The following is a 72,089-nucleotide window of genomic DNA, read 5'->3' as shown; positions in this document are numbered from 1 at the left end:
CGTGATAGATACTTTGGTTCAAGCCAGAAAACCGGTAACTAGAAAGATTTACCATAAAATATGGAAAAGATATATCTGCTGGTGTGAATCCAAGGGATTCCCATGGAATAGGATAAAAATTCCTAGGATTCTTTCCTTTCTACAAGAAGGTTTGGATAAAAGATAAAGCAGAAATAGAACTCGCAGATAATCCGTCTTACTACACAAACGACTGGCAGTTGTGCCAGATGTTCAAGCATTTGTTCAGGCTTTGGTTAGGATCAAGCCTGTTTACAGACCTTTGACTCCTCCCTGGAGTTTAAATCATCCGATTGGCTTATGAGACTGCCGGACGGCAGCCTCCTGAAAGAATCACAGCTCACTCCACTAGGGCTGTAGCTTCCACATGGGCCTTCAAGAACGAGGCTTCTGTTGATCAGATATGTAAGGCAGCGACTTGGTCTTCACTGCACACTTTTGCCAAATTTTACAAATTTGATACTTTTGCTTCTTCGGAGGCTATTTTTGGGAGAAAGGTTTTGCAAGCCGTGGTGCCTTCCGTTTAGGTAACCTGATTTGCTCCCTCCCTTCATCCGTGTCCTAAAGCTTTGGTATTGGTTCCCACAAGTAAGGATGATGCCGTGGACCGGACACACCAATGTTGGAGAAAACAGAATTTATGCTTACCTGATAAATTACTTTCTCCAACGGTGTGTCCGGTCCACGGCCCGCCCTGGTTTTTTAATCAGGTCTGATGAATTATTTTCTCTAACTACAGTCACCACGACACCCTATGGTTTCTCCTATTTTTTCCTACTGTCCGTCGGTCGAATGACTGGGGTGGGCGGAGCCTAGGAGGGACTATATGGCCAGCTTTGCTGGGACTCTTTGCCATTTCCTGTTGGGGAAGAGATATTCCCACAAGTAAGGATGACGCCGTGGACCGGACACACCGTTGGAGAAAGTAATTTATCAGGTAAGCATAAATTCTGTTTTTACATCAGCACTGGCCCATAATGTCCTCTGATCCAAAATTACCATTTACTCGACAGTTGCAACCTATGGTAGGGTTCAGGAGGGGCACGAATCTAAAGGACCTTTTAATGAAAACTGACCCAAAACCAAGTTACATCACGGGGACCACAACAAATATTAAAGGCTCCTATCGGTGCTTGGGCTGCACAACGTGCAATGGTCTGTTTAGTACTAAAACTTTTCATCACCCCCATACAAACAGGAGATATGTGATCAAACACTCCATTACGTGTACCACTACACACGTAGTGTACCTACTTTTTTGTCCATGCTCGTGCTTCTATGTGGGTAAAACCACAGGCACGTTACGTGAACGCATGGCAAATCACTGACATGCAATAAGAACTGCATTGAAACAAGGAGATTCTGAACAACCAGTGGCACGCCACTGTGCCAATCAAGGCCACGCGGTTTCCTCCATACGCTACATTCTCATCGACCACATACCCCCATTGGACCGAGGAGGAGATCGAAATAAAACACTACTTAAACGTGAAGCCCAGTGGATCTTCAAACTTGGAACTATACATCCAGGGGGATTAAATACCACACCTGATTTTAAGAATCTTATATGACCCCACAGGGTAATGCCACCTGCTTGGGGTACAACCTAGGGGCACTGTGGCTACGTGTAGTTCCTAGCCCCCTTGCTCTTGCGAGTGAGGGAGGCTCGTTACTTACGACACAACTGAGTGGGAGTGATTGCTCCTATCTCTGTTTGTGGAAGCCTGGCCCCAGAGGTATAGTTACCCATTTTTGCACCATACACCCTAGGTCGGGACATCATTGATAACCCCTAAATCGAAGGGGTTAACTAGATGGACAGCCTTGAGGCACTCTGCGGCTTAAATAGCCTAATTATACCTGGACACTCACAAGCTGGTCCAATTTATCTGTGGTTTTTATACCAGTAGATCATGAGTCTTTACTAGATGTATACCATATTTATCTTTACTATAAGTATATTACCATGATTCTTATTATAGATATATCATGGCATCTTTACTGTAAGTATACTTAGGCATTTTTCCAGATGTGGGTATAATGGACATCCCATTAATTGTAAAAAGTTACTACGTATATTTCTCCAACATAGGTGTGTCCGGTCCACGGCGTCATCCTTACTTGTGGGATATTCTCCTCCCCAACAGGAAATGGCAAAGAGCCCAGCAAAGCTGGCCATATAGTCCCTCCTAGGCTCCGCCTACCCCAGTCATTCTCTTTGCCGTTACACAGGCAACATCTCCATGGAGATGGCTTAGAGTTTTTTGGTGTTTAAATGTAGTTTTTGTTCTTCAATCAAGAGTTTGTTATTTTAAAATAGTGCTGGTATGTACTATTTACTCTGAAACAGAAAAGAGATGAAGATTTCTGTTTGTAAGAGGAAAATGATTTTAGCAACCGTTACTAAAATCGATAGCTGTTTCCACACAGGACTGTTGAGATGAAGTAACTTCAGTTGGGGGAAACAGTGGGCAGACTTTGCTGCTTGAGGTATGACACATTTCTAACAAGACTCGGTAATGCTGGAAGCTGTCATTTTCCCTATGGGAACCGGTAAGCCATTTTCTTAGTTTAAGTAAAAGAATAAAGGGCTTCATTAGGGCTTAAAAAACTGGTAGACATTTTTCTGGGCTAAAACGATTACTTTACTAAGTATATTTGGCAGATTATTACTTTTAATAGTTGTTAAATCTTGGGGATTGTTTTAATAAAAACGGCAGGCACTGTATTGGACACCTTTTTCACTGGGGGCCTTTTCTAGTCATAGACAGAGCCTCATTTTCGCGCCTCTAATGCGCAGTTGTTTTTGGAAAGCATGGCATGCAGATGCATGTGTGAGGAGCTAAAAACCACTGAAAAAGCTTATAGAAGGCATCATTTGGTATCGTATTCCCCTCTGGGCTTGGTTGGGTCTCAGCAAAGCAGATACCTGGGACTGTATAGGGGTTAAATGTAAAAACGGCTCCGGTTCCGTTATTTTAAGGGTTAAAGCTTTCAAATTTGGTGTGCAATACTTTTAAGGCTTTAAGTTACTGTGGTGAAATTTTGGTGAATTTTGAACAATTCCTTCATACTTTTTCACATATTCAGTAATAAAGTGTGTTCAGTTTAAAATTTAAAGGGACAGTAACGGTTTTATTGTAAAACGTTTTTTGTGCTTTGTTGACAAGTTTAAGCCTGTTTAACATGTCTGAACCATCAGATAACGATGTTCTATATGTATGAAAGCCAATGTGTCTCCCCTTTTAAATATATGTGATATATTTGTGTCATAATGTCCAAACAAAGTAGGGATAATAATGCCATAGATATGATATTGCCCAAGATGATTCCTCTAATGAGGGGAGTAAGCATGGTACTGCATCATCCCCTTCTGTGTCTACACCAGTTTTGCCCACACAAGAGGCCCCTAGTACATCTAGTGCGCCAATACTTATTACCATACAACAATTAACGGCTGTTATGGATAATTCTATTGCATGCATTTTTTCCAAAATGCCTACTTATCAGAGAAAGCGTGATTGCTCTGTTTTAAACACTGAAGAGCAAAAGGACGCTGATGATATCTGTTCTGACATACCCTCACACCTATCTGAAGGGGCCAGGAGGGAGGTTTTGTCTGAGGGAGAAATTTCAGATTCAGGGAAAATTTCTCAACAAGCAGAACCTGATATTGTAACTTTTAAATTTAAATTACAACATCTCCACGCACTACTCAAGGTATTATCTACTCTGGATGATTGTGACAATTTGGTCATTCCAGAGAAATTAGGTAAGATGGACAAGTTCCTAGAGGTTCCGGTGCCCCCCGATGTTTTTCCTATACCCAAGCGGGTGGCGGACATAGTAAATAAGGAGTGGGAAAGGCCCGGCATACCTTTTGTCCTCCCCCTATATTTAAGAAATTCTTTCCTATAGTCGACCCCAGAAAGGACTTATAGCATACAGTCCCCAAGGTCGAGGGGGCGGTTTCTACTCTAAACAAACGCACTTCTATTCCTATAGAAGATAGTTGTGCTTTCAAGATCCTATGGATTAAAGGTTAGAGGGTTTGCTTAAAAAGATGTTTGTTCAGCAAGGTTACCTTCTACAACCAATTTCATGCATTGTTCCTGTCACTACAGCTGCGTGTTTCTGGTTCGAAGAACTAGAAAAGTCGCTCAATAAAGAATCTTCGTACGAGGAGGTTTTGGACAGAGTTCAAGCTCTTAAATTGGCTAACTCTTTTATTTTAGATGCCGCTTTGCAATTAGCTAGATTAGCGGCGAATAATTCAGGGTTTGCTATCGTGGCGCGCAGAGCGCTTTTGCTTAACATCCCTTTCAAGGGTAAAACACTGTTTGGCCCTGACTTGAAAGAGATTATTTCAGACATCACTGGGGGAAAGGGCCACGCCCTTCCTCTGGATAGGTCTTTTAAGGCTAAAAATAAGCCAAATTTTCGTCCCTTTCGCAGAAACGGACCAGCCTCAAATTCTACACCCTCTAAGCAAGAGGGTAATACTTCTCAAACCAAGCCAGCCTGGAGGCCGATGCAAGGCTGGAACAAGGGTAAGCAGGCCAAGTCACCTGCCACTGCTACCAAAACAGCATGAAGTGTTGGCCCCCGATCTGGGAAGGATCTGGTGGGGGGCAGACTTTCTCTCTTTGCTCAGGCTGGGGCAAGAGATGTTCAGGATCCTTGGGCGCTAGAAATAGTTTCTCAAGGTTATCTCCTGGAATTCAGGGAACTACCCCCAAGGGGAAGGTTCCACGGGTCTCAATTATCTTCGAACAGGCATTCTTACACTGTGTAGAAGACCTGTTAAGCATGGGAGTGATTCATCCTGTTCCATTAGGAGAACAAGGGATGGGTTTTTACTCCAACCTGTTCATAATTCCCAAAAAAGAGGGAACATTCAGACCTATTTTAGATCTCAAGATTCTAAACAAGTTTCTAAGGGTTTCATCGTTCAAAATGGAAACCATTCGAACGATCCTTCCTACCATCCAGGAAGGTCAATTCATGACCATGGTGGACTTAAAGGATGCGTACCTACGTATTCCTATCCACAAGGAACATTTTCGGTTCCTAAGGTTCGCCTTTCTGGACAAGCATTACCAGTTTGTGGCACTTCCATTCGGATTAGCCACTGCTCCAAGGATTTTCACAAGGGTACTAGGGTCCCTTCTAGCGGTGCTAAGACCAAGGGGCATTGCAGTAGTACCTTACTTGGACGACATCCTGATTCAAGTGTCGTCTCTGTCAAAAGCAAGGGCTCATACGGACATTGTCCTAGCCTTTCTCAGATCTCACAGGTGGAAAGTGAACATAGAAAAAAGTTCTCTGTCCCCGTCAACAAGAGTTCCCTTCTTGGGAACAATAATAGTTTCCTTAGAAATGAAGGTTTTTCTGACAGAGGCCAGAAAATCAAAACTTCTAAGCTCTTGTCAGGTACTTCATTCTGTTCTTCTTCCTTCCATAGCGCAGTGCATGGAAGTAATAGGTTTGATGGTTGCAGCAATGGACATAGTTCCTTTTGCACGAATTCATCTAAGACCATTACACCTGTGCATGCTCAGACAGTGGAATGGGGATTATACAGACTTGTCTCCGACGATACAAGTAGATCAAATAACCAGAGATTCACTCCGTTGGTGGCTGACCCTGGACAACCTGTCACAGGGAATGAGCTTCCGCAGACCAGAGTAGGTCATTGTCACGACCAACGCCAGTCTGGTGGGCTGGGGCGCGGTCTGGGAACCCCTGAAAGCTCAGGGTCTATGGTTTCGGGAAGACTCTCTTCTCCCGATAAACATAATGGAACTGAGAGCGATATTCAATGCTCTCAAGGCTTGGCCTCGACTAGCAAAGGCCAAATTCATAAGGTTTCAATCAGACATCATGACGACTGTTACATATATCAACCATCAGGGGGTAACAAGGAGTTCCCTGGCGATGGAGGAGCATCCGGGGGAGTGGGAACTCCATCTGGAAATCTTTGCCCAAATAACTCAATTATGGGGCATTCCAGACATGGTTCTGATGGCCTCTCGTCAGAACTTCATGGTCCCTTGTTACGGGTCCAAATCCAGGGATCCCAAGGCGACTTCTATTGGATACAATAGTAGCACCTTGGATCTTCAACCTAGCTTATGTATTCCCACCGTTTCCTCTCATTCCCAGGCTGGTAGCCAGGATCAATCTGGAGAGGGCTTTGGTGATCTTGATAGTTCCTGTGTGGCCACGCAGGACTTGGTATGCAGACCTGGTGAATGTGTCATCGGCTCCACCATGGAAGCTATCTTTGAGACAGGACCTTCTTATTCAGGGTCCATTCGAACATCCGAATCTGGTTTTCCTCCAACTGACTGCTTGGAGTTTGAATGCTTGATTTTATCAAAGCGTGGGTTTTCAGATTCTGTAATAGATACTCTTATTCAGGCTAGAAAGCCTGTAACTAGAAAAAATTACCATAAGATATGGAAAAAATATATCTGTTGGTGTGAATCTAAAGGATTCCCATGGAACAAGATAAAAATTCCTAAGATTCTTTCCTTTCTACAAGAAGGTTTGGAGAACGGATTTTCTGCGAGTTCTCTGAAGGGACAGATCTCTGCTTTATCTGTTTTACTTCACAAAAGGCTGGCAGCTGTGCCAGACGTTTAAGCGTTTGTTCAGGCTCTGGTTAGAATCAAGCCTGTTTACAGACCTTTGACTCTTCCCTGGAGTCTTAATCTAGTTCTTTCAGTTCTTCAAGGGGTTCCGTTTGAACCCTTACATTCCGTAGATATTAAGTTATTATCTTGGAAAGTTTTGTTTTAGGTTGCAATTTCTTCCGCTAGAAGAGTTTCTGAGTTATCTGCTCTGCAGTGTTCTCCGCCCTATCTGGTCCATGCAGATAAGGTGGTTTTACGTACTGAGCCTGGTTTTCTTCCGAAGGTTGTTTTCAACAAAAATATTAACCAGGAGATAGTTGTTCCTTCTTTGTGTCCGAATCCAGTTTCATAGAAGGAACGTTTGTTACACAATTTGGACGTTGTCCGTGCTCTAAAATTCTATTTAGAGGCTACTGAAGATTTTAGACAAACATCTTCTTTGTTTGTTGTTTATTCTGGTTAAAGGAGAGGTAAAAAAGCAACTTCTACCTCTCTTTCCTTTTGGTTTAAAAGCATCATCAGATTGGCTTTTGAGACTGCCGGACGGCAGCCTCCTGAAAGTATCACAGCTCACTCCACTAGGGCTGTGGCTTCCACATGGGCCTTCAAGAATGAGGTTCCTGTTGACCAAATTTTTTAAATTATATACTTTTTCTTCTTCGGAGGCTATTTTTGGGAGAAAGGTTTTGCAAGCCGTGGTGCCTTCCGTTTGGGTGACCTGATTTGCTCCCTCCCTTCATCCGTGTCCTAAAGCTTTGGTATTGGTTCCCACAAGTAAGGATGACGCCGTGGACCGGACACACCTATGTTGGAGAAAACAGAATTTATGCTTACCTGATAAATTACTTTCTCCAACGGTGTGTCCGGTCCACGGCCCGCCCTGGTTTTTTAATCAGGTCTGATGAATTATTTTCTCTAACTACAGTCACCACGTTACCATATGGTTTCTCCTATATATATTTCCTCCTGTCCGTCGGTCGAATGACTGGGGTAGGCGGAGCCTAGGAGGGACTATATGGCCAGCTTTGCTGGGCTCTTTGCCATTTCCTGTTGGGGAGGAGAATATCCCACAAGTAAGGATGACGCCGTGGACCGGACACACCGTTGGAGAAAGTAATTTATCAGGTAAGCATAAATTCTGTTTTCTCTGTATATGTTTGATAAACCTGATCAGTCTGTGCCCTAGAGGTCTGACAGTCTTACACTGAAAGACTGGGTTAATATAAGTGAAAACACATTATTTATAACCCTCTCCAACTGAGCCATTCAAATATGTGCAGTGACAAATAAAGGGCTGATGCATTGTCACATATGCACTCACCACCGCCGTGGTTGATGAATACTTCAACCTTGCTCCCTCATGATTTGAATACATTCCCCATGGGAACACATATCAGAACCCTATTAGGATTAGATACTGTATGTATACAGCCAGGCCATATATTTAACATAATATATACAGTCATTTATCATACCTAAAGTAAACCAAGTTCTGCAACAATTCCCACTTTTATTGTTTATGTTTATTTTTTAATTGTTTATTTTTTAATATGCTCGTGTATGCATTTGCAATTTGGTTCTGCACATATGAGATTAAGAGGTATTATCTCATACTTGCACATATCACATTTATGCTGTATTGTTTGAATGGCTTAATTTGCCTAAACACGACTCACAGTGGTTTATTGTAACCATGCCTACAGTCACCATGGTGAGCTATATACACAGTTGCACATGATCGGTCAGTATGCTATATTACTATGGCGATCTAAATTCTTATATATGACACTTAGTTCTATTTGACTCACTATATACATATATCTGTAGGTGACACAAATTTTGCTCAAGAAGCATTGATATAATTTTGAAGGCTGAGTAATAATACAGCCGCTAACCGGAAGTGAGATAATACAACTTCCGGTAGATGTTAGCACTGTGGAACGCACAGTGCGTTCCACGCTCGTGATTTGGCGCACTTTTGGAGAAGCACTAGGTTTGTGAGTGGTATTTTGACACTATAAAATGTTTGAGTTATGTCTGTGTATTTATGCTGATGAAGGGGTTGTGAACCCCGAAAACGTTCCAATAAATGAGTTTGTGAAAGTCCTGTGAGTGCATTTACATTTTTCTTATATATATATATATATATATATATATATATATATATATATATATATATATAGTGGGGCAAAAAAGTATTTCGTCAGCCACCAATTGTGCAAGTTCTCCCACTTAAGAAGATGAGAGAGGCCTGTAATTTTCATCATAGGTATACCTCAACTATGAGAGACAAAATGTGGAAACAAATCCGGACAATCACATTGTCTGATTTGGAAAGAATTTATTTGCATATTATGGTGGAAAATAAGTATTTGGTCACCTACAAACAAGCAAGATTTCTGGCTCTCACAGACCTGTATCTTCTTCTTTAAGAGGCTCCTCTGTCTTCCACTCATTACCTGTATTAATGGCACCTGTTTGAACTTGTTATCAGTATAAAAGAAACCAGTCCACAACCTCAAACAGTCACACTCCAAACTCCACTATGGTGAAGACAAAAGAGCTGTCGAAGGACACCAGCAACAAAATTGTAGACCTGCACCAGGCTGGAAAGACTGAATCTGCAATAGGCAAGCAGCTTGGTGGGAAGAAATCAACTGTGGGAGCAATAATTAGAAAATGGAAGACATACAAGAACACTGATAATCTCCCTCGATCTGGTGCTCCACGCAAGATCTCACCCCATGGGGTCAAAATGATCACAAGAACGGTGAGCAAACATCCCAGAACCACACAGGGGGACCTAGTGAATGACCTGCAGAGAGCTGGGACCAACGTAACAAAGGCTACCATCAGTAACACACTATGCCGCTAGGGACTCAGATCCTGCAGTGCTAGAAGTGTCCCCCTGCTTAAGCCAGTACATGTCCGGGCCCATTTGAAGTATGCTAGAGAGCATTTGGATGACCCAGAAGCGGATTGGGAGAATATCATATGGTCAGATGAAACCAAAGTAGAACTGTTTGGTAGAAACACAACTCGTGTTTGGAGGAGAGAGAATGCTGAATTGCAACCAAAGAACACCATACCTACTGTGAATCATGGGGGTGGCAACATCATGCTTTGGGGCTGTTTCTCTGCAAAGGGAACAGGACGACTGATCCGTGTACATGAAAGAATGAATGGGGCCATGTATCGTGAGATTTTGAGTGCAAACAACCTCCTTCCATCAGCAAGGGCATTGAAGATGAAACGTGGCTGGGTCTTTCAGCATGACAATGATACCAAACACACCGCCCGGGCAATGAAGGAGTGGCTTCGTAAGAAGCATTTCAAGGCCCTGGAATGGCCTAGCCAGTCTCCAGGTCTCAACCCCATAGAAAACCTTTGGAGAGAGTTGAAAGTCCGTGTTGCCCAGCGACAGCCCCAAAACATCACTGCTCTAGAGGAGATCTGCATGCAGGAATGGGCCAAAATACCAGCAACAGTGTGTGACAACCTTGTGAAGACTTACAGAAAAATTTGACCTCTGTCATTGCCAACAAAGGATATATAACAAAGTATTGAGATGAACTTTTGATATTGACCATACTTATTTTCCACCATAATTTGCAAATAAATTCTTTCCAAATTAGACAATGTGATTGTCTGGATTTGTTTCCACATTTTGTCTCTTATAGTTGAGGTATACCTATGATGAAAATTACAGGCCTCTCTCATCTTCTTAAGTGGGAGAACTTGCACAATTGGTGGCTGACAAAATACTTTTTTTTTGTCAGCCACCAATTGTGCAAGTTCTCCCACTTAAGAAGATGAGAGAGGCCTGTAATTTTCATCATAGGTATACCTCAACTATAAGAGACAAAATGTGGAATCAAATCCAGACAATCACATTGCCTGATTTGGAAGAATTTATTTGCATTTTATTTTGGAAAATAAGTATTTGGTCACCTACAAACAAGCAAGATTTCTGGCTCTCACAGACCTGTATCTTCTTCTTTAAGAGGCTCCTCTGTCTTCCACTCATTTACCTGTATTAATGGCACCTGTTTGAACTTGTTATCAGTATAAAAGACACCTGCCCACAACCTCAAACAGTCACACTCCAAACTCCACTATGGTGAAGACCAAAGAGCTGTCGAAGGACACCGGAAACAAAATTTTAGACCTGCACCAGACTGGGAAGACTGAATCTGCAATAGGCAAGCAGCTTGGTGTGATGAAATCAACTGTGGGAGCAATAATTAGAAAATGGAAGACATACAAGACCATTGATAATCTCCCTCGATCTGGGGCTCCATGCAAAATTTCACCCTGTGGGCTCAAAATGATCACAAGAACGGTGAGCAAACATACCAGAACCACACGGGGGGACCTAGTGAATGACCTGCAGAGAGCTGGGACCAACTTAACAAAGGCTAGCATCAGTAACACACTACGCCGCCAGGGACTCAGATCCTGCAGTGCCAGACGTGTCCCCCTGCTTAAGCCAGTACATGTCCGGGCCCATCTGAAGTGTGCTAGAGAGCATTTGGATGATCCAGAAGCTGATTGGGAGTATGTCATATGGTCAGATGAAACCAAAGTAGAACTGTTTGGTAGAAACACAACTTGTCATGTTTGGAGGAGAGAGAATGCTGAGTTGCAACCAAAGAACACCATACCTACTGTAAAGCATGGGGGTGGCAACATCATGCTTTGGGGCTGTTTCTCTGCAAAGGGAACAGGGCGACTGTCAGGTTCCTCCTTCCTACTCCACCTGTCACTTACGCCCACTCCCTCCTGATTGGATAATTCTCCTTTAAGACACCTGTTCACTATTCAACCTGTGCTTAGTATTGTAGTTTGTTGGTTACTAGGATAACAAGCCTTCTCTCAAGTTTTCCACAGATTCCAAGGAAGCTTTATTCTATCTATTAGATTATTTTCTACACAACAACGGATTCATCTAACAGCCGCTATTAGGACAAAACTTCCAAGTCTAATAAGTCTATCTCAGTGGGGTAATATACATTCAACCTCTACATTGAACTTTGTGCAGTTACCGTGTTGTTTCAGCTCTTCTCCCCTCAATTCTCAAATGCTGCCTGTCAGCACTAGACTTCTCCGCTGCAGCGTGACGTCACTTCCGGTTTCCCCGGCACCAGCTCCTCATCACTTACCACAGCTCCAGAGGAACACGCTTAAGCCTCGCACTAAGAAACAAACAGGTACCGCTAATCAGCTCCACACTTCCTAACACTGTTTAACCTCTGTTGTTGTCTTGCTTAAAACATCATCGTAGCTGCATTTCTAATACGAACTGTGCCTATGAGTAAACCACCTTGTCCGGCTGCTATCAGTTGCTGTGCTCCTTTGAACTGTGATATCTTATATATTTAGTGTTGACTGTGCTAACATATCTTATTGGGAAACCTGTGATAACTTCACCTTAAACTCACCTACAGAATCTTCTGTGTGGTTTGTCATATTTTATACAATCTGAGTATAATCACTTTGACTGAGAAATATCCTTTTCACTCATAGAGGATTTCTATCAGTTAAGTGAGACATTCCACATATTTCTTAGGTACTGCAGTTGTGTTCCAAATCCTCACTCTATCTGACCCCTTATATAATACTAAGCCCTTTGCAATATGGAACCAGCAGACCTACGCCAGATTGTGTACAACCTAACTCAAAAAGTTGATCAATTGGCCCAGGGATTGCATGACCTGCAAATTGAAAATGCATCTCTAAGAAACATTATAAAAGAATCTATAGCCTTAAAAGCTACTCAGACTGAAGGGATTATTGAACCACAGATTCCTTTCCCAGATTTATTCTCTGGCAATTGTAAAAATTATAGACAGTTTAAAAATGCCTGCTAACTTCTCTTCACTTTGAGGCCTAAAACATACCCCACTGAGAGAGTGAAGGTCATGACGACTATCTCCTTCCTCAGGGGGGACCCAAGAACCTGGGCTGACAAATTTCTAGAGACCCAAGATCCTATATTAGGCTCCCTAGAAGATTTTATTTCTGCAATGGATGAGTTGTTCCAAGACACAGATGTACAGCTTACTGCTGAAACAAGCCTGAGAAATCTCAAACAGGGTAAGAGACCAGTTGAAGAGTACATCTCGGACTTTAAACAGTTCGCCACTGATTCTCTCTGGAATCCTGTTGCTCTCAGAAACCAATTCCGTTTGGGACTGTCTGAACAATTAAAAGATGAATTTGCCCGAATTGAATTGCCAAAAACACTTGATCTCTTCATGAAAACGGCTGTACAGATTGATCGTCGCTTACGTGAACGAAAGGCAGAGAAGTATGCCATAGATTCAAAGGCAAAGGTCTCTTATGTACCCTTAAACCTCTCCACCACTCCAAGTTCTAAGGTTCTAGTTGAACCCATGGAGATTGGTTTCCTGAGGGGTCCGCTCACACCTGAAGAAAAACAACGCAGAAGGCTTAAAAACCTCTGTATGTACTGTGCTAGCTCCTCCCATTCTGTCCAGGATTGTTCACTTCTCTCCAAAAACAAGAAATGTAAGTCTAATTGTTTAATGTCTTCCTTACAACAACAAATGAAACCTTCTTATTGCACTATATCTCTCTCCCTACAGCTGGAGCAAAGCCTGCAGACGATTGATGATGCCATAATAGATTCTGGGGCTTCTGCGAATTATATGGATCACGTATTCTGTGAAAAGAACAAAATCCCTCTGATCCTCAAGAAGACTCCTATACCCATCAAAGTTATTGATGGCTCTCTTATGTTTCTGGTCCCATAACACATGAGACTGTTCCTTTATTAATTCAAAAGAGAAAGAGAAGGAAGGAGTTCCGGTCTTTGTCAAGTTTTCATCAAAATTCCAAATTTATTGAAATAAAATCTTATACAACAACACTGTTTCCAGTCACAGTGGCTGCAGCACGGGTTGGTGGTCACTACTGCTGACGCGTTTCGGCTTTACTAGCCGTAGTCATAGCATAGTGTGTGATCATCAACCTGTGTTTAAAAAGGAAGATGTGCCTTCCTATTGGTCAAAACAAAACACACCCTGTGTGCAGCCATATTCAAACTTTGTTAAGGGATTATGTTTTACAAATAACAAACAGTTTTTTGATACAAGTTAAATAATACAATATGTAAACTCTTGTTGCAAACTATATAAAGAACTCAATGATAATTAATTGTTGATAAATCAGATCAAGTAATGAAATGAAGTTAAGTTGAGCGATATTACAAAAATTGCAAACATTATTGTCGGTATTTAATACTGGGTCATTCTATCTAAACCAATTGCTATTGAAACTGACATGTATTTGTTTCTATTTTCAATTGCTTTTAATATTCTTATTTTTGTGTCAGTTTTGTGTTTTTATTTGTATTTAGTTTACTTATTATGTCAACTGTTTACATTTTCAACAATTTCATTTCCAAAAATTAATTAGGTCAAACTCGCTATTTAAACCAGAGGGCCACCTGGTGGGCAGTTTAAGTATCCAATATACCTCCTCCCTTGTCAACAGCGATGCCCTGTCCCCTCCCCTGATCGGGGGTGAGACATGTTTGACTATTGTCCATTTTAGTGAACTGGGGTCTTTATTATGTGTTTGGTTGAAGTGTGTAATTAATGGAGTGCCCATTTTTATGTTACTGACATGTTCTCTGATTCTTGATCTTATCTCTCTTGTAGTCATACCTACGTATTGTAGGTTACACTCTGAGCATGTCAGTACATAAATCACAAAACTAGCTCTGCAATTGTAACACCTATCATGCAGGAAATGTTCACCTGTTGTTGTGCTGACAAATTCATTACCTGGTGATAGGTGTTTGCAGGCGATACAATCATGATAGTGGCATTTAAACACCCCCTTAGTAGTGAGCCAAGAGCTGTCATTTCTTTTATTTATGTTGCGAAGTAATGTCGGGGCTATTCTGTTGCCAATGGTCGTTCCCCTCTTAAATGCAAAACGACAACCTTTCCTTATTGTGTCTGCTAAACCCTCGTCCGCCATAAGTAATGGAAAATGCTTCGAGATAATGTTACAAACATCCCCAAATTGGTCGCTATATGTAGTCAAAAAAGTGGTTTTTTTGTGTCTGTTCCTTTTTAGTGGATCTACTCTCCTGTTGTAGAAGGGGGTCCCTATCTCTTTGACTTACTTTTTTCTTTATAGCATTAACCATAGGTTTTGGATAACCTCTGGAGACAAGTCTGTCTGTGAGTTCCTTGGCTTGGATCTCATACATTGGTTTTGTTGAGCAATTTCTTAGGGTCCTCACAAACTGTCCTTTCGCTATAGCTTTGAATACCCTATTTGGGTGATTGCTTCTGGCATGTAGAATAGTGTTCTTTGCCGAAGGTTTTCGGAAAACACTTGTAGTAATTCTACCTCCCATCCTTCCTTTTTCACCCCTAAGGGTTACATCCAAATAGTTAATGGATTGTCTATTGTATTCAAATGTGAAACCTAAACCTAGGTTGTTGTTATTCAACTCTTCCACAAATGAATTAATCCCAAATTCATCTCCTAGCCAAATTACCAGAAGGTCATCAATAAATCTTTTATAGAAGGTGATGTTCTGTTTGAAACGATTTCTATCTCCATAGATGTTGGACTGCTCCCACCAACCCATATATAGGTTGACATAGGAGGGGGCAAATTTGGCCCCCATAGCAGTCCCACACTTCTGGAGATAGAAATCACCCCCAAAGAAAAAGTAATTATGTGTTAGTAGGTAATTGGTGACCCGTAATATGTATCCACACTGTTCGTCCTCAAACTGACTTGACCTGGTAAGAAAAAATCTGATCGCTTTTAGCCCTTCTTTATGTGGGATGGAAGAATAAAGTGATTTGACATCTATAGTTAACCAGATGTTGTTTTCATTCCAGCCCTCATCCTTCAAGAGACCTAACAGATGTTTTGTATCTGTTAGGTGGCTTTGTAGTTCTTCCACAAAGGGTTGGAGTATTGCATCCAACCATTGTGATAGCTTTTCGCTTAGTGAACCAATACCACTAACTATAGGCCTGCCCTGTATCTCGGTTCCTGGTTTGTGTGTCTTCGGTAGGTGGTTAAATGTGGGTCTAATGGGGAATTTTACCTTCAAGTAATTATAGGTGTCATCATCGAACATCCCTATCTCCCTTCCTTCATCCAACAAATGTTCCAATTCATGTTTAAAGTCATCCGTTGGATACTTTTTAAGCTTAATATATTGTTTTTCGTCCATTAGTTGTCTTTTGGCCTCAGAGATGAATTGGTTTTTGTTCATCACTACTATAGAGCTGCCCTTATCGGCGGCTCTTATGACCAAATTGTCATTATTTTGTAATGCAGTTAGAGCTTCTCTTTCTTTCAGTGATAGGTTGTCTCTCTTCTTGTTAATGAGATTTTCTGATGCTAATGCAGTGAGATCTGCCTCCACCCTTTTTTGGAATGTTTCCAAAATATATCCCCTGGTTTGTATTGGGTAAAAAGAAGAATTACCCTTAAATTTGGGTAAAACAAGGGTGTCAGATGAACCCACTGCTCCTTGGGCTTGTAAATCTGCCAAGGCTATCACATCACAATCTTCACTGAAAGAGAGATTAGGTCTAGGACGGGCATTAAGCCCTCCAATCCCTGTGTCTAGTGAGTCCTCCTTGAAATACTTTTTCAATGTTAGGGTCCTAATTAATTTGTTTACATCAAGTAAAGTTGAAAACAAATTGAAATTAGAGGTTGGAACAAAATTTAAACCTTTACTCAGAACTTGAATTTCTATGTCTGAGAGTAAGTAATCTGATAAATTAATTACGTTGTCATTCATTGGTATTTTGTGTAACGCCCCCTTCTTTGGCTCCTCTGAGGGTATCTGTTTGATCTGATCTGATGTTCCCTGATCTGGTGTTTGTATTTGGGGGACCTGTCCAATCTGTGTGTTTGCCCCCCCCCCTATTTGTCCAACTGGGCCCAAACAAAAAACCTTATCCATGTCACTATTTATTTTAATGCTGTTGTCTCTAACTTCACTTGAGGATACATATTTGCTGCCTTGACCTATACCACTCTGATTGGTATTTGTACCAATATTGATTTTACCTTTGGTATCACTACTGGAGTTTCCCGTGTTTGTGTGGCTTGTGTGGGGGTGGGTGTAGTATTGGTAGCAACGGGGATGTATTGTAATGATGGCTGTGGTGCTCTTGTATTCATGGGCTCATAATCCCCTTCAGAGCTAGAATAGCCGTCTATGGACTCAGCCTCACTATCGCTGAACCTTACTCTTTTGTAGTCTGGTTGGTACTGGCCTCTGCCTCTACACCGTCTGCCTCTCCCTCTACCTCTCCCACCTCTATTGCCCCTATATTGGTAATTTCTGGTTGTGAATTTATCTCTCCTATTCCAGATATACACTCTATTGGCGTCATAGTCTGTCTGATCCCTAATGTACTTTTTGTGTTTTATTTCTAACAACAATTTCTTCGCTTCCATAATGCTATTTGATAATATATTGTCAAATTTAAGAAAATCCTCAAAATCTTTTCTCTTGTTTAGTTCAGATTGGGTTAAACCAATCTGAACCACAATTTCTTTTAACAAAATAGATTTGTATTCAACAATCAACAATATAAGCTTGAAGGAACAGTCTGATAGAGTCTCATTCCACCGGTTAATAAATTCTTTATCCTCGGTGATAAAGATTGGAAATTTATTCAACCTGAGCCCTCTTGGGACTATCCTCATTTCATGGTATTTCATCAAGATTTGTATATCACATTTGGTTTTCATCTCTTTTTTGAGCAAAGTTTCCATGTCATCAAATAAAGAACTGAGAGTCAGTTGAGATTTGTCTGTTGTAAAAACCTTATCAAGCTCTATGTCTGTTCCTCTTCCCTCCAGGGAAGTTTTTAGAGAAAATATTTCATTAATGTCCTCCATGTTAGTGGTATAAGTCGATCTCTGTAACTTTAATTACCTTGAAAAGTCTGATGGTTAGTGGCAAAGTCAGTCTCTGTAACTTAGTATTCCTTGTGTAGTTTGAAATACAAATCAATAGTAAAACTTTGAGTGTGTTGTATTTCTGTTTATAGCTGTTAGTCCAATTGACAAAAAACCTTGTGTTGCTATTATTTATATATTCAAGCGTTCTTGGATTTGGGCTTCTTAAACAATAGTGTCAATTTCCCTTACCAGGGGGGGAGCATTAAAACCCCATATTTAGCCCCTGAAGCATCCACAAATATACCAGGGAGAGATTGGGTAACCAGACCCCAAACAAAAGGATATAGAACAAAGTTTGTACTCCCTTCCGTATAGTGGCTGCAAAGCACCCCTTTTAGCTATAATAGGGTTGAGATGCACGCATACGGACACTACCACAGACGGATGGCAGCCTGAGGAGGGGAGAGAGCGGAGGAGCCGGATAGCTGCAAGTGCAGACAGGTCCCATCTCCCCCAGGACCGGGCACCAGCGACCAGCGGAAAAGTGAGTCCTACATTTACATTTATGTTGTAAAGTGCCAGCAAGATACGAGTGAATGTTCCGTGTCTCAACCCTATTATAGCTAAAAGGGGTGCTTTGCAGCCACTATACGGAAGGGAGTACAAACTTTGTTCTGTTCCTTTATTAGTTAACATTTCTGGTCATATAGAAAAATTGTCCTTTGATGTTTTACCCTCCCCCCCATTTTTCTGTGGTTTTGGGATTGAAATGGTTACAACTCCATAACCCAAGTATTCTTTGGTTTCCATTTCAAATAAAGTTTGATTCTGTTTACTGCAAAGACACATGTTTCCCTGCTTCATTTTTACTACAATCAACCTCACAGGCTGACAGTTTACCATCACAGTACCATGATTTTACTGAAGTTTTCAGTAAAACGGAGGCCGAAAACCTCCCTCCACATAGGGCATACGATTGCCCTATCGACCTACAACCAGGTGCTCGGATTCCTTATGGACACCTTTATCCATTAAGCAATCCTGAACTCGAGCACCTTAAACTTTACTTAGAAGAAAATCTCAAAAAAGGCTTTATTAGACCTTCCTCTTCCCCCGCAGGGGCAGGATTTTTCTTTGTACGCAACAAAGACTCCACTCTTAGACCAATCATAGACTACCGTGAACTCAAAAAGTGCACTATCAAAAACCGTTATCCACTGCCTCTAATCCCAGAGATGATTGAAAGACTCTCAGAGGCTAGGATATTCACCAAGCTTGATTTAAGAGGGGCGTATAATCTCATCAGGATTAAGCAGGGGCACGAGTGGCTGACGGCATTCAGGACCAGATACAGTCTTTTCGAGTATCTAGTAATGCCGTTCGGTCTCTGCAATGCCTCTGCCACCTTTCAATTTTTTATCAATGATGTGTTCCGTGATTTGTTAGACGTATGTCTAGTAATATACCTCGACGACATACTCATATACTCAAAAACTCCACAAGAACATGTCAAACATGTGCGTCTAGTTCTTTCCAGACTCAGAGCACACAAACTTTACGCAAAACTTGAAAAAATGTAATTTCCATACTGACCAGTTTTCTTTTCTCGGCTATGATATTTCACCCTCTGGTATAAAAATGCAGAAAGAAAAGGTGGATGCTATTCTACTCTGGCCAAAACCTAAGTCTAGAAAGGATTTACAACGCTTCCTAGGTTTATCCAATTACTATAGGAAGTTTATTAAAGACTTCTCAAAGATCGTGAGACCCCTAACAGCCCTCACCGGTTCCACAACCTCATTCTCCTGGGGTCCTGATGCATATACAGCCTTTCAGGACCTTAAATCCAGATTTACTACAGCTCCGATTTTACAATTTCCTAACCCTCTCTATCAATATACTCTAGAAGTGGACTCTTCTGATTTTGCTATTGGTGCTGTGCTTTCACAACAAAAGTCCCTTTCAGAACCATTACATCCTATATCTTTTTATTCAAAAGTTATGTCTCCTGCGGAAAGGAATTATGCTATTGGGGACAAGGAGTTGCTGGCTATTCGACGCTCTCTAGAACATTGGAGACATCTCCTAGAAGGCACCAACATACCCATTAACATTTACACTGATCACAAAAACCTCCAATACCTTCAATCCAACAAAACACTTTCTGCCAGACAGGTCCGTTGGAGCCTCTATTTTGACCGTTTCAACTTTAACATTATTTACAGACCAGCTCACAAGAACGCTAAAGCCGATGCTCTATCCCGTTTACCAGAGAAACCGAATGACTACCGTTTAAGAAAGGAAATTGTTTCCCCCAACTGTTTTATTGGTCTCATCACTACCATGCTCACAGAGTTACGAAATTACTGCAAAGAACAAACAAGACCACCTTTACCTAACCTCCTAAAATCTTCTGGAATTTTCTATCATGGCAAGAAGATTTTTCTACCTCCTGAGATGAGAGCCCCTTTGATACAGACTTACCATGACTCTCCTTTAGCTGGTCACCCTGGGGTTCGTCGGACTCTAGAGTTGATTGGCAGGACCTTCTGGTGGCCGAAGATGAAAGCCACTGTATACGATTATATCACCACTTGTAGAACCTGTGCCACTTGCAAACCTGAGCGAAAACCACCTTTTGGCTTGCTCATGCCTTTACCAGTGCCTACCAAACCTTGGCATCACGTCTCTATGGATTTCATAGTTGATCTACCACCATCTAATTCTCAAACTACTATTCTCGTTGTCATCAATCTTTTTACAAAGATGGCCCATTTTCTTCCGTTCCACAAACTTCCTACCTCCTCAGAAACTGCTACTCTCTTCATCGATCACATCATTAAGCTACATGACATACCACCTATGCTAACAATGGATAGAGGAACACAATTTACCTCTAAGTTTTGGTCTAAACTCTGTGAATTAACCCAGATTGATCATCGCTACACCACTGCTTTTCACCCTCAAACCAATGGGCAAGCGGAAAGGTTGAATCAGTGGCTCAAACACTTCTTGAGATGTTATTGCTCCTACCATCAGACTGACTGGGTCAAGTACCTCTCCATGGCCGAATTTGCTTACAATAATTCTATCCATTCATCCACCAAAATGACACCGTTTTTTTCGAACTACGCCTATCACACAGTTTTCACCCTATCATCTCTTGGCTCTGTGGACTACCCTTCACTTGATGAGTTACATGATTCACTCCAACATAACTTCGACACAATTCGACGAAACATCCTGGAAGCTCAAAAGTGTCAGAAACATTACTACGATCTTAGACGAAGGAAACCCCCTCAATACTCCATAGGAGATCTCGTATGGCTCTCCACTAAGAACTTGAGACTACAGATTCCTTCTAAAAAGATGGCCAGCCTTTTTATTGGACCTTTCCCAGTTCAGAAGGTCATAAACGACAATGCTGTCAGACTACAACTCCCTCATACTCTCAAGATCCACCCAACGTTTCACGTTTCGCTCTTGAAACCCTATGTCCGCACAAGGAACGATCAAGTCCTACTACCACCTGTTACTGCTTCCCTTGCTGACGATGAGTATGAGGTAGATTCGATCATAGCCTCTAGATACTCAAACGGTGTCTTACAGTATCTAGTTAGGTGGAAGAACTACTCCAGTGATGAGGATTCCTGGGAGCCTCTTTCTAATCTCAATTCCCCCCGACTTTTGTTTTTGTTTCACCAACGCCATCCTGATCGTCCAGGTCCTGCCGCTGTGGGACAGCTTCCTTGTTGAGGGGGTACTGTCAGGTTCCTCCTTCCTATTCCACCTGTCACTTGCGCCCACTCCCTCCTGATTGGATAATTCTCCTTTAAGACACCTGTTCACTATTCAACCTGTGCTTAGTATTGTAGTTTGTTGGTTACTAGGATAACAAGCCTTCTCTCAAGTTTCCCACAGATTCCAAGGAAGCTTTATTCTATCTATGAGATTATTTTCTACACGACAATGGATTCATCTAACAGACACTATTAGGACAAAACTTCCAAGTCTAATAAGTCTATCTCAGTGGGGTAATGTACATTCAACCTCTACATTGAACTTTGTGCAGTTACCGTATTGTTTCAGCTCTTCTCCCCGCAATTCTCAAACACTGCCTGTTAGCACTAGACTTCTCCGCTGCAGCGTGACGTCACTTCCGGTTTCCCCGGCACCAGCTCCTCATCACTTACCACAGCTCCGGAGGAACACGCTTAAGCCTCGCACTAAGAAACAAACATGTACCGCTAATCAGCTCCACACTTCCTAACACTGTTTAACCTCTGTTGTTGTCTTGCTTAAAACATCATCGTAGCTGCATTTCTAATACGAACTGTGCCTATGAGTAAACCATCTTGTCCGGCTGCTATCAGTTGCTGTGCTCCTTTGAACTGTGATATCTTGTATATTTAGTGTTGACTGTGCTAACATATCTTATTGGGAAACCTGTGATAACTTCACCTTAAACTCACCTACAGAATCTTCTGTGTGGTTTGTCATATTTTATACAATCTGAGCATAATCACTTTGACTGAGAAATATCCTTTTCACTCATAGAGGATTTCTATCAGTTAAGTGAGACATTCCACATATTTCTTAGGTACTGCAGTTGTGTTCCAAATCCTCACTCTATCTGACCCCTTATAGCGACTGATCCGTGTACATGAAAGAATAAATGGGGACATGTATCGTAAGTTTTTGAGTGCAAATCTCCTTCCATCGGCAAGTGCATTAAAGATGAAACGTGGCTGGGTCTTTCAGCATGACAATGATCCCAAGCACACCGCCCGGGCAACGAAGGAGTGGCTTCGTAAGAAGCATTTCAAGGTCCTGGAGTGGCCTAGACAGTCTCCAGATCTCAACCCCATAGAAAACCTTTGGAGGGAGTTGAAAGTCCGTGTTGCCCAGCGACAGCCCCAAAACATCACTGCTCTAGAGGAGATCTGCATGCAGGAATGGGCCAACATACCAGCAACAGTGTATGGCAAGCTTGTGAAGACTTACAGAAAACGTTTGACCTCTGTCATTGTCAACAAAGGATATATAACAAAGTATTGAGATGAACTTTTGATATTGACCAAATACTTATTTTCCACCAAATGTTATTGTCTGGATTTGTTTCCACATTTTGTCTCTCATAGTTGAGGTATACCTATGATGAAAATTACAGGCCTCTCTCATCTTCTTAAGTGGGAGAACTTGCACAATTGGTGGCTGACTAAATACTTTTTTGCCCCACTGTATGTATATTTATGTTCTTTATATAGGGGTAAATGCTCTTTGTATTTTTATTATATCAGATATATATATTTAAGAATTAAAAGAAAAAAATTTTCTATGTGAAGAACATTGGAATGTAAAATTTGCGTAACACGTTTTGGTTTTTGGCTGTATGTCTAATGAGGTGACAGGTTAGCACACATGAAGAATTTGTTATCTTAAGGTGCGTTTAAAAATATTTAATTTTTATAATTATTAATATTAAAATAATATATATATCTATACCGATATATCTATATGAATATATACAGGTATATATACATATATATATATATATATATATTAGGGTTGCACCGATACCAATACTAGTATCGGTACCGATACCAAGTATTTGCATGAGTACTTGTACTCGTGCAAATGCACTGATACTTATACCGATACCTCCACTTCCTACCCATATGCTATCTTGTGGCGTTTTTTCATTTAATTTTAAGCTAAAGTGGAGACTAAACTAAAAATTGTTTACTACTGTTCTGCAAATACAAATTGCTGTTATTTGTATTATTGTAGGAGAGATCACTGTACCTCGTTCAGACAAACCGCTGAAGTACTGGTCAGTTAATAAACTGAGATTTCCAGCTCTGGCTAAAATGGTCCAAAAATATCTTTCTGCCCCATGCAGTAGTGTGGAAAGTGAAAGACTGTTCAACTTAGAGTAAAACCTCCTTACTGATAGCAAAAACAGACTTATAGCTGAACATGCAGAGAGGCTTCTGTTCTGTTCCTTAAAAAGAACTTGCCACTAACTTTTGAAAAATTATTCTAATTGCTAAATTGCCTTTTTTACTGCTAGTTCTCATCTTGCACAATGATGTTCAAAACATACTGTACTCTGAGGAACATCCATAGGTTAGCTTATATAATTGCAGGAAGAGTACTCATGGCAAAAATTAAGTTAATTCCAATGAGCACTCATCCTGCAATTATAGGACTAGATTTAAATTACATTTGATTGGTAAGCTTTATCAATGCTTCACATTTCCAACTCCATAGACTTTAGCATAGCATTTGTAAAACTTACCAGTCAAATGTAATTTAGCCCATAGTGTTGTTCCCCATGATTAAACAGTACACTGTTCTATTTTTACTATTTTTCTATTTTTTACTGTATTGCACTTTTGGTTGGTTGTGATTTTATATTTGTTATTTGTTGTTATTATTAATATATTGTATTGTAATATTTTTATTTATAAACATGTTCTGTGAAGTTTATGACAAATAAAACTGTTTTATTATTTCATAATGTCTTAAGTTACAGTCCTTCATAATTATAAAGAAGGAATCTTAAACAATTAGTCTGTATTGTGCTTGGTTAACTGTCACATGACATTAAAAAAAAAAAAAGTATCGGTAATTGGTATCGGCGAGTATTTGAAAACAAGTATCGGTACTTTTACTCGGTCTTAAAAAAATGGTATCGGTGCAACCTTAATATATATTTATATATATAGAGAGAGAGAGAGACATGGAAATATATATTTAAAAATACAAAAAATATTTACCCCTATGTGAAGAACAATTGGAATGTGAAATATTAACTTCCTTTGGGGTATAGCGCTGTTGGTTCAATATGGTGTCGAGTTAGTGTGCTTCATCAGCATGTTACAATGAAGTCTATGGGGAGAATAAGTTAATGTAGTTGAGTTATCTGTAGTCCGTTAGTTAACGCGCGTCAGGTTTCGCTTGCACTAAAACATTTCACATTTCTCTTGTAATATACACACTAACCTGCACATGCAAAACTTTACTTTTTGTGGTGTTAACGCTCGAGTGAAAGCATTAAAAAGTGCACCATTTGTAATCTGACCCAGTGTAGGGTAATATTAAGAGTGTAACAAATGTGTTTTGCACAAATATATTCTGCACCACTACAGTGGCCTCAAATTAAAAAGGGTGGTTTGGCACAAGCCTCTATGTTAAATGAAGATCAGTTTTGTGTACAAACTAACAGCGAGATTACGAGTTTTTGTCGGTAATGGTGTGCGGTGCTAACGTTCCTTTTTTTTCTTACCGCTCACTTAAGACAACGCTGGTATTACAGGTTTTCTGCAAGCCGGCGTTAGCCTCAGAAAAGTGAGCGTTGAGCAAAATTTAGCTCCACATCTCACCTCAATACCAGCGTTGCTTACGGTAGCAGTAAGCTGGCAAAACGTGCTTGTGCACGATTTCCCCATAGGAAACAATAGGGCTGAGCTGGCTGAAAAAAAACCTAACACCTGCAAAAAAGCAGCGTTCAGCTCCTAACGCAGCCCCATTGTTTCCTATGGGGAAAGGAATTTTATGTCTGCACCTAACACCCTAACATGAACCCAGAGTCTAAACACCCCTAATCTTACACTTATTAACCCCTAATCTGCCGCCCCCACTATCGCTGACACCTACATTATATTATTAACCCCTAATATGCCGCTCCGGACACCGCCGCCACCTACATTATACTTATGAACCCCTAATCTACTGCCCCCAACATCGCCGACACCTACATTATAGTTATTAACCCCTAATCTGCCCCCCCCCCAACGTCGCAGCAACTATATTAAATTTATTAACCCCTAATCTGCCGCCGCCAAAGTCGCCGCCACTATAATAAATGTATTAACCCCTAAACCTAAGTCTAACCCTAACTCTAACACCCCTCTAACTTAAATATAATTTAAATACATCTAAATAAATTTACTAAAATTAAATAAATTATTCCTATTTAAAACTAAATACTTACCTATAAAATAAACCCTAAGCTAGCTACAATATAACTAATAGTTACATTGTAGCTATCTTAGGATTTATATTTATAGTACAGGCAACTTTGTATTTATTTTAACTAGGTACAATAGTTATTAAATAGCTGTTCCAATCAGCCAATAGAATGCAAGGTCAATCCTATTGGCTGATTGGATCAGCCAATCGGATTGAACTTCAATCCTATTGGCTGATTGCATCAGCCAATCAGATTTTTCCTACCTTAATTCCAATTGGCTGATAGGATTCTATCAGCCAATCGGAATTCAAGGGACGCCATCTTGGATGACGTCACTTAAAGGACCAGTCATTCAGTCGTCGGCCGTCGAATGAAGAGGATGCTCCGCGCCGGATGTCTTGAAGATGGACCCGCTCTGCTCCGGAAGGATGAAGATAGAAGATGCCGCCTGGATGAAGCCTTCTACCGGTCTGGATGTCCTCTTCTGGCCGGATAGGATGAAGACTTCGGACCCTCTGGAGGACCACTTGTGCCCGGCTGGGTGAAGACGTCTCAAGGTAGAGTGATCTTCAAGGAGGTAGTGTTAGGTTTTTTTAAGGGGGGATTGGGTGGGTTTTAGAGTAGGGTTGGGTGTGTGGGTGGTGGGATTTAATGTTGGGGGGGTATTGTATTATTTTTTACAGGTGAAAGAGCTGATTACTTTGGGGAAATGCCCCGCAAAAGACCCTTTTAAAGGCTATTTGTAATTTAGTATAGGGTAGGGAATTTTATTATTTTGGGGGACTTTTTTATTTTATTAGGGGGATTAGATTAGGTGTAATTAGTTTAAAATTCTTGTAATTCTTTTTTTCTTTTCTGTAATTTAGTGTTGTTTTTTTCCTGTAATTTAGTTTATTTAATTTAATTGTAATTAATTGTAGGTAGTTTAGGTAATTAGTTTAATTATAGTGTAGGGTTAGGTGTAATTGTAACTTAGGTTAGGGTTTATTTTACAGGTAAATTTGTATTTATTTTAACTAGGAAGTTATTAAATAGTTAATAACTATTGTACCTAGTTAAAATAAGTACAAAGTTGCCTTTAAAATAAAAGTAAACCCTAAGATGGCTACAATGCAATTATTATTTATATTGTAGCTACAGTGGGGCAAAAAAGTATTTAGTCAGCCACCAATTGTGCAAGTTCTCCCACTTTAGAAGATGAGAGAGGCCTGTAATTTTCATCATAGGTATACCTCAACTATGAGAGACAAAATGTTGAAACAAATCCAGACAATCACATTGTCTGATTTGGAAAGAATTTATTTGCAAATTATGGTGGAAAATAAGTATTTGGTCAATATCAAAAGTTCATCTCAATACTTTGTTATATATCCTTTGTTGGCAATGACAGAGGTTAAACATTTTCTGTAAGTCTTCACAAGGTTGTCATACACTGTTGCTGGTATGTTGGCCCATTCCTGCATGCAGATCTCCTCTAGAGCAGTAATGTTTTTAGCTGTCGCTGGGCAACAAGGACTTTCAACTCCCTCCAAAAGTTTTCTATGGGGTTGAGATCTGGAGACTGGCTAGACCACTCCAGGACCTTGAAATGCTTCTTACAAAGCCACTCCTTCGTTGCCCGGGGGGGGGGGGTATGGGTTCATTGTCATGCTGAAAGACCCAGCCACATTTCTTCTTCAATGCCCTTGCTGATGGAAGGAGGTTTGCACTCAAAATCTCATTCATTCTTTCATGTACACGGATCAGTCATCCTGTTCCCTTTGCAGAGAAACAGCCCCAAAGCATGATGTTGCCACCCCCATACTTTACAGTAGGTATGGTGTTCTTTGGTTGCAATTCAGCATTCTCTCTCCTCCAAACACGACGAGTTATGTTTCTACCAAACAGTTCTACTTTGGTTTCATCTGACCATTTGACATTCTCCCAATCCGCTTCTGGATCATCCAAATGCTCTCTAGCATACTTCAGAGGGGCCCAGACATGTACTGGCTTAAGCAGGGGGACACGTCTGGCACTGCAGGATCTGAGTCCCTTGCGGCGTAGTGTGTTACTGATGGTAGCCTTTGTTATGTTGTTCCCAGCTCTCTGCAGGTCATTCACTAGGTCCCCCCGTGTGGTTCTGGGATGTTTGCTCACCGTTCTTGTGATCATTTTGACCCCACGGGGTGAGATCTTGCGTGGAACCCCAGATCGAGGGAGATTATCAGTGTTCTTGTATGTCTTCCATTTTCTAATTATTGCTCCCACAGTTGATTTATTCACACCAAGCTGCTTGCCTATTGCAGAGTCAGTCTTCCCAGCCTGGTGCAGGTCTACAATTTTGTTTCCGGTGTCCTTCGACAGCTCTTTGGTCTTCACCATAGTGGAGTTTGGAGTGTGACTGTTTGAGGTTGTGGACAGGTGTCTTTTATACTGATAACAAGTTCAAACAGGTGCCATTAATACAGGTAATGAGTGGAGGACAGAGGAGCCTCTTAAAGAAGAAGATACAGGTCTGTGAGAGCCAGAAATCTTGCTTGTTTGTAGGTGACCAAATACTTATTTTCCACCATAATATGCAAATAAATTCTTTCCAAGTCAAACAATGTGATTGTCTGGATTTGTTTCCACATTTTGTCTCTCATAGTTGAGGTATACCTATGATGAAAATTACAGGCCTCTCTTATCTTCTTAAGTGGGAGAACTTGCACAATTGGTGGCTGACTAAATACTTTTTTGCCCCACTGTATCTTAGGGATTATTTTATAGGTAAGTATTTAGTTTTAAATAGGATTAATTTATTTAATTGTAGCAATTTAATTTAGTTTTATTTAAATTATATTTAAGTTAGGGGGGTTAGGGTTAGATTTAGGGGTTAATAAATGTAATATAGTAGCGGCGACGTTGGGGGTGGCAGATTAGGGGTTAACAAATGTAGGTAGGTGTCGGCGATGTTAGGGACGGCAGATTAGGGGTTAATAAAATTTAACTAGTGTTTGCGATGCAGGAATGCGGCGGTTTAGGGGTTAATACATTTATTAAAGTGGCGGCGATGTCCGGTCAGCAGATTAGGGGTTAAATAATTTTACTATAGTGTTTGTGATGTGGCGGGGGGGGGGGCTCGGTTTAGGGGTTAATAGGTAGTTTATGGGTGTTAGTGTACTTTGTAACACTTTAGTTAAGAGCTTTATGTTACGGCGTTAGCCCATAAAACTCTTAACTACTGACTTTTATATGCGGTAGGAGTCTGGACAGGAGAGGGTCTACCGCTCACTTTTTCAGTCAATCGTAATACCAGCGTTAGGCAAATCCCATTAAAAAGATAGGATACGCAATTGACGTAAGGGAATTTGCAGTAAGCTAAAATCGCTGAAAAAAAGTGAACGGTAGACCCTTTCCTGCCTGACTCGTAATACTAGCGGGCGTTAAAAAGCAGCGTTAGAACCCCTTAACGCTGCTTTTTAAGGCTAACGCAAGACTCGTAATCTAGCTGTAAGATTTTGTTTATGTTTAGCACACCATGAACTGATAAACTTCACAAAAAGTTGACCCACCTCTCAGTAAAATATATGCACATTTGCTTTAGGCCGAAAATCTTTAAACTTCAAGAAAGGCCTAACATGGTGTGAACTAATTTTGGCTTTTGACAGGTAATCAGAATGAAGGTTATAGGTTGTTTTCCGAAAATTCCAATAATTCTCTTTAATTTAAATCCTCATCTCCAAAGGCAACTATCCTGAATATAAATCATTTGACAATTGTTTTAGCCCTTCTTATGTTTTATTTCATTATTGCTTTAATCATTCAAAACCCTTAATACATGGAATTATTTATTCATAGCTCCTAAGTAATAAGAAACCAATAATATTTCACATTAGTGTGTATAAAATGTATTGGATTGATCTGTGGGTCAAATTTATAGCATTTCTGGCTCATGAATTATCAGTGGCGGTGAGTGGTAGTAGAGAGCTATTTGGTAGTCACTTAATGCATCCTGTCCACAAAATCTATATATATTGTGTATAAATAAGTGAGTTTTCTGCACATGGCATATTAAGAAGGGCTGCTAAAATGGTCCATTTATAAGGAAAGACTTTATGACCTTAATACATATAGTTTTCAGGAGAAAAGGAAAGAGGTAACAAGCTTTCGTAATATCTAGGAGCAAAGTTATTTTCATATAAAGAAAAAGTGTGAAACAAGGACAAGCTTCAATATAACAGGTAAGAAATAATATGTGAAAGCATTTTTGGCAGAAAAGCTATTTAAATGAATAATCTACTGTAAGTGGTAACAGTGAGACAGTGAGGGGGCATTAGGCATATGCATAAAGATTGGTTCTGTTGACAGTGCAGTGAAAACTACTTGCCAAAGAATGATTAAACCTGTTGAAACACTCACGTGTCCAACTCTAGGGGGTGCTGAGATAGCACACACTACTTGAAATATACACATACACACATATAAGATCTGCACATTCACATTTGGATAACTTAATTGGTGCTAGTGAAAACAAATACTAAATGGTGCTAATGGGCACAGTGTACAAGAGTCTTATCTTATCAGAGTCCTTGATGGGTGACACTAAAAGAGAAGGAAATCTCGGTGTGGTCTTCTGTAGTTGTATCAAGCTCCAACAATGGAAGCCAGTGTCTGTAGTCACATCAGCTCCTCTCCCAAAACAGGCAAGGGAACGATATCTGTGAAGGATCACAAAACAAGAGGGCACCTCCTAGTATAATACTGTGAGTGTAGCCAATATTCTTGAATAGAAAAGGAAATATACTCACAAAATGAGCAGCACCAATGTGCTAATTGACGCAAGCTGAGATCTCTCAGTTTCCCAGCAAACTGATCCTCCAGGGGATGTAGGGACTTGAGGTGCCCAGAGTCTAAATATCTGTAAATAATAAACACAAAACACCAGGGCGCCTCCTAGTATAATACTGCGAGTAACAACAATAATAGCAGGACTTAGGAAGGATATACACTCACAAAATGAGCAGCACCAATGTGCTATATCACACAGGCTGAAAGCTCACAGTTTCCCTGCTAACTGATCCTTAGGAGGATGTAGGGGCTCAGGGGTGCCCAAAGCAAGGTCCAAAAAGGAGTCAGGCTTCCATATAGTGCAGTTGAATTTTTATTAAAACAGATAATGTAAAACCAATGGGCATGTACATTACCGAAAGTGTTAAAAACAAGTTAAAACAACAGATTGCAACGCGTTTCTCAGCTGTGCTAGCTGTTTCATCAGGTAACTGTTAAACTAATGGAAGCTCTGACTTTTATATCTCTCCTACCTGGGCCCTCATTGGTTCCTCCCCCTCCCTAATTGCCCAGGTGCAATTGTCATTATATCAATTCTCATGAGATTTTCTATCCATCATATATCTATACCTCAGTTAGAAATACAATATTCATATTATTGTGTCATGTATCTTAATATACTATTTGGTGCACTTAATGTTGAGGCTAACTTGTGTGAACTTTGTGTTAATCCTTAATAGAACAGAGCAAAAATAACAACCCTAGGTAGGCTAGCTGTGCCTTTAAAAGCCCAGTGTTTGGTAAAAACAGCCATAATGCTGCACCACATAATTGCACCAAGCTGCAAAGCAAAATTAAACTTACCAAATACAAACATTCAAGAGTTACTATAACATTGCTATCAATGATAAACATCAGATGAGTGATTATTACTGTACGTCAAACATTCGCCCCTCTTTTGAGCCTGTATCAACATTGAAAAATAGAATGTTTCATCACTTGACGCTGGGATAAGTATTAAACCTTTATGATTGGATCTTACCTTTTTAATTTTGGGTATAGGTTTACTATTCTCGACCTGCATAGTACGGTCCTTTACATGTTCAAAGATTATCATTAAAACTTTAGAGAAGGTGATCGCAGCTTCTATTTTTTACCCCCTTTGATCCGGCTGTATATGCAACCTGTGGTGGAAGTGGGGGTGTGTAGATATAAACGATGAGAGGCTTGTGTGCTATTCCCTTAATGATTGGTTGATATCTCTCAAATGGGGGTGTGGTATTGGGCGTGCCAAAGTTGCTTGTATAGAAATAGATGTAGATAATTATTAATTATTAACTATAATAATTTAGTATCCCAACAACCACTAAAAAATATCATCTGGACGGCAGCAGAAGGAAAACCATTGGGTATTAAACAATTTCCAATGATTAACCATACCTTTAACAACTGGGTAAAAATAATAAAAGATTCTGCTAATATAACAACTACCCCTTCCCCCTTAATACCAATAACAAATAATATAGACTTTCAAGGGGGGACATATTCCCAGGTATCATAACCAACAAATTCATCAAGATCCTATACCTTTAATTCAATTTATAGAAAAATGGTAGACTTAAGCCCCAAGGGGATATAATGAATTTAGCTAAGGGTAGTTATGGTAATTGGTTTAGATACCTACAATTGCATAACTTCCTGGAACATCATCCAGAAAGAGCAAAATTAACTCGGCAATTAACTAACTGAAAAAATTTGCTTTAAAGAGATTCCTATAAAAAGCACAATTTCATTTAGTTATAAACTTCTTGCGGCCTCAGAGGAGAGTATAAAACATGTATATGCACTAAAATGGGAAATGGAAACAGGGATCCAACTAGAAGATTCAGAATGGTTAAATATATATAAAAATGTAGCTAGTTCTTCTTCATCTTCTAATATACAAGAACTAAACTATAAAATCCTTACTAGATGGTATTTAACCCTGGCTAGATTACATAGCATCTATCCAAAACTCTTCCAACCAATGCTGGAGAGGCTGTGGAATGATAGGTAGCATGCAGCATGTCCCATGGTTAAAAATGTTTGGGAAGAAATGTCAAGGTGTATCCATAGGATAAGTGGGAAAAATGAGTTCCAATTAGATATATATATACTGCCTTATTAAATAAACCCATTAAAGGCATATGTAGAATAAGAGCTAAATTAATAACGTATATACTAAATGGTTTAAAATCTATACTAGCCAGGAATTGGAAAAAAACATATGTCCCCGAGAAAAAAAATAGTAATTGATAGAATTAATGAGCTTCTGATACTCGAAGAATATGCATATTTAAAAACAAAAAGGGAACACATAGCTCAGTTGATTCGTTTCTATTGGGAAGAATTCATGAATAGGCCTGAGAATGAGTGAAGGAGTGGGGCTTTTGGGGTGGGGAGAGAGGAGGGAGGGGAGTTTTTTTTTCTCTTCCCCTGGATTTCGTCAGAGGTTTTTTTTTTTTCTCTCTGAGGGACATGTGTATATATATATATGTAGATATATATATGAGGTATGAATCTGTTATTTAGGCAATACATCCTGTATAGGATCACATGTTAAGTTTGTATAAGGCTATGTGCAAATGTCGTATGTTAATGTAATGTAATGTTGTGTATAATAAAAAAAATTAAAAGAAAAAAAAAAAGAAAAAAAAGAAATAGATGTAGATAATATATAAGGGATATGGTAAAACTATAACTATTTCTCGCTACACTCCATTGCTGGTTAGTGGATAACGGAGGTGTAGTGAGACATGCTAGGAGATACGTTAACTTATTGATTGTCAGCGCAATACTTAAAAGAGCACATTTGTGAAAGTATAAACATGTATGCATTTATTCACACGTTGGTTGGGACATAAGAAAACGGGGAGTGTAATGAAACAAGCATAGAGATACTAATATATTAATCTCTATTTAGATCTATTTAGAGATTAATATAATAGTATCTTTATGCTCGTTTCATTACACTCCCCATTTTCTTATGTCCCAACCAACGTGTGAATAAGTATATACACATTTATACTTTCACAAATGTGCTCATTTAAGTATTGCGCTGACAATCAATAAGTTAATGTATCTCCTACCATGTCTCACTACACCTCTGTTATCCACTAACCAGCAATGGAGTGTAGCGAGAAATAGTTATAGTTTTACCATATCGCTTATATATTATCTACATCTATTTCTATACAAGCAACTTGGGTACGCACAATACCACACCCCCATTTGAGAGATATCAACCAATCATTAAGAGGATAACACACAAGCCTCTCATCGTTTATATCTACACACCCCCACTTCCACTACAGGTTGTATAACTATATACAGCCGGATCAAAGGGGGTAAAAAATAGAAGCGGCGATCTCCTTCTCTAAAGTTTTTTTTTTTTTTTTTAATGTATATTTATTTCACAGAAAGAAGTGTACAGTGCTTATATATTACAACAAGGTCAGTATCATAACATCTGACATCATGTCCATACATTTACATGAAAGCAAATACATAGATAAGCCAGTCCTTATTTAAGAGCATTATACAATCGATTTGCAATTTCATAAGTTATTAAAGTAAACTTTTAACTCTTATTGTTTTCTATTTGACCTCTAAATTAATTTCTAATGCCTTCTCTCTGTATTTTCTTTTACCATAATCTTACAATGATCCTTCAATGCATCCTCGTGTCTTTCTCTATTTAATCTGTCTATTAAACAAAAACCAGTCATATATTTATCAATTCTAAGTGTAATCTGTTTGTAACTTTCCCTTATCTACAACTAACCGTAGGGTTGGGGTGCAACTAAAAGAAAAAAAAAAGAGTAAAAATAAAAAAAACTATTAAAAAAAAAGGCCCCTCCACTACTCCCCCCTTCCCTTCAACTAAATGCTCATTATATGCTGTCATCCGTATTCAGCATTGCACCAGCAGCTTCACAAGAGCTGCTGGTGCAACGCCGCCACCTGGAGACTCACAGCCAATGGGCCGCCAGCAGGTAGGTGTCAATCAACCCGATCGTACTCGACCGGGTTGAATTGTGGGGATTCCTGTCCGCCTGCTCAGAGCAGGCAGACAGTGTTATGGAGCAGTGATCTTTAGACCGCTGCTTCATAACTGCTGTTTCTGGTGAGTCTGAAGACTCGCTAGAAACATAGGCCCACAAGCTCCATATGGAGCTTGATAAATGGGCCTCATTGCATGAAGTACTCCCCTTAAGTTCTTTACAGAAGTCCTTCCAAACATGAACCCTGTCTGTTCCGGATTAATAAATTCTGTAAGAATTATTTTTAATCTCTCTGCTAATATTTTCATTAAAATGTTATAATCTGCATTAAGCAGAGAAATTGGTCTATAAGAAAAATTTCCCCATTAAGGGTAGAGAGCCTGTATTTTGTTTAGTATACAATTCTAAAAAATATTTGGCAAAGGCTTTCACAATATCCTCCGGAGTATTATCAATAATGCCCTTATATTTGATTGCAGCTATGTGTTTACGTGCTGATCTTGCCTTAATTAAAGAAGCTAGAAACTTGCCAGATCTATTTCCCCATCTATAATACCTACTATTGCTTTTTAATTGTGCCTGCGCTGCTTGTTCTGCTAAGTATGGGTCTAATTCTTCTTTACATAACCAGTAAATATCACGTGTTATTATCTACGGATTATTACAATAATCATGGTATACTCTAACTAATTTCTCTTGCAATTTTTGTAACTTCAATCGTGCATTTCTTCGCATATTCGAATCAAAAGAGATTATATTACCGGCTACTACCACTTTAGCAGTTTCCCAGAATAACTCTGGATTATCTAAATTTTCTTGATTGTCTGTTACATAATCATTCCATGATTTTATCACATGGTTTTGAAATTTGTTTAGGGGGTATAAATAATAGGGAATTCTGAATATATTCCTATTTTTACGTATCTCTTTATCTTGAAAAGATAATTCTACTGGTGCATGATCTGAAACTATTACTTTATGTATTTTAGTTCCAGCAGTTTTAGGAATAAGTGCATTAGAAATTAAGAATAGATCTATCATTGAAAGAGTAGGCACAGCTTTCGAGGCACAAGAATAATCCCTACCATCCGGATTATGTAATCTGTAAATATCCCTTAATTGTAAGCGTTCTTTTAATTTTTAAAAAATGTTCCCCTCAAATTTCCCCAGAGATCTATACTGAGAATGTCGCTTAATCCCCTGACTTAATCTTAACCTATCACATATCAGATCGGGGGCTAAATTAAAATCTCCCCCAACAATTAAATTCTGATCTTGAAATGGAAGCGTCTGAACTAATTTAGTCCAGAATTTATTAGATTTTTCATTTGGAGCGTAAATGTTGCAGATCCACATCCCACCTCCTATGTTAATTTGAGCTATCACATATCTTCCTTCTGAGTCTGTAATAATATTGATCACTTCTACCACGTGGCGTTTACCCACCAAGATCACCACGCCCCTTTTTGCTCTAGAATAAGAGGAGAAGACTACGGTCCCCACCCAGTCCCTACGTAATTTTTCATGTTCCTGGTCGTAGAACGCTACATCTGTATTTAACCTTCTTAAATGAGTTAGTATTGTGTTCCTTTTGATAGGAAAATGAAAACCTCCCACATTCCATGACGTGAATTTAAATGGCATGGTCTATTCTTGAAAGGCATATTTTAAATGCTGAATACCATAATAAATTAAAAAATAAATATGGAATGGGAGGAGGAGAGGGAGGGAGCAACGAGCAAAGCAAGGGGCGAGGAGCAAAGAAGGGAAAAAAAAACTCACCCCTCATTGTGCATCTTAACCTACATTTATAAATTTCAAATATCCGGTTCACTTGTGGTGTCGCCTTTAACAACAATATTGAGTTTTACTATCCCCAAGTGACTATTTATTTTAAAAACGTGAAAAAACAGACAGTCTAAAATAACCATTCCCAGTGCAATAACAAATCCCATCAGAGGGCCCCTAAAACATGGGTCCATTTAACAATATTGCGAAGTTGACTGTTCTGAAAAAAGGGAAAAAAAAGGGAGCACCCCCCTTCCCCACAAGGAGTTGTAAAACTCATTCGGCTAGATTATGAGTTTTGCGGTAAGGTAAGGTAAAATTAATAAAAGTGATCTGGGAGAGGGTGGGGGGTTGGATGTTGAGGGGGCAGCTACACTACAGAAATAAAGAAAAATATTTAATAAAATAATAAAAATAAAAAAAAAAATACATTGTTATTTCAAACTGGGTACTGGCAGACAGCTGCCAGTACCCAATATGGCGCACAATAAGGCAGGGGGGGGTTAAAGAGCTGTTTGGGGGAGATCAGGGAGGTTGGGGGCTAAGGGGGGGTGCTACACAGCAGAAGAATTTAAAAAAAAAAAAAAAAAAAAAAAACCTAACCCCCCCAAAAAATGTTTTATTTTAGTACTGGCAGACTTTCAGACAGTACTTAAGATGGCGGGGACAATTGTGGGGTGGGGGAGGGAAAGGAGCTGTTTGGGAGGGATCAGGGGTGGGATGTGTCAGGTGGGAGGCTGATCTCTACACTAAAGCTAAAATTAACCCTGCAAGCTCCCTACAAGCTACCTAGTTAACCCCTTCACTGCTAGACATAATATACGTGTGATGCGCAGAGGCATTTAGCGACCTTCTAACTACCAAAAAGCAATGCCAAAGCCATATATGTCTGCTATTTCTGAACAAAGGGGATCCCAGAGAAGCATTTACAACAATTTGTGCCATAATTGCACAAGCTGTTTGTAAATAATTTCAGTGAGAAACCTAAAATTGTGAAAAATTACAAGTTTTTTTTTAATTTGATCGCATTTGGCCGTGAAATGGTGGCAGGAAATATACCAGCATGGGCCTAGATCAATACTTGGGGTTGTCTACTACACTACACTAAAGCTAAAATTAACCCTACAAGCTCCCTACATGCTCCCTAATTAACCCCTTCACTGCTGCGCATAATAAACATGTGGTGCGCAGTGGCATTTAGCGGCCTTCAAATTACCAAAAAGCACCGCCAAAGCCATATATGTCTACTATTTCTGAACAAACGGGATCCCAGAGAATCATTTACAACCATTTGTGCCATAATTGCACAAGCTGTTTGTAAATAATTTTAAGTTTTTTTTTAATTAGATTGCATTTGGCAGTGAAATGGTTGCATGAAATATACCAAAATGGGCCTAGATCAATTCTTGGGGTTGTCTACTACACTAAACTAAAGCTAAAATTAACCCTATAAGCTCCCTACATGCTCCCTAATTAACCCCTTCACTGCTGGGCATAATACACGTGTGGTGCGCAGTGGCATTTAGCGGCCTTCTAATTACCAAAAAGCAATGCCAAAGCCATATATGTCTGCTATTTCTGAACAAAGGGGATCCCAGAGAAGCATTTAAAACCATTTGTCCCATAATTGCACAAGCTGTTTGTAAATAATTTCAGTGAGAAACCTAAAGTTTGTGAAAAAGTGAACAATTTTTTTTATTTGATCACATTTGGCGGTGAAATGGTGGCATGAAATATACCAAAATGGGCCTAGATCAATTCTTGGGGTTGTCTACTACACTAAACTAAAGCTAAAATTAACCCTATAAGCTCCCTACATGCTCCCTAATTAACCCCTTCACTGCTGGGCATAATACACGTGTGGTGCGCAGTGGCATTTAGCGGCCTTCTAATTACCAAAAAGCAACATCAAAGTCATATCTGTCTGCTATTTCTGAACAAAGGGGATCCCAGAGAAGCATTTACAACCATTTGTGCCATAATTGCACAAGCTGTTTGTAAATAATTTCAGTGAGAAACCTAAAGTTTGTGAAAAAATTCGTGAAAAAGTGAACAATTTTTTTATTTGATCACATTTGGCGGTGAAATGGTGGCATGAAATATACCAAAATGGGCCTAGATCAATACTTTGGGATGTCTTCTAAAAAAAAAATATATACATGTCAAAGGATATTCAGGGATTCCTGACAGATATCAGTGTCCCAATATAACTTGCAAAAAAAGCAAAGAACATGTAAACATTGGGTATTTCTAAACTCAGGACAAAATTTAGAAACTATTTAGCATGGGTGTTTTTTTGGTGGTTGTAGATGTGCAACAGATTTTGGGGGTCAAAGTTTGAAAAAATAGTTTTTTTTCCATTTTTTCCTCATATTTTATAAAAAAAAATATAGTAAATTATAAGATATGATGAAAATACTGGTACGTTTAGAAAGTCCATTTAATGGCGAGAAAAACGGTATATAATATGTGTGGGTACAGTAAATGAGTAAGAGGAAAATTACAGCTAAACACAAACACTGCAGAAATGTAAAAATAGCCTTGGTCCCAAACGGTCAACAAATGGAAAAGTGCTCTGGTCACTAAGGGGTTAAATGGCATGGTCTATTCTTGAAAGGCATATTTTAAATGCTGCATAACATAAAAAATTAAAAAATAAATATGGAAGGGGAGGAGGAGAGGGAGGGAGCAACGAGCAAAGCAAGGGGCGAGGAGCAAAGAAGGGAAAAAAAAACTCACCCCTCATTGTGCATCTTAACCTACATTTATAAATTTCAAATATCCGGCTCACTTGTGGTGTCGCCTTTAACAACAATATTGTGTTTTACTATCCCCAAGTGACAATTTATTTTAAAAACGTGAAAAAACAGACAGTCTAAAATAACCATTCCCAGTGCAATAACAAATCCCATCAGAGGGCTCCTAAAACATGGGTCCATTTAACAATATTGCGAAGTTGACTGTTCTGAAAAAAGGGAAAAAAAAGGGAGCACCCCCCTTCCCCACAAGGAGTTGTAAAACTCATTCGGCTAGATTATGAGTTTTGCGGTAAGGTAAAAAAGCAGCGTTAACAGGTCCTAACGCTGCTTTTTCACTACCGCTGCTATTACGACTCTTGTAGGTTGAGGGGCACCGCACACTTCTTTGGCCTTACCGCAAAACGACTTACGTAAACTTTGTAAACCCTTTTTTCTATGGGACTTCCATAGCACCGGTATTATGAGTCTGTCCTGGAAGGCCAAAAAGTGAGCGGTACACCCTCTACCTCCAAAATCCGTTACGCATTCTAAAGTCAGTAGTTTTATGCTACGGCGTTGTACCATAAAACTCACAACTACTGACTTTAGAATGCGTTACGGATTTTGGAGGTAGAGGGTGTACTGCTCACTTTTTGGCCTTCCAGGACAGACTTGTAATACTGGTGCTAAAAAGTACACTAACACCCATAAAGTACCTATTAACCCCAAAACCGAGGTGCTCCCGCATCGCAAACACTAATAAAATAATTATATAATATAAAAAAAAATTAACCCCTAATCTCCTGCTCCGGACATTGCCGCCACTATAATAAACATATTAACCCCTAAACCGCCACACTCTCGCCACGCAAACACTAGTTAAATATTATTAACCCCTAATCTGCCGTCCCCAACGTCCCTGACACTATATTAAATGTATTAACCCCTAAATCTAACCCTAACCCTAACACCCCCTAACTTAAATATAATTTAAATAAATCTAAAGAAAATTACTATAATTAACTAAATTATTCCTATTTAAAACTAAATACTTACCTATAAAATAAACCCTAAGCTAGCTACTATATAACTAATAGTTAAACTGTAGCTAACTTAGGGTTTATTTTTATTTTACAGGCAAGTTTGTATTTATTTTAATTAGGTAGAATAGTTATTGAATAGTTATTAACTATTTCATAAATACCTAGCTAAAATAAATACAAATTTACCTGTAAAATAAAACCTTACCTAAGTTATAATAACATCTAACAATACACTACAATTAAATAAATTAACTAAATTAAATACAATTAAATAAATTAACTAAATTAAATTAGCTAAATCACAAAAAACAAACAAACACTAAATTACAGAAAATAAAAAACAAATTACAGATCTTTAAACTAATTACACCTAATCTAATAGCCCTATCAAAATAAAAAAGCTACCCAAAATAAAAAAAAACCTAGCCTAAACTAAACTATCGATAGCCCTTAAAAGGGCCTTTTGCGAGGCATTGCCCCAAAGTAATCAGCTCTTTTACCTGTAAAAAAAAAAATACAAACAACCTCCCCAAACAGTAAAACCCACCACCCACACAACCAACCCCCCAAATAAAAGTCTAACTAAAAAAAAACGAAGCTCCTCCCCATTGCCCTTAAAAGGGCATTTAGCTCTTTTGCAGGCCCAAAGCCCTAACCTAAAAAATAAACCCACCCAATACACCCTTAAAAATATCCTAACACTAACCCCCGAAGATTCACTTACTGGGAGACGTCTTCATCCAAGCGGCAAGATGTCCTCAACGAAGGACGGGCAGAAGTGGTCCTCCAGACGGGCAGAAGTCTTCATCCAGACGGCATCTTCTATCTTCATCCTTCCGGCACAGAGCGGGTCCATCTTCAAGACCTCCGACGCGGAGCATCCTCTTCAACCGACGGCTTCTTCGTAATGAATATCTCTTTAAGTGACGTCATCCAAGATGGCGTCCCTTAGATTCCGATTGGCTGATAGAATTCTATCAGCCAATCGGAATTAAGGTAGAAAAAATCCTATTGGCTAATGCAATCAGCCAATAGGATTGAGCTGGCATTCTATTGGCTGTTCCAATCAGCCAATAGAATGCAAGCTCAATCCGATTATGGGTGTTTAGACTCAGGATTCATGTTAGGGTGTTAAGTGTAAACATAAAATGTGTTTCCCCATAGGAATCAATGGGGCTGCGTTACTGAGTTTTAACCTGCTTTTTTGCAGGTGTTAGACTTTTTCTCAGCCCTCGCTATCCATTGATGTCTATGGGACTGTGAGATCTCAGCCTGTGTCATATAGCACATTTTGTGAGTATATATCCTTCCTAAGTCCTTCTATTATTGTTGTTACTGGCAGTATTATACTAGGCTGTGCCCTGGTGTTTTGTGTTTATTATTTATAGATCCGTTTGCTGGGAAACTGAGAGATCTCAGCTTGTGTCAATTAGCACATTGGTACTGCTCATTTTGTGAAAATATTTCCTTTTCTATTCAAGAATATTGGCTACACTCAGTATTATACTAGGAGGCGCCCTCTTGTTTTGTGATCCTAGAAAGATATTGTTCCCTTGCCAAAGAATTGCCTGCTTGTCTGTTTAACAAATCTGTTGCTGAGGCTGTATATGTACACTAGATTGCCACCATTGACCTATTAATTATGTGAAAGTTAGAGTTAAAAAATCAATATGCACCAAACACAACATAAATACATTAAAATAAAATGTTACACTCAATTAAACTTTAAAAATTATTCGTAAAAATATTTATTACAAATATTTTATAACGGTCTAAATATGTGTATGGGTGTATATATATATATATATATATATATATATATATATGTTGATTTAAACTTTTTGTAAGGTGTGCTAAAAAAACAAATTTTGTATTTGTATTTAAAATTACCAGGGAGACTGACCATCTCCCATTGGTTTAAGCACCCCACCCAAGTTCAGGTGTGCTCATTACAGTGTTAAAGAGTTGTGAATAAAAAGCCAGGGAGTCTCATTCTATTATGAAGAGTAAAAGCAGGAATGTTTCAGCCCTCTGTGGCAAAAGGATTTAGAGTAGGACCAGTCGAATTGGGGCACCTTGTAAGCGGTGACTGGCTAAGCAAAATATGGCCATATTGTGTGACTAAGTTCCCAATATTATTTAAAAAAAGATAGTTGTCTCTTGATGTATATGCAGGCAATTTTTTGCAGCAGTAAAAAATATGTTGTGCTTTTGAAAATGGATGTGCGCTGATACCTCTTTGTTTGTGTAATTACTGGGTCATATTGGCAGCACTCCCAGATGTTGATTTAAACTTTTTGTAAGGTGTGCTAAAAAACCAAATTTTGTATTTGTATTTATATATATATATATATATATATATATATATATATATATATATATATATATATATATATATATATATATATATATATATATTGGCGTAGCCGTGTTAGTCCAGAGATTTAGATATAAAAATAACAAGAGTATTGCATTGAGCAATGATACTTTTTACTGGACTAACTATACATTTATAAGTTGACAAGCTTTCGGAAGAGTTCCTTCCTTTATCAAGTCTGGAGCAATATATGGATGGATGTATTGCTCCAGACTTGATAAAGGAAGGAACTCTTCCCAAAGCTTGTCAACCTATAAATGTATAGTTAGTCCAATAAAAAAAGGTATCATTGCTCAATGCAATACTCTTGTTATTTTGATATATATATATGAAAAAGGGGGATTATTTGTTGATGGAACAACTTGCAAAAAATCGTTAATTTACCAAGTGTTAATATTAGTATAAAGTTACTCACTTAGTCTCAAAATTTAATTGAGAACAGATAATTTTAAATTGTGTGGTGCAGGCCCATTAAATAATTATAAACATGTAGGTTTAAGAAAGAATAAGTGACACACAATAGTGACACTTAGACAAGACTGGGAATTCAGCACTCTTTTAATAAAAACACAACACTCGTAGCTAATACAATATCAAAATTATGGGTTTTATTATGCACGGAACTGACCAGAGACCCGGACAGGAAAGTATCAAAAAATGCACAAGATACTATATTAATACATAATAAAAATACTAAAAATAAACTAGAACAATATCTGGGTTATAAAAAGAACCGGCCCCTGTGACTAACCAGACTAGTTAGAAAACATTCAAGAATAAAGAGAAATGTGAGAAGCACACGAGCAGCAGCAGTATAATGTATTTATTTGTAATTCCAGAAACGGACAAGAACATAAACAACAAAGTAGAGGGTAAATATTACCCGGGTACAAAGCAGAGACAAAAAAAAAGGAAAATTTAGCTGGAGCTGCTAACAAACGGCTAAACAGTGAAAGCTTAGGGAGACAGTTCAATAAGTGGCAGTTCGTAATATTTGGAGCTCCGTATGGTAGAAACTGTAATTTTGTAAAGAACTGTGAGTCGAAATGAACGCAATAGATAAAATATGTGGCAGGTTTTGACATGTATTTGCAAGCAAAGCAGAATGAAGCAGAGGTTAGGGTAAATGTACCAGCAGCGGAAAGTGGAAAGTTAGTACATCAGCTAAAGCAAACAAAGCTGACGGGAGTAAAGCAAGTTGTTATTGCAACATGAGGGTTAGAACAGCATGAAAATAGGTACAGGAGGATACTTTGATATTATTTATGTACCCCTCGGTCAACTGCACCTTTTCCTGCAAGCCTCATCAATACCGTCAAACCATCTGTGGCGAGGCCCAGTGATCCTATTAACGTCCAGACAAATATTTTTTTTCTTGTTCATCACCCAAGGTTACTTGCTTACTTGTTAAATTTCCGCTTCACACCATATCCAAGAAACATCTGTCATTACCGCATGCAAAGCCACAATTTCGGCTTTCAGAATTTTCAAGCTTTCAAAAAGTTGCTACGCTCTGCTCCATTACTAGCCAAACCAGCATGGAAAGTCACGTGGGTCAGTCAGCCAATTGCCAAATTCCCAGTCTTCTAAGTGTCACTATTGTGTGTCACTTCTTCTTTCTTAAACCTACGTGCTTATATATATTCTAGTATTTGAAACATTGCTTAGCTGTATGACACATTGTGATATACATCCAAAAAGAGGGATCATGAATATTGACATGATCTAATATACCTCCCTTTGTTTCAGCATGATAATCTAGGTCTCTCTGTGAGTTCACTATATCATTAAGTGAATTCCCCCATTGGGCCATATATCTGTACCATACCACAAATATACAGAGAAATAGATGTACTAATTTGTTTGCAGCTTTTGAGTACTGATATAAAAAGTTGTGCCTAATTAATTATAGTACATCATTTATCTATCCATATATTTACTGGAAAACACAATAGAATAATGTTGCAAATTGATTCAGTGGATACATAGCCTGCATAGAGTATACTTATTATCCTGCAGTCATTCCACATCTTTAAATGTATTGATAACAAGTACAGCAAGAATCGCCACTTTTTATTTTTTATTTTTTATCTATCTATGTACATAGACGATTGTGCACACCTATGAATGAATGTGACTTAGAATGTTTAGAACTTATTGTCACTATACATGTTTGCTGCACTAGGCAATTCACCACTGTGTAGATACACCAATTTGGGTTTGTATCGTAACCATAGCTACAGTTGCTATGACGACTTGTATACACCACTATACTTAACCTGCCGATCAGAGCTAATTAAATAGCGATTTATGGCAGATTCTCAACATACCATAAGGTAATTTTTGCACACACTAGATTGTGTTATAATGAATGTACAAAAATAAAATACACAACACTGCTTATATGTTTGATATTGTCATGCCGCGAAACCGAAAGTGAGATAACATCACTTCCGGTAGACATGATCACAGTGGAACGCAAGATGCGTTCCACACTCGATATTTGGCGCACTTTTGGGAGTAACACTTGTTTGGTGAGACACTGTTTGAAACACTATAAATTGTGTGATATTTGATTATATGTTGATGCTGATGAAGGGGTTGTGAACCCCGAAAACGTTCCATTAAAGAATCTTTTGGAAGACCTGAGAGTGCATCTGATTTTGTTTACTCATATTGCTTATATTTGCACCCAGGCGGTTGCCTCTTGGTGGGCTGAGCTGGAAATTGCTTGCTTGAATATATATATATATATATATATATATGTATGGGTGTATATATACATATCTATCTATCTATCTATCTATATATATATATTTCGCTGTTCAAATCAGCCAATAGGATTTAAGCAGCTCTAATTCCTATTGGCTGATTTTAATTTTTTAGCCAATATGAATGCAACGGTACCCCAATATAAAAAGGGTGCCTTGCATTGAATCCTCAGTGTGCGGTGGAAGAACGCATGAAGATGACCTCCACGTTGGACTGATGGACCTCCGCCTCCATGCATCGACCACTCCGCCTCGGCAGGGATGAAGAAGATGCTGGTCTTGCGATGGATGAAGATGGAGCCACCTGGATGAAGATGCTTCGCCGCTGGGTTGAAGATCTTTCGCCAGACTTCAGCAACTGTGAGTACCGATTTTGGGGTTAGTGTTATGTAATTTTTTAGTTTTTTTGGGGTGTTTTTTTTTTAGATTAGGGCTTTTAATGGGCCGAAAAAGAGCTGAATGCCCTCATATTAAATTGACAAGCTAGGTGAGGTCTAAGAATGGCCTCTTGCTACTAGAGGGATGACTTTATTTTGGAACAAAAGAGGTTTCAATCCCACAGGACATACTGTTTATAGAATATAGATACATGTTTTTTTTATGTTATTACAGTGAACGTATAAATTGTATTGCTCACAGGACCTTATATTTTTTTTTGTGTATCAATTTTACAAAGTTATTTGCTGAAGTAATCACTATCTTCTCACTATTATAAAAATAAGGTTTTTCATTTGAGATCCAAAAGTGGTCTCCTATCTCTGAAATTACCCTGTGTTGCATTACAATTATCTTTTATCTTTGGAGGTCCAAGAGTGGTCTTCTGTGTCATTTAGGAGGTTACTATACTGAATGGCATCCTATTTCTACACTGTTCTCATGGGACATCTGTTACTAGCCTTTTGTTTTAAATATTTACACTTTGTTTTATGTTGTCACTATAAAACTGATATTTTGCTCCATGTGACATAAGAATTTCTTTTACAATGTTGTATGCCTTGAACCAAACTTCAAATAAAACTAAACTAAAATTAAAGCTAAAAATAATATTTACCACATAGATTATGTATTTTATTTAATTGAATCAGATAATTTAGATACAGCACTACTGATTTTTGCAGCACTATACAAATAAATGATAATAATAATAAAAATAAAAATGATAATAGATGTTATAGCATCAATCTGGCCAGGAAAGTGCTGCTGTTTCATTATTTGATTGATTTTATTTGACTATTTATTGTTTGACTATTTTTTATTAATTATTTTGTAATTATATGATTGTGATTTGCAAATGCCTACTTATACTGTATATGTGCAATGTACACTAACTGGCCACTTTATTAGGTACACCTGTTCAATTGCTTAGTAACACAAATTACTAATCAGCCAATCACATGGCAGCAACTCAATGCATTTAGGCATCTAGATGTGGTGAAGACAACTTGCTGAAGTTCAAACCGAGCATCAGAATGGGGAACAAAGGGGATTTAAGTGACTTTGAACGTGGCATGGTTGTTGGTGCCAGACGGGCTTGTCTGAGTATTTCAAAAACTACTGGGGTTTTTATGCAGAACCATCTCTAGGGTTTACAGAGAATGGTCAGAAAGAGAAAAAATATCCAGTAAGCGGCAGTTGTGTGGATGAAAATGCCTTGTTGATGTCAGAGGTCAGATGAAAAACAGCAGACTGGTTCGAGATGTCAGAAAGGCAACAGTAACTCAAATTACCACTCGTTACAACCAAGGTATGCAGAATACCATCTCTGAACGCACAACACGTTGCACCTTCTGTCAGCTTAGAACAGGAAACTGAGGCTACAATTAGCACAGGCTCACCAAAATTGAACAATAGAAGGTTGGAAAAATGTTGCCTAGTCTGAGGAGTCTCAATTTCAGCTGCAACATTCAGATGGTAGGGTCAGAATTTGGCATAAACAACATGAAAGCATAGCTCCATCCTGCCTTGTATCAACGGTTCAGGCTGGTGGTTGTGGTGTAATGGTGTGGGGGCTCCTTAGTACCAATTGAGCATTGTTTAAACGCCACGGCGTACCTGAGTATTATTGCTGACCATGTCCATCCCTTTATGACTACAGTGTACCCATCTTCTGATGGCTACATCCAGCAGCATAATGCACCATGTCACAAATCTCAAATCATCTCAAACTGGTTTCATGAACATGACAATGAGTTCACTGTACTCCAATGGCCCCCACAGTCACCAGATCTCAATCCAATAGAGCACCTTTGGGATGTGGTGGAACGGGAGATTCGCATCATGGATGTGCAGCCAACAAATTTGCAGCAACTGCGTGATGCTATTATGTCAATATGGACCAAAATGTCTGAGGAATGCTTCCAATACCTTGTTGAATCTATGCCACGAAGGTGTAAGGCAGTTCTGAAGGCAAAAGGGGGTCCAACCTGATACTAGCAAGGTGTACCTAGTAAAGTGGCTGTTGAGTGTATATATATATATATATATATATGTAAATCTAATTAACATTTTTATATATATTTTTTCTTGGTGTTTTGATACTTGATACTTTTTATAGCACTGTCCTCTTACTACATAATATGCACCATATATTTCCATATAGTTTCCACTTACATTTAAATTGGTCTTAATTTTTTTTTTGAGGAAAACTAATATTTTTAATGGCTTCCCTTTCATATATTTGTTATAATTTTTTTTTAAATATTTTTATTGAGGCATAAAAAAAAGAACGTTCACAAACCAGTTACATATTGAAGGGCAACATCACAGAAACAGTAATACAAGACATTGATTACATATGTCAATACACCACTGAATAGGATGTCACACTTTACCCAACCGGGTCAAGATATTACCCTTCATCAGTATACCTCATTTTATTATTTAATCATCCAAGTGTCATCAATGCTACAGAGATCCATCCAAGGAATCTGGAAACTGGAGTATAGTTGAAGACATATCCTTAATAACTTAGGGAATCAATAACACTATTTACAAAATTATGAAACTGCAGGCACAATCTAATCCTGATTAAACATCAACAGATACAAATCTAAAGATTGAGCATTGGTTATTCTAAAACAGAGAAAGATGCGAAATATGAACATTCAAATTTTGTAGACGAATGAAATAAACAAAAATAATAAATAAGGGGCTAGAGGAACCATATTGAGAGAGGGAGAGAAGATGCAGAAAAAAAAAAAAAGGGGGTAAAGGGGAAGAGATGGGGAAGAAGATGGACTGTGGAAAGGTTAGATAAAGAGGATGGCAGAAGAGGGATAATCTATCATGCATCAAAGAGGGGAGCAGAAATCTGTCAACCGGTCCACCTAACACAATGTGAAATATCGTCTTGTTTTTCAACTAGTCCAGACAATCTAGTCTGGATTCAGGCTATGTCTCTTGTATTCGTCCCATAAGTACCAGACCGAACAGTATAGGCTATAGCGTCCCTCAACTCTTAGTGAGTATTCTTCCATTTTCTGGATATAGTCAAGGTTCTCTAATACTGGCACTAACGTTGGAGGTGAGTTACCAGCCCATTATCTTGCTATTACTAGCTTAGCTGCCAGGAGGATAATAACACATAGTGATCTTGTTGGTTTTGGACGGTCTTGCAAACCTAAGTGGAAAAGTGCTGTATCTCCAGTGAGTCCTCTAACCAGACGCAGCTGCACCAGTAAGTCTGTCACTTGAGCCCAGAAGCTCATTAACCTAGGACAATCCCACCATACATGTAGGTGTGTGCCTCTCTGTGTGCATCCCCTCCAACACGCCGCTGATTGTAAAGGAAAGACTCTGTGCAACCTGGTCAGGACCCAGTGCCACCTAAGTAATATTTTAATATATAGCTCGAACAAATTAGAGCAGCGAACCGCTGTATTAACATCTTGGAGAGCGCGCTGCCAAACCCCATCAGGACATACCACTCCTAAGTCCCTCTCCCAGTCCCTGGTGGATTGTGTTTTAACAAAGTGTGGGGAGTCTAATAGTAGCTTATAGTGGAACGATAAGGTACCCCGAAGATATTTGCCTGTCATCCATCTCCTCTCCCATTTGGTAAGAGCGTGGGTATCTGACCTAGGGAACCCCCAGGATAGAAGGAGTGAAATTAACCTGAGATATTCAAATTGTAAGTCCCTAGGAAAGCCTTCCAGTGGATAGTCATGAGGCGGAATCACGAGGGCATCTCCCCTATAGAGGTCTGAGCCTGATCCCCAGAGTGTCCCATCTATTAGGCCTCGAGTCAGGGAGGCATTGCATCAATGCCTTAATTGAGTGAATTGGGGAAGGGTGTGGTGCAACCATTTCATGTGAGCGTAGTTCTCTCTAACAACGTAAGCAAGTTTTAATTATGCAGCCATGAATTCCTTTAAGGATATCAGCATGATCCGGGATCCAGATCAAGTCAGCTAAATCAATTCCAGCAGGCAAGGAGGCTTGCTCTATTTGGAACCAACGAGAGGTACAGTCCTGAACCCCCCAAGCTGCAATGTGCGAGAGCATGGCTGCTCTGTAGTAATAAATAATATTAGGGGCTGAGATGCCCCCACATTTCTTGGGCTTTTGTAGTTGGGAGAGAGAGACAAACTCGCATGGCGACCTTTCCAAACGTATTTAGTGAAGACTGACTGAAAATGGTTAAGGAGATACGCAGGGACAGCCACAGGAAGGCATCTAAAGAGGTAAGTCAATTTAGGGAGTAGCAGCATCTTCAGGGCCATACCCCTACCCGTCCACAACACTTCTGAGGTCGCCCATCTACCTGTCGTCTACCTAAAGTCCTGGAGCAGGGACTCATAATTTTTAGTGACAATTATCTTGGAGTCATGAGAGAGTGTTATGCCTAGATGTCAAAAACAAAATAGAGGGGGCGCCCAGAAAACAGTAATATTCAGGAGACTAAGTGCAGATGACAAATGTAAAATAGTAGATGTGAGATCTTTCCAACTATGAAGTCACCCTTGACTAAGATGAACAGACAATATAATTGCAATAATAAAGAAATGTAAGCTGATATACAGGTGATAAACAAGATATCACAGCTATACATATATATTAGGAACTGCCAGTCAGAAGGCAGGCTACAATTATGCTGACAATCCAATTACAAAAATCCTAACTAGAAAAAAAAATATATATATATATATAAGTAAAGCCTGATGAAACAGCCATAGGCTGAGAAACGCGTTGCTTGTTTTTTAATATTTTAATAAAGGAATTTTTTATAATTCAACACTTGCTGCCTTATACCTGGATTATTTTAATTTTCCTTGGTTCCTGGTGGTTCTAGACCATTGTCTTACCCTGTGTGCCTTTTTACTAAGTCTGTTGGGTGACTGTATTGATCCTTTCCTGCTCTATTAGCATCAGTGGAGATGCTACAACAAATGTGAGTGTGATTTTTTTACATTTGTCCACATATATAATTTGCCTAAACAATACTAGGCCATATAGGCACCCTGTGTCTCTTTTATTGTATCTATACAGATTCCATACTCTATCCAGGAGGTCGGTCTTCTGGGTGTTATAGATCCCAGACTGCTTCTATAGCACTAACTGAGGTGCTCTTACAAATGTGAGTGTATCCCTTACACACAAGCTTTTATATATTTTTTGGATAAAACAATATTGGGCCATGTGGTGCATCTGTCTCTTTTTGTACTGTTATGCCTAGATGTCTTAGTCCCTCTGTGGACCACTTAAATGGGTATAAATGTCTCAAATTGTCTAGCATAGATGTGGTCAGCCCCAGAGCGAATGCTTCTGTCTTGTTATAGTTAAGCTAATAGTATGATAGGTCTGCAAACTCCGCTAGTATTTTAAACAGTTCTGGGAGTGATTCCTCCAGACAGAAATACTGTCAAGTCATCCGCGAAAAGTGCTAAGGTGTGTGGAGTGTCATAAAGCACTAGGGGCTTAACAAGTGGGGTCGACCGAAGCCGAATCGCCAAAGGTTCCATCATCAGGGCGAAAAGAAGGGGCGACAGGGGGCACCCTTGTCTCGTGCCATTCTTTATAACAAAGGCCCTAGAAACAAACCCCAACCCTCTAACCCTAGCCGAGGGGCCTGAATACAGTGCCATTACTGCCATCACAAACAGGGTAGGAAAATGGAATGCATGTAATACCGCTATCATATAATCCCACCGGACCCTGTCAAATGCCTTTTCAGCATCTAAAGACAGGGTAACCAGTGGGATCCCAAGCGAAGCCGTCTCAAAAAAGATATTAGGAGCCTTCTTGTATTATCTGATCCCTGGCATCCAGGGGTGAACCCCACCTGATCAGGATGGATCAGGGAAGGCAAGAACTTGTTCAAACACGTGGCCAGGACCTTGGCGTAGATTTTTACATCCCCATTAATAAGGGAAATTGGCCGATAACTCTCACAAAGTGAGGGGTTCTTCCCCGGTTTAGGTATCGTGATAACATATGCTTCAAGAAAATCCTTGGGAAAATCTCCTGTATCTACGGCTGCGTGAAATACTCGAGTATAAATATGGGCATCAAAGCCATCGGGGCCCGGAGATCTGTGGACCTTAAGGCCCTTGATAGTCACAGCAACTTCCTCCACAGTGATGGGAGATGCGAGTGAATCCACAAAGTTCTCAGGAACTTGTGGTAGCTGAAGTGCGGCAAGGAACTCAAGAATCGCGGATTTCGGGGCATAATGGGACCGAGGGTCCTCTGAGATCTGGTACAGATGGCTATAATAATCAGCAAAGGCTTCTCCAATGTCACTTGGAGAATAATATCTATTATCTCCCTTTTTGATAAATGCTATTTTGTTCAGTAGAGATCTCTGCTGTAATTTATGTGCTAGTAATTTATCGGCTCTCTTGCCTTTGTGATAATATCTCTGTTTCAGGAGATAAAGATTTCTTTGGACCCGTTCCAATTCATAAGTTTCAATTTGCTTTTTGAGGGTTTGAACTTTATTAACCAGTGAGCTTGACCTGGTTCCCCTGAGCTGCCCCCTCAGGGTAGTGTACTCATAGTATAATTGAGCTAAAGGGGCTCCCCTGGATTTTTTATATTGATTATCCTTCTGGATAAAAAGGCCTTGCAAAAATGCCTTAAGAGTTGCCCATAAGGTGAACGCAGACACAGTTTCAGAGTCGTTAGCTTGGAGAAAATCCTCTATTTCTTGCGCCCAAGTAGGAACTAGCGCATCCGCGAGCAAGTACTTAGGCAACCTCCAAGAGCGCCCTATGCCCCCCATCTGTGAGAAAACCACCTCCAAGACAACTGCATCGTGATCAGACCACACACAGGGCACAATTGCCACTCCTGTCACTCTCTCCAATGTCCAGGAATGACAAAAGAAGTAATCAAGTCTCAAAAAGGACTGGAAAGAAGCTGAGTAGCAGGTGTAATCATCAACATCGGGGTCCAGACATCTTGAAATAAGTATTGAGAGATCAAATTTCTAAAATTTTGGGAATAATGATATTCTCCCTTAGAAGGGGAGTGCTTCCTACGAGATTTTCTATCTCTCTCTACTTGGGTCCCAGACCAGGTTGCAGTCCCCACCCACAAACACATGGCCCTGTTTAAGTCAGTGCACCTTACTCAATAGTTTACTAAGAAAGCTAGTCTGATTGACATTAGGAAAATACATGACCCCCAATGTACACAGTACATTATCCAATCGGCAAACATTTATTATATATCGCCCAGAGGGATCAGATTCCTGATACACAGGCTCATAGGAAATATGTCTACTTATCAGCACAGAGACTCCTCTAGCCTTTTTATGAAATGTCGAGGAGAGACATATGGGATAATCTCTGGGTTTAAACATGGTCGCCCTGGACTCTACCCAATGAGTCTCCTGCAAAAACACTACATCTAGACGTTGGATTTTTAGGAATTTAAGGAGCGAACTCCATTTGGTGGGGGTGATAAGGCCCCATACATTAAGCATGCCAACCTTCATTGTGTCAAGGGTGAGGGAAACAGAGAGAGATGATCAGAGGAAAGGTGAGGGTGGAGAGAGAGAAAAGAGAGAGAGAAAAAAAGGGGGGGGACAAAGAGGTTCCTTGGGCTGGGCAGAGACTACAGCACTCTGTCAAAAGGAGGATGCGGAGGACAAGTTATTTTGTCCCTAATCGCACCAAGATATATATGTAAAGAAATAAGAAAGAACAGAAGTGCCACATGGCCCAATATTGTTTGGTCCAAAACTTGTAGATCTTAGAGTAGGAAAAGGACTCACATTTGGAAGAGAACCTTAATCAGTGCTACAGAGGCAGTCTGGAATCTATTCGGTCACCCAGAAGACCAACTTCCCGCACAGGAAATGATGTCTGTATGGACAGAGAAGGGACACAGGTGCCTATATGGCCTAGTATTGTTGGTACAAGGTGACAGGATCAAACAGTGATAAGAGTGGTACTCACAATATGGAAAGCACCTCCTTTGATGCTATAGGAGCAGGAAGGGATCAATTCAGTCACCCAACAGACTTGTGGCAAGGCATCCAAATAGAGGCAGTAGTTCAAAGGGTCCCACAGTAATCCGGATAGTGATTATCCTCAGATAAAAGGCAAAAATTCTAAAGAAAGAGCAGCAAGTGTTCAAATGCTAAAAGTGACTTTTAATAAAAAGAATAAAATTACAGGCAACGTGTTTCTCAGCCAATGGCTGTTTCATCAGGCTTCATAAAATATTAACTGAACACTTGCCAGATATACCCTAAAATTTTTATTTTAAAATGATTTTAGGGTATATCTAGCAAGTGTTCAGTGAATATTTTATGAAGCCTGATGAAACGCATTGCCTGTAATTTTATTCTTTTTATTAAAAGTCAATTTTAGCATTTGAACACTTGCTGCTCTTTCTTTGGAATTTTTGCCTTTTATCTGAGGATAATCACTATCCGGATTACTGTGGGACCCTTTGAACTACTGCCTCTATTTGGATGCCTTGCCACAAGTCTGTTGGGTGACTGAATTGATCCCTTCCTGCTCCTATAGCATCAAAGGAGGTGCTTTCCATATTGTGAGTACCACTCTTATCACTTTTTGATCCTGTCACCTTGTACCAACAATACTAGGCCATATAGGCACCTGTGTCCCTTCTCTGTCCATACAGACATAATTTCCTGTGCGGGAAGTTGATCTTCTGGGTGACCGAATAGATTGATACTTTACCATTGTTAATTATTGTTTATATTCACATTTCTACACTATATTGCTTTCACTTATCATATTTGATTTATGACACTTTGGAAGACATTGTCTCCAGTGTTTAACTTGCCACCAGTATTACACTTATTGAATTAGTAGGGCACCCCCTCATTTTTTTGTTGAAGATATATATGTGTGGGTGGGGGGGGGGGAGAAGAAAGCGAAGGAGAGCCCAGCAATAATGCTCCCCTCCGCTACCGGTGCATAGAAAACATAAACTACACACAACCTTTAAAACTGTAGGCAAAATTCTCCTAGACTTCACAAACAAAAAAAAAGGAGAGGGGGGGGGGCTTAAGTACTGGCATATGACAGGATACCTAACCATATTTTACCCTAGACTATAGAATGTAATACAATCATTAATTGGTAGATATCAAGAACAATTGGTCTTCCCAAGTGTAGGCATGCCAGAGGATAAACATTTCATAATACCTTACCCCAGAGGGGCGGGGGGAAACAATTAATATTCATAAACTAAGATATCAGCATATAAAAGGAGTGAACACTTAATAGGATACCTGACTATGATCTATACCAAACTATAAAACTTAGCGCATCCCCTGTTTGATAAACAACAAAAACGGATAGTCTTCACAGACTTCAATGCAAGCCTATAAGGGGAATGAACTCTCATCAGAGTACCTTGTCATGAGAGGAGGAAAAAAAAAGGAAAAACCTCATTACATAAGTAGATAACATTCAGAAACTAGGGTACTAGCACATTAAAGGGTTGTAGTGAAAACATTAGATCGTAAATAACAATAAAAGAAATGTCACTCTATACAGGTACATAAAAGCCCCAGCCTATCAGTTCTTAGAATATACAATGTAGTACCCTCAATTAGTAATACAGAGCAGGTGTAAACAACTCTCACAAACTTGAGTATGAACCTGAAAAGAAAAATATCAAACATATAACAGAGTAATTGTCTATAGTTACTTTACCGTTCTTTTGGTATCGGTAGAGAGCTCTCAATAGTCCTAGATTCGGTGTAGAATGACCTGAAGGTCTGCAAACAGCAGGTCAAAGCCATCAGAGGCCAAAACTAGACACTAGGTGTCCACTCACAATAAAGAAACATTGGTTTATAAATAACGATAACAGAAATGTCACTCTATGCAAGTACAGAAGAGCCCCAGCTTATCATTTCTTAGCATATACATTGTGGTACATTCAATTAGAAATACAGAGCAGGTGTAAACAACTCCCAGAAACTTAAGTGTGAACCTAAAAAGACAAGCATTCAACATATAACAAAGTAATTGTCTATGGGTTACTTTACCGCTCTTCTGGTATCAGTAGAGAACTTCCAATAGTCCCAGCCTCGGTGTATACTGACCTGATGTTATGCAAACAGCAGGTACTGGCCATCAGAGGTCAAAACTAGACATTAGGTGTCCTCTTACAATAAAGAAAGAAAAATCAACGGACAGGGTCCCGTCTGTTTGGGATCCAGTCCGGGGCCCCCGCTCTCAGCGGAGGTCCTACTCTTTGCGGATTGTTTGGGCCTTCAGCTTCATCAGCAGTTGGTAGATGCCATCCTTTCAGTAGATCCTGAGCCTGTCTTGGGGACAGGGCAGTAGGTTGGGTGCCATCCTTAGTAATGATTAGCCTTGTAGGGAATCCCCATCTGTAACGAATCTGGTTAAGTCTCAATATTTTAGTGATATCGTTGAAGGATCTTCTTTGCTGCAGCGTATAAGAAGACAAATCTGGGAAAAGAGCAACATCTTTGAATTGAACAGGAAGCTGAGGCTTCCTCAACGTCGCTCTCATGAGCTTATCTTTATAGGTAAAGTAATGCAGCCGAGCTATTGTATCTCTTGGTTTATCCATAGGAAGGTTTTTAGGTCTAGCTGCTCTATGGATCCTGTCAATTCTTGCGTCAGCTTCACTAGTAGGACCTAGAATAACTCGGAACAACGCCTGGGCATATTTCTCCAATTCCTGAGGACCCACAGACTCAGGTATTCCTCTATTTCTAACATTGTTTTATCGAGTCTGGTCCTCAAGATCAGCCAACTTTGGTTCCAGAGAGGATACTTGGTCAGCCAGGTTCTGGGTATAACTAACCCAATTCGTGTGGTCAACCAGAAGGTCTTCCTGCTTACGTTTGATGATATCTGTACTTTCGTTTACTGTAGTAATGTCCTTCCGTAGGTCATCAAAAGATCTCTCCAGTTTATCAAATCTTTTTACAAAAGATTGGGTTTGCCTATCTAAGAGCTGTTTCATAGAGTCTATGGTAATCACTTTGCTCTTTGAGCGTGAAGGCGGCGATTACCTCACATTAGACCTCTCCTCTGAGGGGGCCGGGGATAGTCATCTTTCATCATAAGAAATTTTAGGATTGGGGTCTCTTACTGGATGGAAGTGGTCTCGGACTGTATGTTTTGAGGATTGGTTCCCCTTCTGCTTTTTTTTCGCCTGTTGCAATATAGTAGGAGAGGTAGTTCAGTCTCTGGATGTACTTATCACAAAGTAAGTGTGTGGGTCTAAACAGAAATAAGCTATTCAGGTTAACCACAGTTATTTCACACCGGTAGGGAGGGAAGTAGCATACTCTTAGCACATCATGCTAATTTCCCTGGGAGCAGGAGAGAATCTTACAAAACTTCTATAAAGGCCAGAGTCAGGTGGTTTAGAAAGCCAATAGTACTGCCAAAGAGTCCAGATTCTTAAAAGGTTGTGCAAATAGTTTTAAGTTCTCTGTACAATTAAAATGACACCATGCACGCTGGTCCCATAAACTCTCACTGTAGGAGCTGAGTCTTTAACTTGGTTGGAATTGTAATATACTAGCAGAGCGTGAGCAAAGACAGAAGGCTTTAAAGTTCGTGGGGTGCACTAATCACATAAGGAACTGGCACTGTATAAGAGTTCCACAAGCCCTAAAAACTCTACGTGCTATCCCTCAATATTCTGAGCACACTGTTCTGCAGCAGCCAAAATTGTTAAAAGTCCATAAAGTACAGAATTATAGGCAAGGGTCTTATTGTATACACTATTTTCCAGAAAAAAGTGTCCCTTAGAGTGATCTGTGTGATTTATGTGCACCAGACGTCAAGTACATAGCAGATCAGAAAATCACTTGATGCCCCAAATAGGCCTGTATAGATATTGGTTGATGTCGTTCAGAAAAGGAAAAAAACAAACAAAAAAAAAACAAAGGGAGAGAGAAGGTCTCTTGACTGCTTGTCCCCCAGTCCTCTTTACACGTGTAATCTCCTGGATTGTAACTTCTTAGTATAGATTATATATAGAGCGGGGCCTAGGCCTTATGGGTGTGTGCACCCACTTTTTATGGCGTAGTGTTTTAAAATTATCAAGCTCAGCTCTCCCTAGCAGTCCGAGATACTTCAGCTAAATCTCCAGCTAATTATAGAATTTGTTCCCCGGCACAGGGGACTTACCCGATCTGAGCTGCGAATAAGCTCTCCTCCAGCCACGTAGATGAACTGGGAGCTGGCTTTGAAGTTGCGGTTGTCGCCTAATGGCAGTTGTCTCCAGGTACAGTCTCCTCGATGTAGCCTGCTGATATGCCAAGTACACTCCGGAGCGGAGCCCCGACCCTCTGGAGTGAGTGAACTGCGGTACCGATGAGGAGAGTGTAGGCAGACAGCGTGATCTCCCAGAAGCTGCGCACCAACAGGGTTCAGGATCAGGAAGCCAGCCCAATCTTTCTGAATACAAAAGGGTTAAGCAAAAGAGTAGTCACTTAGAAAGAGCACGGTTCAGCAGCAGGTAGTCAGACCAATTGTTTCAGAGTGCCAAAGGGTTTAGCAGTAGAGTAGTCAGTTAGGCAGAGCAGGGTTCAGCAGCAGGTAGTCAGACCAATCTTTTCAGAGTGCCAGAGGGTTAAGCAGTAGAGTAGTCAGTTAGGCAGAGCAGGGTTGAGGATCAGGAAGCCAGCCCAATCTTTTTGAATACAAAAGGGATAAGCAAAAGAGTAGTCACTTAGACAGAGCACGGTTCAGCAGCAGGTAGTCAGACCAATTGTTTCAGAGTGCCAAAGGGTTAAGCAGTAGAGTAGTCAGTTAGGCAGAGCAGGGTTTAGGATCAGGAAGCCAGCCCAATCTTTCTGAATACAAAAGGGTTAAGCAAAAGAGTAGTCAGTTAGGCAGAGCAGGGTTCAGCAGCAGGTAGTCAGACCAATCTTTTCAGAGTGCCAAAGGGTTTAGCAGTAGAGTAGTCAGTTAGGCAGAGCAGGGTTTCAGCAGCAGGTAGTCAGACCAATCTTTTCAGAGTGCCAAAGGGTTTAGCAGTAGAGTAGTCAGTTAGGCAGAGCAGGGTTCAGCAGCAGGTAGTCAGACCAATCTTTTCAGAGTGCCAAAGGGTTTAGCAGTATAGTAGTCAGTTAGACAGAGCAGGGTTCAGCAGCAGGTAGTCAGACCAATCTTTTCAGAGTGCCAGAGAGGGTTAAGCAGTAGAGTAGTCAGGCAGAGTAGGGTTCTGTAGTCAGTTAGGCAGAGCAGGGTTCAGCAGCAGGTAGTCATACAAAATTACAATAGTAAATGAGCATCCAGAAGTACACACAGCACAACCTATGCAAGGGCACTTACAGACTGAAGGAGTTTACCTTATTTAAACAATGTCAAACCCATTTTTGGTTCAGCACCTGGGTAACGCTTGCTGATTGATGGCGGAATGTAGACACCAATCATCAAGCGTTACTCAGGGTGCTGAACCTAAACTTACATTCCTGCTTTTCAAATAAAGGTACAAAGAGAAAGAAGAAAAATGGATAATAGAAGTATTTTATTAAGTTGCTTAAAATTGCATGCTCTATCTGAATCATGAAAGAAAATATGTGGGTTTAATATCCCTTTAACTCCATTCATTATAGTTATATATAAAGAGATCTATTGGTCTACTTCATTTGCTGGACCTCAATAAAAAGGGTTTAGCGTACAGTATTATAAAGTACCTAATGCATATTTATAAATCAGTTTCCTATAATGCCAGTTTAAATTGCTCAATTAAAATTATACTTGTTTATTTTTAATACTTATGGACAAGTGGATGAGATTGTGCAGAAATGACTACATTGTTTCAACAGAGACAAAATAACTTTCTGCTAACCCTTGTATAAAATGTCATAGGAGCATTATATAATGACCTTAGCAAGCGCTATATTTTTCAAAACTAACATCAAAAGATGGATTGTCCCTGTGGCAGTGGGGATGGTGCTGCTATGTGCAACAGCAAGAAAAGAGTTTAAACCCTTTGTTCTGTAAGTTCTGAGATACTTGGAACAAGATGAAAGGCTCAGTAATCTGCCACCATTCCTGACAAATTGACAAGTGGCATTTTCTGTAAAGGTTAGCACTTGTAGCTCATTAAGCAGTTGTCTTGCTGGCATATACAAATTTAATAGCAACACATTATAAGTAGAAATGGATTATTAATGGATTAATACTTACTTGAGGCTTGAGGTAAATATTTCTGTAAAGCAGAAATGCCCTGGAAAAAATCTAATCTATATCCATTAAAATGTATTTGTTAATTAAATGTTTCATTAGTATTATCATGGAAATATATACTGCTGGTATTTTGATGTAATGGCACTCATAACATTTAATAATCTGACATTCTTTAGTGCCCCTATAGTGCTTTTATCGCCCTTAGCTGTTTTTTTACCCAAAGCCATGCATTACCTCTTATTTATTCCCAGTGTATTATAAAATACTGCCAGAAGTTTTGTACCAGCACATGTTGTATAAAAACACCCTAAACTTTAGCTAACTCTTTTGTTAATACATTGCCACACTGGGAATAGGAGCAGAATAAACATTTGTTTTTCCTAATTGAAATATAAAAGAAAAAAACATCTCAGCAATTTTCAAAATAATTATACAAATTTGAATGACTACATGTTAAAATGCATGTTTGGTAGCAATTGTGTATACTTGAGAGGTAAGCATGAATACTGAGCAATATTATTATAGATACTGTCAAGAATTCTAAATAATCAGGATACATACTGTATACAGGTGGCCCTCGGTTTACAATGGTTCAATTTGCACCGTTTCAGAATAACAACCTTTTTTTTCAGTCATGTGACTGCTATTGAAAAGCATTTAGAAGCAGTGAATTGATTGAAATAGCCAGTAGGTGAAGCTGTCTGCTTGTGTTGCAGCAAAGATATGCAAGCCAAACAAGCTGAAATTAATCAGTTTAACCAGACCTGAGCTATCGAGCAGCTTGCAAAGGAACAAGATCTTCCTGTCTATAAATCAGTCCAGATTGGAATGCATAGAAAGAACTGTTTGCAGAAAAATGCAAGTAAATTCTGTGTTGTGTGTTTATTTTATTAGGTTTATAATGCTGTTTAGCAAATGTTTTTGTTAATTTAACTTAGTTTAATTATATATTCTGTGTTGCGTGATTATTTCATTAGGTTTATAATGGTGTTTAGCATTTAAAGTCTTCATTTCAAAGCTTTAAAAATAATGTATTAGGTGTTACTTATGCCAATTTTTAGAGGGGCCTGGAATCTAACACCCTCACTTCCCATTGACTTACATTATAAACTGGGTTTCAATTTACAACGGTTTCGATTTACAACCATTCCTTCTGGAACCTAACCCCGGCGTAAACTGAGGGCTACCTGTATATAGATAGATAGATATGTATAAAATATAAATATATATATAATTATTTTAGAGGGTTATTTAGGTGGAAAAGCTTTCTGTAGCATATGATCACATTTCGTAGAGCTCTTACTGATCTGATTTAGAGTTTTGCCTTAAGTGTATACTTCCTTGTTTGCTGAATGAGCAATATACATACAAAAGAATAGTGGTTCAGGATGCATATTGTTTTAAAGGTGTGTATGTAAATCTTTGTAGTTCTATAAAGACCAAGGGGCCGATTTATCAAAGCGTCAATTAGCCCAATGCATCTGTTTCCATGCCAGCCTTCAGGCTCGCCGGAAACAAGAGTTAAGAAACAGCGGTCTTAAAATCGCTGCTCCTTAACTCGTCCGCCCCTCTGAGGCGACAGACAGCAATCAGCTCGATCAGATACGATCGGGTTGATTGACACCCCCTGCTAGCTATCGATGTGAGGTGGACATGATCCGCTACACTGGATCATGTCTGTCCTCATTTTATTAAATCAGCCACTAATACTTTATGTACTTTGTTTATTATGTGAAAACTTAGTTATATGGATAATTTTCATTATTATTCTCATTATAATACATTTTGCTGCTTTTAAATCTGTAGTAGTTTAGCAGATTTTATTTGAGCAAGATGTTCATCAACCTAGTGGCAACTGGTAGATGCCAACATTTTCCCTTTTTGTGAGTGAGTACATTATTTCTTCTCCCATGTGCACCCCTTTACAGATGATGCTAAATGCTGTAGTTTGCTTTGGATGTTGATTCCTCTACTTAATTTAATTTTTACAGATGAGCAAATATGAGGACAGTTACATAAAAACTTCTGCAGGTGCCTGTGCAAAATAAAAACCATTTAAATGTGTTTCTATCTGTATGTCTTTATATCTATCAGCATGTGTATATAAACATACAAGCATAAAATAAGTGTGTGGGGTTTGACTATAGCTGTAAATACTGTATATTCACACCATGTTGTCTGTCTCTACACTGCCCTGCTTGTTGACAGAGCTGTGTATGCCAAGTCCAGTACCCAATTTGTCAAGCACCTCAGTAGTGAGTTGTCGCCTGGGTTCCCCAGAAGCCCTGGTAGTTAGCTGTAGACTGTCCTGCATGCATATTGTAGAAGGAGCCACATGGAAAACAAGGATCCCCTACCAATTTTTTTAAATATCAATTTTAGCATTTTAAAAGGGGTGGGTTTATATATACCTGGGCTACTGGGTAATGCTTACCCTCTTGGCCAAATGTTGCCAGACCTCCACTAAAAGGCACTCTCAACATGTTTTTGGGTGAGGTTTAAAGTATTTACAGAGCAGCTGGCTAATGAGCTTATATGGTAAGGAGGTACAAGGGGAGCTGATGACTGAAGTAGAGGAACTGGGGTTGGAAAATTTTAACATAGATTTTGTGCATTCCTAAACAGTATAGGCTTTAATGAACACTTGAAACATTTAAAGCTAGCAGTGAGTTTAGTCGACAATAACAGAGAGTTCCACAAAATTGGGGAAAATCTTGAGAAGATCAACTTAAATGTAGAAATTAAATTTTCTAATTTACAAGTAAAATTAAATTACTCCAAAACGGAAGTGCAAAATAGATTAATGTAAAAATTGCTGTAAAATTAGTTTAGAAATGTTATGCATTTGATTACCAGCTTTTAACATAGGATGCATAAATTAAAAGAGCGAAGCGCTCAACCTGGGAACGAACAATAGCATAATAGCTTGTTCTTTGGCTAGTTACCACCCAAGAAGCAGCCTCCTTTTGCTCAAAATGTGTCTGGATTCCCGCATCCCTAAGTGTGATGCCCACAGTAGACCCGAAACCTACGTCTGGGGTTTTGCTGTTTCTTTCATGTAATTGGCAAGAGTCCATGAGCTAGTGACATATGGGATATACAATCCTACCAGGAGGGGCAAAGTTTCCCAAACCTCAAAATGCCTATAAATACACCCCTCACCACACCCACAATTCAGTTTTACAAACTTTGCCTCCTATGGAGGTGGGAGATTACCAATAAATATTTTAGAACTCCGTGCAATTCTCAGGGCTCTTCAGTTCTAGCCTCTACTAAAGAGAGAACCGTTCATTTGTTTTCAGACAGACAATATCACAACTGTGGCTTATGTCAATCATCAGGGTGGGACTCACAGCCCCCAAGCTATGAAAGAAGTATCTCGGATACTTGCTTGGGCGGAATCCAGCTCCTGTCTAATCTCTGCGGTGCATATCCCAGGTGTAGACAATTGGGAGGCGGATTATCTCAGCCGCCAGACTTTACATCCAGGGGAGTGGTCTCTCCATCCAGATGTGTTTTTTCAGATTGTTCAGATGTGGGGGCTTCCAGAGATAGATCTCATGGCCTCTCATCTAAACAAGAAACTTCCCAGATACCTGTCCAGGTCCAGGGAGGTTCAGGTGGAAGCAATGGATGCGCTGACACTTCCTTGGTGTTATCAACCTGCTTACATCTTCCCGCCTCTAGTTCTCCTTCCAAGAGTGATTTCCAAAATCATCATGGAACAGTCTTTTGTGTTGCTGGTGGCTCCAGCATGGTCACACAGGTTTTGGTATGCGGATCTGGTTCGGATGTCCAGTTGCCCGCCTTGGCCACTTCCGTTACGGCCGGACCTACTATCTCAAGGTCCGTTTTTCCATCAGGATCTCAAATCATTAAATTTGAAGGTATGGAAATTGAACGCTTAGTTCTAAGTCATAGAGGTTTCTCTGATTCAGTGATTAATACTATGTTACAAGCTCGTAAATCTGCCTCTAGAAAGATTTATTATAGAGTTTGGAAGACTTACATTTCATGGTGTTCTTCTCATAAATTCTCCTGGCATTCTTTTAGAATTCCTAGAATTTTGCAGTTTCTTCAGGATGGTTTGGATAAGGGTTTGTCTGCAAGTTCCTTGAAAGGACAAATCTCCGCTCTTTCTGTTTTATTTCACAGAAAGATTGCTATACTTCCTGATATACACTGTTTTGTACAGGCTTTAGATCGTATTAAGCCCGTCATTAAGTCAATTTCTCCTCCTTGGAGTCTTAATTTGGTTCTGAGGGCTTTACAGGCTCCTCCATTTGAACCTATGCATTCTTTGGACATTAAACTACTTTCTTGGAAAGTGTTGTTCCTTTTGGCTATCTCTTCTGCTAGAAGAGTTTCTGAGCTATCTGCTCTTTCTTGTGAGTCTCCTTTTCTGATTTTTCATCAGGATAAGGCAGTCTTGCGGACTTCTTTTCAATTTTTACCTAAGGTTGTGAATTCTAACAACATTAGTAGAGAAATTGTTGTCCCTTCTTTATGTCCTAATCGTAAGAGATCCTTACATTCTTTGGATGTGGTAAGAGCTTTGAAATATTATGTGGAAGCTACTAAAAATTTCAGGAAGACTTCTAGTCTATTTGTTTTATTTTCTGGTCCTAGGAAAGGTCAGAAAGCTTCTGCTATTTCCTTGGCTTCTTGGTTGAAACTTTTGATTCATCAAGTTTATTTGGAGTCGGGTCAAACCCCGCCTCAGAGAATTATAGCTCATTCTACTAGATCAGTCTCCACTTCATGGGCTTTTAAGAATGAAGCTTCAGTTGATCAGATTTGCAAAGCAGCCACTTGGTCCTCTTTGCATACATTTACTAAATTCTACCATTTTGATGTATTTGCTTCTTCGGAAGCAGTTTTTGGTAGAAAAGTTCTTCAGGCAGCTGTTTCAGTTTGATTCTTCTGCTTTTTGATTTAAGTTTTTTTCTTTCAAAAGTGAAAATAAACTTATTTTTGGGTTGTGGATTATTTTCTCAGCGGAATAAGGCTGTTTTTGTTTTATTCCCTCCCTCTCTAGTGACTCTTGAGTGGAAGACTCCACATCTTGGGTATTGATGTCCCATATGTCACTAGCTCATGGACTCTTGCCAATTACATGAAAGAAAACATAATTTATGTAAGAATTTACCTGATAAATTAATTTCTTTCATATTGGCAAGAGTCCATGAGGCCCACCCTTTTTATGGTGGTTATGATTTTTTTGTATAAAGCACAATTATTTCCAAATTTCCTTTGTTGATGCTTTCTACTCCTTTCTTTATCACCCCACTGCTTGGCTATTTGTTAAACTGAATTGTGGGTGTGGTGAGTGGTGTATTTATAGGCATTTTGAGGTTTGGGAAACTTTGCCCCTCCTGGTAGGATTGTATACCCCATATGTCACTAGCTCATGGACTCTTGCCAATTACATGAAAGAAATGAATTTATCAGGTAAATTCTTACATAAATTATGTTTACTCTAGTTCAGAGAGGGATTGCCTGGTATTTTGGGGCTGGACTGTACTGTGAAGTCAGGATCAGACTTATATGCTTCAGGAAAGTTCTTCTCTGTGAAAGGCACATGTTGAGCAAAAGAGGCTGCTTCTTGGGTGGTAACTAGCCATAGAGCAAGCTATTATGCTATTGTTCATTCCCAGGCTGAGCTCTTCTCTCTTTTTATTTAACATAGGATGAATGATGCAGATAGCAAATTATAAAACAAAAAAATTAAAAACAAAGCAAAACAAACAACAATAAACATGAATATTCATGACAAAAATAAAAATATTATTTTCTTTTTTACAAAACGAATATCCAAACAAAAGCATAGACAAATTTAAAAGAAAACAAATACATACCAAAGAAATGTGTTAGTATACATTTATTTTCTTTTAAATTAGCTTTAAAATGTAAAATACCTATAGCGCTGTGGTTTTGCAGAAGGTCCTTTAGCGCAGGCTTTGGGATCTGCCACTCTAAACCTCCTATTAGTGTGACCCTGGGCTCTGTGAAGAGGGTAAGGATTAGCGCAGCTCTCCCAGTAAACGAACATTTACATTTGTTTAATTAAAATGAATGTAAATGGTACAGAATTTTCAGTATTCGCATTGTTTTAAACTAAACAAATTCCAAATAGTGCAGCAATCGAATATTCTGACTACATTTATTTTTCAGAATATTAGTTATGAATGATTTGTCCAAAACAAAATATTTGCTGCTGCACAACTAAAAAAAAAACAAAAAAAGAAAAAAAAACAACATATAATGGATGATTTTGTTAGACAGTTATTGGACAAAAAACGTATATATGTACTCACACACCTGGGCTACAATGCAGCCAGGAATTCGGCATAAAGAAATTAAACTGCGGATCTTATAAGCACACAAGTGCAACAATGGCTAAAGGCTAAATGCTTTTTTATTAAAATGTCAAAAGATAAAAGTATGTTTAGTCAATCATGTAGCAATGCTACAATTTGTAGTCATATATTCATTGTAATTATAGTTACATAAGTAATAGTTATACAATTAAACATAAAATACAAATTGAGAGACAAAGAACTGAGAGATATTGAGGCATTTTTAGGCATTTAGAGAAGGGGTGAATAGTGGGAAGATAAGAGAGGGCAGGAGAATGGTGGTGGAGGGATAGCAGAAGTCACGTGGATGGAGTAGGGGGTTAATGAGGGGAAAATGCAGGAGGTCAGGATGATTACAGCATGGCCACTCGGGAATCTAAGAAGCATCTATTAATATAACCCATTGTATTAAAGGGATAGTCTAGTCAAAATTAAACTTTCATGATTCAGATAGAGCATGCAATTTTAAGCAACTTTCTAATTTACTCCTATTATCAGCAAGCGCTACCCAGGTGCTGAATCAAAAATGGGCCAGCTACTAAGCTTACATTCTTGCTTTTTCAAATAAAGATATCAATTTCTTTAAAGTGTGAAACTAAATACCTGACACATAACAGCTTGCATGTTGTTTTTTTTATACCCTGCAACGGTGCCAGTCACTTGATTTCTTTTAAACTCTGCCTAAAAAAATGTTTGTTTTGCATACCTTGAATATACAATGTTTCTCAAACTTAGTGCACAATTCTCTAATAAACAGGAAAAATTTTTTTAAAAAACAGGGGCTGCCCTCAGGGAATTAGCTAAAAAGATGCTGCCCCTGCAAGTTAGTTCTGGAACTGTTCAATATTTCCTTCATATTTTTACATTCACTCTATCAACCCCTTTATCCTTTCCATTAACATTACAAATTACTGGGTGGTAGATAAATACATGTTGTTTGTTGATGAGCATTGTATTTTATTTGAGAGGATTCTTAGTAGATCTCTAATGAGAGACTGTAAATGGTATAAGCCTATAAGTGACTGTAATCTGTACTGTATAAATTTAAATGTGTACAATTGTCTAGAATTGAATAAGTTTAAATGCGTATCATGAATTAGCTAATTAGCAGGGGAAAAGTAATGATTACAGATATAAGCAGAAAAGACTAATAATAAAGCATTTCTATGTTCGAGTTTAATTATCTTGAGAACTACAGCATGAGAAGAATATTATATTGCATTTACCTTTCAAACATTCAACCAAAGTTGTCCCTTGATACTAATAATGTTCAGTGATTCAATGCGAGAGCTTTAATTTGTTTGTATACACAAATACAAGATGTTTCCTAGCATCGCACTTGTACAAAAAGCATTGCTACTTTGACTATCGATCTCCTTGTTCCATCCAAGTCAACAACAGCAAGCTGGTAGGTTGGAAATAATAAATAAATTAGTTTTGGTCATATAATATATCTCGTTAAATTATCTTGTCTAATCATGGATTGTGAGTCATGGAATTTGGGCAATATTCCACCAGGCTATTAATAAACAGCCAAAAAAAAGTGTTTTCTAGTTCATTGGAATTTCAGTGTTGAATTGTCCTCATGTAAAGTATAGTAGATGTTTTTGTGAGCCAAATGCATTTGAAAAGCATTAGATAAATGGGGCCATTCTTAGTTGTTCAAGTTTTTTTGAGTGAGTTCAAATTTGAAATTTTCCACCGCAATGAGATGCACTTTGCAAAATAAATTTAATTGAATAGAATGTCGCCCAATGTTTTAAGACAAATTTTGTATTGCACTTATTTATTTTTCCTTATTTATTTTTTCCTTCTAATTACTTTGATCTGAATTTCAGAATGACGTATATATGATCAGAAACTTAAGCTCTGACATTAAAGTACGATTGTTTTCTACTAATAGTTACCTCAGTTTCCATTTACTAACAGGGAGGGGTGGGGTTCATACACACATCATATTATTACCACTGCTCTATATATATTATACTCACTCTCTTATTTACACTCACCCACTGTCACTCTCCCACTCAAACACACTATGGGGGGTAGTTATCAACGTGTCAACTTTCCTGCCTTTGCCGGCCCAATACGCCCGCCTAAGCTCGCCTTACATCGCCCCCCGCGGACCTGAAAAAATTTGCCTAAGTTATCAAGTAAAGCTGTCAAAAAGCCGCGGGGCGATGAGCAGCGGACTGTGAGAGTTATCACTCATCCGATCTCGCTGCTCTTCGGCTGTTTGACAGCTTTCTTGCTAGCCTGTCACTAAGCACTCACACTAACTACACTGTTCTACCCCCTATACCGGCGCCCCCCGGAGCCCCCCGCAACTAAATAAAGTTACTAACCCCTAAACTGCCGCTCCTAGATCCCGCAACAAGTCTTATAAATGTATTAACCCCTAAACCGCCGCTCTCGGACACCGCTGCCACCTACATTATACCTAGTAACCCCTATCCTGCCCCCCCATACCGTCGCCCTCTATAATAAAGTTATTAGCCCCTATCCTGCTGATCCCGCACCTCGCCGCAAATAAATAAATAGTTTAACCCCTAAACCGCAGCTCCCTGAACCCGCCGCAACCTATATTAAATTTATTAACCCCTCTCCTGCCCCCCCTACACCGTCGCCACCTATAATAAATTTATTAGCCCCTATCCTGCCCCCCACCACACCGCCGCCACTGTAATAAAATTATTAACCCCTAAACCTAAGTCTAACACTAACCCTTACACCCCCCTAACTTAAATATTAATTAAATAAATCTAAATAATATTTCTATTATTAACTAAGTTAATCCTATTTAAAACTAAATACTTACCTATAAAATAAACCCTAATATAGCTAAAATATAAATAATAATTATATTGTAGCTATCTTAGGATTTATTTTTATTTTACAGGTACCTTTCAATTTATTTTAACTAGATACAATAGCTATTAAATAGTTATTAACTATTTAATAGCTTACCTAGCTAAAATAAAGAGAAATGTACCTGTAAACTAAAAACTAACCTAAGTTACAATTACACCTATCACTACACTATACTTTAATAAATTATTCCTATTTAAAACTAAATACTTACCTGTAAAATAAACCCTAAGATAGCTACAATATAATTAATAATTACATTGTAGCTATCTTAGGATTTATATTTATTTTACAGGTAACTTTGTATTTATTTTAGCTAGTTAGAATAGTTATTAAATAGTTATTAACTACTTAATAACTACCTAGCTAAAAGAAATACAAAATTACCTGTAAAATAAATCCTAACCTAAGTTACAATTAAACCTAACACTACACTATCATTAAATACATTAAATAAATTAACTACAAATAACTACAATTAAATACAATTACATAAACTAACTAAAGTACAAAAAAAAAAAGGTAAGTTACAAAAAAAAAAAAAAATAAGTTACAAACATTTAAAAAAATATTACAACAATTTTAAGCTACTTACACCTAATCTAAGCCCCTTAATAAAATAACAAACCCCCCCCAAAATAAAAAAATGCCCTACCCTATTCTACATTAAAAAAAGTTCAAAGCTCTTTTACCTTACCAGCCCTTAAAAGGGCCTTTTGTGGGGGCATGCCCCAAAGAATTCAGCTCTTTTGCCTGTAAAAGAAAAATACAACCCCCCCCAACATTAAAACCCACCACCCACATACCCCTAATCTAACCCAAACCCCCCTTAAAATAACCTAACACTAATCCGCTGAAGATCATCCTACCTTTAGTCGTCTTCACTCAGCCGAGCCACCGATGGAACTGAAGAGGACATCCGGACCGGCAGAAGTGATCATCCAAGGGGCTCTGAAGAAATCTTCCATCCGATGAAGTGATCCTCCAAGCGGCGCTGAAGAAATCTTCCATCCGGGCGATGTCATCTTCCAAGAGGCGCTGAAGAAGTCTTCTATCCGGGCGAGGTCATCTTCGAAGCCGGGTCTTGAATCTTCATCCCGCCAACGCGGAACATCCTTCTTTACCGACGGACTACCGACGAATGAAGGCCCCTTTAAGGGACGTCATCCAAGATGGCGTCCCTTCAATTCCGATTGGCTGATAGGATTCTATCAGCCAATCGGAATTAAGGTAGGAAAAATCTGATTGGCTGATTGAATCAGCCAATCAGATTCAAGTTCAATCCGATTGGCTGATCCAGTCAGCCAATCAGATTGAGCTTGCATTCTATTGGCTGTTCCGATCAGCCAATAGAATGCGAGCTCAATCTGATTGGCTGACTGGATCAGCCAATCGGATTGAACTTGAATCTGATTGGCTGATTCAATCAGCCAATCAGATTTTTCCTACCTTAATTCCGATTGGCTGATAGAATCCTATCAGCCAATTGGAATTGAAGGGACGCCATCTTGGATGACGTCCCTTAAAGGAGCCTTCATTCGTCGGTAGTCCGTCGGGAAAGAAGGATGTTCCGCGTCGGCGGGATGAAGATTCAAGACCCGGCTTCGAAGATGACCTCGCCCGGATAGAAGACTTCTTCAGCGCCTCTTGGAAGATGACATTGCCCGGATGGAAGATTTCTTCAGCGCCCCTTGGATGATCACTTCTGCCGGTCCAGATGTCCTCTTCAGTTCCATCAGTGGCTCGGCTGAGTGAAGACGACTAAAGGCAGGATGATCTTCAGGGGATTAGTGTTAGGTTATTTTAAGGGTGGTTTGGGTTAGATTAGGGGTATGTGGGTGGTGGGTTTTAATGTTGGGGGGGGTGTATTTTTCTTTTACAGGCAAAAGAGCTGAATTCTTTGGGGCATGCCCCCACAAAAGGCACTTTTAAGGGCTGGTAAGGTAAAAGAGCTTTGCACTTTTTTAATGTAGAATAGGGTAGGGCATTTTTTTTATTTTGGGGGGGGGGTTGTTATTTTATTAGGGGGCTTAGATTAGGTGTAAGTAGCTTAAAATTGTTGTAATATTTTTTTAAATGTTTGTAACTTATTTTTTTATTTTTTGTAACTTAGCTTTTTTTATTTTTTGTACTTTAGTTAGTTTATGTAATTGTATTTAATTGTAGTTATTTGTAGTTAATTTATTTAATTTATTTAATGATAGTGTAGTGTTAGGTTTAATTGTAACTTAGGTTAGGATTTATTTTACAGGTAATTTTGTATTTCTTTTAGCTAGGTAGTTATTAAATAGTTAATAACTATTTAATAACTATTCTAACTAGCTAAAATAAATACAAAGTTACCTGTAAAATAAATATAAATCCTAAGATAGCTACAATGTAATTATTAATTACATTGTAGCTATTTTAGGGTTTACTTTACAGGTAAGTATTTAGTTTTAAATAGGAATAATTTATTAAAGTATAGTGTAGTGTTAGGTGTAATTGTAACTTAGGTTAGTTTTTAGTTTACAGGTACATTTCTCTTTATTTTAGCTAGGTAAGCTATTAAATAGTTAATAACTATTTAATAGCTATTGTACCTAGTTAAAATAAATTGAAAGGTACCTGTAAAATAAAAATAAATCCTAAGATAGCTACAATATAATTATTATTTATATTGTAGCTATATTAGGGTTTATTTTAAAGGTAAGTATTTAGTTTTAAATAGGATTAATTTAGTTCATAATAGAAATATGATTTAGATTTATTTAATTAATATTTAAGTTAGGGGGGTGTTAGGGTTAGTGTTAGACTTAGGTTTAGGGGTTAATAAATTTATTACAGTGGCGGCGGTGTAGTGGGGGGCAGGATAGGGGTTAATAAATGTATTATAGGTGGCGACGGTGTAGGGAGGGCAGATTAGGGGTTAATACATTTAATATAGGTTGCGGCAGGGTCAGGAAGCGGTGGTTTAGGGGTTAAACTATTTATTTATTTGCGGCGAGGTGCAGGATCGGCAGGATAGGGGTTAATAACTTTATTATAGGGGGGGCAGGATAAGGGGTTACCAGGTATCATGTAGCTTGCGGTGGGCTCCGGGAGCGGCGGTTTAGGGGTTAATACATTTATTATAGTTGCGGCGGGGTCAGGGAGCGGCGGTTTAGGGGTTAATATGTATAGAGTAGCTTGCGGT

Source organism: Bombina bombina, chromosome 4 (assembly GCF_027579735.1).
Source record: "Bombina bombina isolate aBomBom1 chromosome 4, aBomBom1.pri, whole genome shotgun sequence".
Classification (NCBI taxonomy): Eukaryota; Metazoa; Chordata; class Amphibia; order Anura; family Bombinatoridae; genus Bombina; species Bombina bombina.
Note: the sequence above shows the minus strand (reverse complement) of the source record.